Here is a 71764-nt window from a genome sequence, read left to right as displayed (position 1 = left end):
TCCTAAAGCCCGTTGGCTGCGAAGTGACGGGTTCCGAAAGGCACCACTGTGTTGATCTGGGCCACTTTCAGTAATGAAAGCTTTCCCTCATAGAGGAAAATTGTTCTGAATGAAGCAACTCAATAAGTCAATTTTGAAACTGTTTTCTAAAGTCCTATTGAAATGGAAGGGATTAGCACTGCACGATAAATCAGTTTATGAAAATACAATTTCCTGTCAGCTGTTCTAAATAAGGTTCTTTTCAGACCATTGTGCCGTCGGGAGGGGAAATGGTTCCCCCTTCCATCTGGAAGTGTGTGTTGTGTGTCGTCTGTGTGTCTGTGTATCTATCGATGGGTGTGTGTCTTGTGTGTGTGTGTGTGTGTGTGTGTTTTCCTGGTGATTTGAAATCTTGCAGGTGGATGTAGAGTAAGAAAATGAGATGTTTACAACATATTGAGAAACAGGTTTTTAACACTGTGAAACCTTTGCTATCACAAATCCAGGCGACCGAAGGAAGAGTTCATTAAACTCCAAATTTCACAGCACCTCATTCTTCTTCAGAACTGCTAAGGGTGCTCATTTTCGGAAAGGAAACCTTCTCACTCAGCTGCTGAGGAAGCTGCAGTGTCTTTCAGAGAATCCCTTCCCACAGAAAGAACTCCAGGCTTCCTCCGGCAGAGGCCTCGCCAGCAGACTCTACTCCAGAACCACATGAAAGGGAACTGAAATGCACTATTTTCTGGGGAAAATAAGCAGTGGAAACAGCTATCGTTTCCTTTTCTTTTGTTTTTAATTATGAAACAATTCAATCATACAGAAAAGTGTAGAAAAATAATATAATAGACTGTCCTTTACCAAGATGTCGTAATGGCTTCAGCTGGCTCGTCCTCCCTCCCTCTCTCTCTCTCTCTCTCTCTCTCTCTCTCTCTCTTTCTCTCTCTCTCTCTCTCTCTTTCTCTCTCAAATGATTTAAAATTAGTCAAAGCCACACAGTTCTTTATCCCCGCTCCCCAGAAGTAATCGCCTCCCTGAAATGGCATGAGTCATTCACACCCTGATTTTGGTCTGTTTACTATAAATGTATGAATCTATAAACCGTATAGACTATTATTTTATAGGTTTTTTAAAGTTCACTTAAATAGTAATCATTCTGTATGTATCCTCTTGAAACTCTCTCAAATATTTTGGATGAAGAGACATACCACATTCTGGACTAAAGAGACTCATTTCCATAACGATGTCCGTCATGCCTAAGTTAATTTACAGATTTAATGCACTTCCAAATTTAAAAATACCACGAGGTTGTTGTTTTTTTTTTTCAGAGCTAGGAAAGTTGATTTAAAAGTTTATACTTAAGAACAACAACAACAAGAAAAAAAACAAAGCTAGTCAGGAGAACCCAGAAGAGAAAAGGCCATATGGGGGTGAGGGTGCTCTCTGCCATTAACACGTATTGTAAAGCCTGTAATTAAGAGTCTGGTATTAGCACATGAATAACCAGATAGACCAACGGGACCCAAAGAAAATCCAGAAATAGATCCAACGCGTCTGGAAACTTATTATATGAGAAAGGCGACTTCACAGATTTGTGTGGAAAGACAGATTTTTTTTACATAAGTGGCGTTGAGATAATTGAATAGCCATATGGAAAAAGGCAAGCTCACTCACACCACACTGGGGTAAAATCCAAAATGGGTCAGATATTGAAATATAAAAACGGAAACACTATAGGTACTAGAGAAAAACATGGGTGACGGATATGGAAAAAACTTTCTTAACCAGAAGCAATAAGGGAAAAAGACTATCATGTTTGAGCACATTAAAATGAAACCCTTTTGCATGGCCAACACCATCAGCAATGTAAAAAGACAAAGAACACCAGATGGAGACTCCTGGCTCCTGTCTCGGGGTGAGCCTGGATCATCTCTGGCTCAGTGGGCAGCTGGACCCACTTTCTAGACTGGAGGCCACCGAAGGGGCATAGCTGAAGTCCAGTTACCTGTGTTGGAAGCTGGCTCCACCGCTCACTAGCTGTGTGACCTTGGCGAAATTGTTTGAATTCTCTGGACCTCAGTTTTCTTATCTATACTAAAGGGATAATCCCAGTACATAGTACTAGGATTGTGAGGAAGAGTGAGTATGTTCCTGTGTGTACATTGCTTAGTACAGTGCCTAGAACGTTCTACAACCTCAACTCACGTTCGCTCTCACTTCCCCAGGCCCAGAGCTTCTTACAAACGAAGGCCCAGGCAGCGAGGCAGCCGCCAGGCTCTTCTCCCAACCTCTGCTTACAAGCTGAGAAGCCCAGCACATTCCCCAGTTTTAAGCAGCGAGCCTGGTTTCTCTCTCCCATCTCACGAAGCTTTCTTATGCTCCTTGTTGACCCACAGGAAACAAACTCATGGCTGCCACTGCCATCCAAGCTGAACCTTCCTGACATCTTGACAAGAAATTCCTAATATCGCTTATTGACATTTTTCCCTTTTTTAATTACTCCATCTTGCTATACATTTCTCTATTTTGTTAGTACTTTACTTTTATTTTTTTAATGAATCAGCTTTGAGTTTTGTTGATCCTTTCGATTACTTCTTTATTTTCTATGTCATTCATTTCTGTCCATCATTTCATGCTTTTCTTCTACTTTCTTGGGGTTTCTCTGCTTTATTTCTCTTTTACTCTCTTAAGTTAGTCCTCTAGATCATTTATTTTCAGTCTCATTCCTTTGCTAATTTTTGCATTTAAGGTCATACATTCCTCTCAAACCACTGCTTGAGTTGACTCTCACGTGTTTTTCCACATTATAGCAGCCCTTGCTACAACTCGCCAGTAGCCGGTATCTTCCTACCCAGGGGAGGGTTGTATTTCTGGCCATGTAGAAACGGGAGTGTAAGTGATGAGTGTGACTCTTAGGTGGAAGCATTTCATTTCTGATTCAAGGCTCTCCACGAGGTCCCTCTCAGCACCACAGGGTTGGTGATGTTCCAGATGGTTGAGGCTCTGTCATCCCTCATCTCTAAGTGAAGAGGATGCGAAGAAGCTTGTCTTCCCAGCCAGTGACAGACATGTAACGGAAAGGAAGAACACGCTTTTGGTGAGCGAGTCACTAAGATTTGGGGGCTGTTTGCTGCTGCAGCATAGCCTAGCCTATCCTGGCTGATACATATAGTGTTTCCATCATCGTCAGTTTTAAGTATTTTATAAATTCCATTATAATTTCTTCTTTGATACATGAATTACCTACCCCTACTATTTTTCCCACGCATGTGGAAAGCTTCGATCTCTAATTTTATTACATATGGTTGGAGAACATAATTTATCTGTGATTTGATGATTTGGTATCTATTGAAATATATTCTATAGGATAATATGATCAGTTTTGGTAAATATTAATCACATGCTTAGAAAAATATCTGTTCTCTAATTGGTGGGCACTGGGGCTCTGTATTTGTTGTTAGATCATCTGGTTCGTTGTGTGGTTCGATTTTTCTACAACCTTGTTACTTTTTGTTTGCTTGATCTATCGGTTGCTGAAGGAAGTGTGTTAAAATCTGCTCTAATTGTGGGTTTGTCTATTCTTCTTTGTACTTCAGTCAAGCATGCTTACAATCTACTGTGTGCTCTGATCATGGAACTCTGTTCTCTGATCTCAGACCTCTGGGGCAGGGTAATACTGGGGATCACATAGGTCTTCCCCCAGCAGCTCAAGCCCACCAGGGGATGCCTCGTTGGGTCATGAACTTCTATGAGTACTTGTGAAAGCTTGGAGCCTTATCCTTAAATCTGTATTTGTATGTGATTTCAGGGGGTTCTCTTTCTATCCCAGAATGGAAGTTTGGTGACCATCACTTTTGAACTAAAAATGTGAATTTGTAGCCTGACAGATGATTTGAGAAAAAGAGAAGATGAAAGAAATGCTCTAAATCTGGACCGTGTGGTCATGGCATCGAGCTGGTGAGATAGGTCCACATACAGCGAGCTCCCCCTCTTTCCAGCCCAGACCCTGTCTCCAACCTCAGCTGTCTCTCTGGGACTTCCTGGGTCCAGAGGTGCTGCCATTGTGCTTTTGAGCGACCCCAGTCTTGAGAATGGGAAGAAGAACGTGGATCCCTGCTTAGGGACAGGGACAGACCAGAAATAGGGAACGTTTCCTGTGAACCTGATGGGTTGGGGATGCTCCCGGGGTCGTGAGGAGCTGCTGGCCTGCTGCCGTTGTCATGAGGAGGACAACGATGATGATAAGGAAAGAGTAAGAGGCAAAGGAGGAAGAGGAGGGCTCTGAGCAGGCAGTGGACGTGTGCAGAAGAGAGCATTCTGGAGCCGGATTATGTGGGGTTTTGGGGGGCAGCTTGAATGTCGCTCTGAGAAGGCCACATGTAATCCTAATGGAAATCGGGTGCCACTTCCATTTCCCTGGAAAATTTGGAAGAAGAGACTCAGACATAAAAGTAATAGAAAATTAATCTGGCAGCACCTATAGACTAAATGTGATATGAGCGCGAAATGGGGGTGGACACATGAGACAGACAGGAATGACCGGGCAGGACTCAGGGCCTCAATGGGTTTGAGAAGAGAGGGGTGGAGATGGGTGGCTTCAGTCCACACCAACAGCGCACAGGGGCCTGCTTTGTGACTGTCTTGTAATTACCAGGGCACCATGACCTTCAGGTTTTAGGCACCTTGTATAATGGCTTACCAAGCAATCTATTTCTGAAACTATATATGGAGCCCATGATTTTTCATATTTTATAGATGAGACAGCTGAGGTCATAAGAATTTAGCATCAACGTCGTATCTAGCAGCTCAAAATAACACGGTACTTAGGAAACCGGGGTCTGGGTGTGAGGATCGGCCCCGTCATGGCTCGCTATGTGACCTTGAGCAGCTAACTCAGCCTCTCAAAGCTTCCATCTATAAGGATCACATTGAAATAACGTGTAAAAACTCTCAGCAAGCACCAAGCACACAGTAAGCTCTCAAGAACTATTAGCTGTTGTTGCTACTAATATTGTTATTATCGATACGATTCACATTGCAAGGACACTACACAACCAAGTCAGGAATTTCACTCTGTCACGTGTTAACTGAGCATCCTTCAGAAGTACTTGGGATCTCCGGGCCAGTGGGGGAGGTGGGGTTAATCCCTCCCAACTCACAGTTACTGGTGATGTAATTTGGGGATCACTGAACAGTGGCATTTTCTAATCACCAGAGAAAAACTTGCAAAGCCAAATCTAGTCTAACATCTAAATCCTGGTCTCCCTGCAGCCAACGCATGCGACTCCTTCCACCCCAAGATGAACTCGGAAGCGGATCCTTCCGGCAACTTCCCTATTTGCTCTGCGCTGGGGAGAAAATGGATGCCTCTTAAACAGACAGAGACAGGACTTGGGATTCTGCTAGATGCCAACCTTCTCCCATCGGGGCTCACTTCTGTTTAAGCCAATGCAGATTCCAGAATTTAAATAGAAATGATAAATCATTGACCATCATGGTGATTGATTCTCGGACTGTCTGCTGACCACCAAATTGCTCCGATTGTCTCCTGAATGAAAATTCCATAAGTCATTAGTGAGCACAGCACCAACATCCGTCACGATAACGACATGGCTGCAATCACTCCTCGACACTAATTACCTTTTCCAACTAATTTTAAATGCGAAATTTTGCTAATGACTGAGACCCACGGTAAAAAGGCCCCATTTTCTCCAAGCGTGCCATAATCGATGGCACCTTCGTGCCCAGATGGCAATTATTAACATTCGATCCTGCCTCTTCGCCGTGTGTTGGCAGCCTTTAAATAGAGATCTCCTTATTACAGGCTCCTTGACATAAACATAATTGTATCTAGAGAGTTCACTGAACGTGAGTTTCCGGAGAGGTCTGCATGGATAGATTTCTAATTTGCAGAGACGACCGTGAAAAACGTGTAATTCACAGTCCTTCCCGACCAAGTCACTGGCCCTTCCTGGCCTCGGTTTATCAACTCACTAGGCTGGACAAGATGGCCTCCTAGTCTCCTTCTGCGTGAACTTATAAACAGGTTCCGGAAAGCCCAAGGAATCTACCTTCATTGTCACTGGCTGTGGGGTGGGTCTCTTATCCCCTCAGGCAGGGAGATAAAGTAAAAGCCCTCGGAGAGGTATACATTTAATGCACACATTTACTTGGCACCCAGTGGGCCAGGTACCAGAGTCACAGAGAGGCTCGGCGGCCAGGGACGGAGGCAGGATGCAGCCGTGGGAAGCTGGGAGCATGGCGGCGTTTCCCACCAAGGCACATGCAGAGGGCGAGCAGGTAGGTGCAAAGGCTCTGGGCGCTATACTGAACCCCTGGCCTAGGCCCACACCCAAACCCAAGGAAGTGTCATCAGTTCTCTGGCGCCTTCCATTTGAATGTGGCTTTGACACCGGGATTGCTTTGATGCTGATTCTAGAAGGCCCAGAGAGTCGGAAGACGGGAACATTGTTTAATCCACTCAAAATCTACAGCCCAACAGGGAATGGGGGGTCAAGGGCAGATACAGTCCCCTGGAAAAGGACTCAAATTGGTTTTCCGTTCAAGGCGAACGGGAGTTGCGGTATCTCCTAATGGAATTACAAATGCAAAAATCTCCACAGCAATAAAATCATAAGAACAGCATCCTACACAACAGAAAATACAGATTCGTGGTTGAGATTTGCTTTGGGTTTGCAGAAAATGACCTAAATCTGAAGCGTAGTAAAAACTCAACCAGTGAACTTGGTGGCTCTAGAGTCCTCCTCCTCAAGGCGTGGTCTACAATCCGGCAGCATCGACACCACCTGGGAGCCAGTTAGAAATACAGAATCTCAGGCCACACCCCAGGTCCACCAAGCCAGAATCTGAATTTTAACAAGATCTCCAGAAGATTTATATTACGATTTTAGCCATTGGGGTCCCAGTTGACTGAGGTAGGAACCTTTGCCTCAGTCAGGACTCCGAGAACCTTGGAGGACTAGTGATCTGTGACTCCCAGTTGATTACTCTTTGAAAGTTAGTGACAAGCTGTGGTCATAATTTTTAGACTCACCAACTAAGCCTCCTGGGCCCTCAGGCAAGGACTGGGCACTGGCTCAGCCACAAAGCTGGCCACGAAGAGACGTCTTCTGTGTACAATGGGGCGTGGCGAGCTCAGGCTCAGCCTAATGTTGATCGATTCCTTCCTTCACTTACTTTCTCACCTCTGCACGCGCCTTTCGTGTTTCCTGGATCACCTCCTGTCTAAACTACATGCTCAAATTTTTGTCTTAGGGTCTATTTCTGGGGAAACCTAAACCGGGGTATGCGAGCATGGGGAGAAGGCTGCTGGCCAGGTAGCTTCATCGGAAAGGCCAGCATATGACAGCAAATGGGAGCGATGGTCCCTCGGGTTTCTTTCCACCTTGAGAACCTGTGAACTTCTGTGCAAATGTGCACCTGAGAGAGATGGTCTCTGGGAAGACCACTTGCCATTCTGTGGCTCTTGGGACATTTGGAGACATTCCTAGCCTCCCAGTGTGTCTCAGAACTGTGTCACTAGCTTCTAACCTCGGCTTGAGGACCTGACAACCCAACAATGTCTTGGGGCAGTGAAGAAATATCTCCAGAAGGTAAGAGGACCAGCCGGGGCTTGGGAGAACATTCTGGAAGAATAGGGGTGGCTGAATTCTGACTGTAGAAAAGAGCTTCAGGAGGGGTGGCAAGAAGGCACATTCATACTTCCTCTCAGCCTGTGAGAGTTAGTGCCCCGTGGCCCACAGTGAGACTTCGTCATCAGAAACTTGGTCTTAAAGACAAAGAATATCTGACCTGAAAAAGTCTCAAAGACCAGGAAGACCAGCACTATGATGGTTAATTTTATGTGTCCACTTGACTGGGTTATAGGGATCCAGACATTTGGTCAAACATTATTCTGGGTGTGTCTATTAGGGTGTTTTTGGATAAGATTTACTTTCAATAAATAGACCGAGTAAAGCCAATTGCCCTCCCCAAGTCGGGTGGGCATCATCCAATCAGTTGAAAGCCTGAACGGAAGGAAAAGGCTGAGTAAGAGGATGCTTCTCGCACCTGACTGCCTTCAAGCTGAACCATTGTTGGGTCTTTCTTGCCTTTGGACCTGAAATGAAATATCAGCTCTTCGTGGGTCTTAAGCCTGCCAGCCTACAGACTGGAACTACACCATTGGTTCTCCTGGGTACCAGCTTGCCAACTGCAGGTGCTAGGACTTGCCAGCCTCCAAATCACATGAGCTAATTCCTTATAATAAATCTCTTCATATAGATATTATATACATATACATATACTACACAGAAACACACACACACACACACACACACATCCTATTGGTTCCGTTTCTCTGGAGAACCCTAATACAAGCTCTCATTTCACAGGAGAACTGACATCTGGAGAGAAAAACACCAGAACCCAGGTGTCCTGGCTTTCTGACCCACACTAATTGGTCCACCTGCCCAGCCATTTATTACAGAGTGAACTCAAAATGACAGGAGTTCAAGTCTCTGGTCCAACACGTCTCATGTGGTCCCAGGTGGGTGATTTAACTCCTTGGAGCCTGAATTTCCTCACCTTCAATGTGAGGATAAAAACTGTTCCTCCTGATAGAGTCGAAGCAAGGATCAACACATGAGACTCATCTACAAAAAAGACAGCAGAGAGCCCGATGCTGGGACACCGGCCCTGTTTTGGTCAATTTAATGTATGAACCTAAATAGGAAGTATTCAAATAATGTTAGGCATTATTTAAGGGTGGATATAAAATGCCACAGAGAACCTCAAAAATACTCTACCAGGAACCGTGCTTTTTATTTATATCATTTATAAGGCTTTCTAACCCATATATATAGCTAGTCTCCTCCCCCTACAAAACCCATACAATTTTTTGAAACTTTTCAGATTAATGAGTACTCTTGGTCAAAGCATCAACCAAGTCAGCCATCAAAACCCAGACATCCAATCTCTGTCACTTGTGTCGATGGCGTGGAGCCCACCGTGAGATTTCTTAGCAAGGCCTATAAAGTAAGAAAGACTGGGCAGAAAGGTCTGTTTAATTCCCATTTTCCAAGGGCTTGTTAGTTAACCTAATCCATTCAGTCCAAGAGTAAATCAAAAGCTGCCACAATCAGGAGACCCATAGACCGGTGGCTGCCACTTTCAGTACAGCCTCGGCATTGTCCCATAGTCATTTGCACCTGTGAATCAGCAGGTCAGTTTGATTAGCTCTCAAGTTGTTCCTAATAACGATCTATCACTGCCCCAGCCCCCGCTTCCAACTGCCTTGGGATCCGCCTCCATTACCGTCCCTGAGGAATGACCCCCAACTTGAGGTTCATTAGCTGCTAAGACTAGTTAGAGGCAAGCTGCTGGGTCTGCCAAGAGGCCTGTGGTTGGCTGAGAAATTAAAGAATTGCTTTCCTTAACCTCCTTCGCCTGCATAATCTATCGTGGTCGATGAAGCATCAGGAACCCGAAGGAGACGTTACTACAGTAAACACCACCGTGTTATGAATTCCACACTCTATCTGGATGAGCACATTAAAAAAAAAAATACACTTAAAACAAAACCGCACAGAACAGGACTGCATCTTTCCGGAGAAGTCAGGAGGCTGAGCCAAGCCTCTCAGGGCCTCGGCAATGAAATCACCGATTGAATGGGGGGAGGGGAGTGGCTAAAAGAGCAGGTGAACCAGAGTTCTGACTGATAGGGTGGAGGGCGAGACAGCCTTACTCAGGCTGAGCACACTCTCCAGTGGGTTTGTGGGCACAGCCGAGCTTCTCTAGGTGGCACGAAGCCCCCAGTCTGAAGAGAGGCCATGAAGGGGGGTTCAGACTGGCCCCCACACTGATGACTCCAGTGGGAGCTTTGTCTGAGATGAAGGACGCAGGACCACCCCAACCAGGCTAACGGAAGCCAAGAGAAAACCTGAAGGAAATGCGTTGATTAAGTACCAATTTGCGCCATAAGGCATTAATCAGTCCCTATTTTGAATTCATTCCTCACTGCACTTAGCTAATAAGAAGAAAGTGTTCCCTTCCTCAGTACTTGGTCTGTGTCGGGCCCTGGGGTGAGCATTTCACTTGCGTCCTTCCCAAGGCAGACCTCGTGGATTTGCTCCCTGAAAGTCATCCACAACTGCCTCGCCTTACCTTCCTCTGCTAACGACTCCAGGGAGCTAAAAGAATCCATTTCTCAGAGATGTCCATTTCTTAGAGGTGATCATTCACCATGATTACAGTCGATAAGACTGTAGGCCAAAGGCCATAGAGCAGGTCCCATTTCTAAATGCAGAATCTGCCACAAACCAGAGGCTGGAGGGGGAGCAGCCATTTTGAGGCCATGAGGCAGCAAGCGTGAGGTCAGAGCCAACATGCTAAGAACAGGAAAAGAAAGAAATAGAGAGTCTGGGCCCCTGTTGGGAGCTACTGCAATTACCCCGGACCCTTACTCTGGACTTCGGGTGAGGCGAGTTTAAAAAAAATTCCTCTTTGTCTATGACAGTGTTGGTTCAGCCTTCTCTTACCCCAGTGAAAAACATTCCTAACCAATAGATTCCCTTTCTACAGGTGTGGAAACTGAGGCTGAGAGAGATGAAATAACCCACCGAAGTCCCCATAAGAACGAGTAGTGGAGCTAGGGTTCACTATGACTCAATGCTTCCTGTCCCTTAGCCCACCTCGCCCTAGCAAGGAATTACACGCCTAAACTCCGCAAGCGTTTTTGACTGTCACATTTCTTGAATGTATTGCCCCCAGAAATGAGCCTCACACAATCCAGGTGTGTAAGGGACAGCTGTAATTAAGGCCAATGACAATATGAATCCCAATAGCGGCTAACATTTTTTTTGAGTGCCCACGAATTGTACCTGTCTAATCTCATTCAGCCCGACAACAGCCCTCTGAGGTGGCTACTATGGTAATCACTAATTTCATGTGAGGAACTGAGACGCTGGGTGGGTAAGTGACTTGCCCAAGACCTCACAGCCCTGAATGGCTGAGCCGGGTTTCCAAGCCTGGCCTGGACCCACGTATCAGGCATGGCCAGGAGCAGATCTCAGCAGCTCGAGGGGTGTGTGTGTCCCCATGCCTCGGGAACAAGGCTCCAGACAGAATCACTTCCCCCGTCACCCAGTCGGAAGGCAGGAGGGTGAGAGGCTTGATGAATCCCTGGTCCGTGGCTAAGCTCTTTTCCTGAGGCCCACAGACCGGCTTCTCCCCGTCTTTGCCCTTATTTAGGATTCATCGTAAGAGGCAGTCTGCCCAGCAGGCCCCTTTTCCAAACCTGGGAATCTCCGTCTGGGACAGAAAGACAAGAAGCCCTTCTCTCTCCCCTGTCTCCCTCCCTCTCTCCCCCATCCCATATTTTAACGACTATGGCTTACAAGTCACTCTCGCAGGACCATGAAGTCATGCTCCTTACAGCCGAGAGGGACACTGCCGCCATCCGGCTCAAACTCCTCTGGCCAGCAGTGTTGTGTGACCTTGGACAAGTCACCTCCCTGCACCTCGCTTCCTTCAGCCAGAAGCTTCTCTCCGTGGACCAGTATCAAATGGATCGAAAAGCCAACATGGAGGAGCTTGAGGAAAGCAGAAGAGGAAAAGCAGGCAGAGAAGGAGGCGCGGCCGGTCAGTTCTGGGGCACAGAGAGCCCCTGGGTGCCAGAGGGTCAGGCGAAGACCCCTTCCTTCCCCACACACCCCAGGCGGAGGCGGCCAGGGTCCAGCCGGTGTCGCCATCCACTCTCTCACTGATGGGTGGGGGACTTCTACTAAGGGTGGGGTAGTGTGGCTCCTACCAGCTCAGACTCGGGGCCAGGCCACCCACATTCAAATGCTGGCACTTCCTGTCGTGGCTCTCTAGCTCGGCATTAAAGGGTAAATCGGTGCCAGCTCCACAGGTTGTCGGGGGCGCTCAGCAGGTCCACGCAAATGCATCTGAAGGACGCCTGGCACCAGATGCTCTCCGCAGATGGTTGTTATTTGCACTGGTTTTAGTTGAGGATCTTTGAGATACAGACGCTGCTCACAGGGGAAAGAAACCAGGGACAATTTTTCATCTAGCACGAGGAAGGTGGGGGGGTGAGGCGGGGACATCGCCACCCTGGCTCATAAAGCTGGGAACCGAGGCTGAGCTGCCCAAGGTCGCACAGCCAATAAATAACACACCTCAGGCAGGTCACCCGAGCCGAGTCTTCTGTCTTTCTTTCATGGTCTCTGTGAACATAGTTGGGGACCAGAACCAGGGTTCCTGGCTCTCTGTGGGAAGGCCTCCCAGGTTCCAGAGGCTGAGCCCAGAACTCAAGGGAGGGGGATAGACCTTCCCAGGACCCCCACAGAGGACCCCTCTGCCCCCCACTGGCCCCTGCCCTACTCTGTGATATTGTTCAGTAACCTGAGAGAGATGTGTGGGTCACACGACCCTTACCGCCCCCACCACCCATTCTCTGTAATGTGACATATGCCCTTTGCGGTAAGGAGGGACACGTCTGACACAGCGTTCCGACTCTGCCGCCTGAGGATGCGGGACGGGACAGCCGAACCTGCGTCGGGTCGGGGCTGATCCAGGCAAGAAGGACAGGAGCGGTGCAGAGTGACAGCATTTTCAGTGACATGTCCCTGCTCCAGATGTGTACCTGCCACCCTCCCGACCCGTGAAGAAAGCCTGTCATCGCTGTCTCTCTGCAGCCAGGGCCATTTTTCAAGCTACATCTTCATTTAGTAAAACAACGGGAGTTTCTTTTTAGTTTTGCAAATATAAAATAATGTTTAAGTATTGAGTGTTTTGGTCCAGGAAACATCTGTTACAGCTTCCCCAGGCCCAGATTTCGACACGCACACAGAGGTTAACCCGCCACCAATAAGCAGATGCCACCGGAAGGCAGGTGGCACCCTGCGGACCATGTAAGGCCACGTGGACGGCAGGGTGCGGGGGGCCGAAGCGAGCTTGCCGAAAGCCCACCCTGATTTCAATAAATGTCTTGGCCAGAAGGAGGGCCCGGGGTGTCACGGGAAGCGCCATTCTAGACTCTAGTAAACCACAGAGACTGATGTATAGGTGGTTGGAGAAGCCAAGAGAAATGCAGGCGCCAGCTCATTCCTGAGGATTTAGATTCTACCACGCGTCCAGCAACGCAGACACAGCATGTGGCGACACGTCCGAGCACCAAACCAGGTCTCCGGGGAGCCGGGAGTGCCCGTCCCGCAAAGCTGCCCGCCCACTGCCCCGCTCATGGCCGCGGGCATGGGCTGGGCGCTCAGCCAGTCCCTCTCAGGACTCTGACCCGCTTGGCTTCTCCCTCATGCAGCCGGTCTCATGTCACAAACTCCTTGCCCTCCAAGAGTGACAAAACAGTCGAAGCCACCCTGAGGCTCCTTCCCAGGCCCGAGGCGTCCTTTCTGTCAAGGTTCGATTACAATAGGAAGCAGCAACCAGAGTCTGCTATGATCCAGACACTCGCAGAGTCTGGAAAGGGAGGGAAACTGAGGCTCGGTGAGATTGAATAAGAAGCTTGTCTCAAGTCCCCTGTCCCACTCAGCACACCGTCTGGAACATGCTGGGCGCTCAGTAGACACCTGAAGAAGGAAGAGTAAGTGGACTCCTGGTGTGGCAGCCCGGAGCAGAGGAGGCAGCGAGGAGAAGAGGAGGTTCCAGCGAGACATTCGAGGACATCAAAACAGCACGTTTGAGATGGGACAGACGCCGTAGCCTTGCAAGCGTAGAGCTGGAAGACATTTGGGGGAAGGTGTCTGGTTGCGAGTGACTCCCAATCAATTACCTTAAGCCAACACCTAAGGGAACTCGAATGGCTGATGGCAAGGGGCAGCTTGGGGACCTGGTCTCAGGCACAGGTCGTCCAGGGTCTGAAGCGATTGATGACCTTGGGCCTCCCGTCTGCCTCTTGGTGCATCATCTTTCTCTGCTCCTGGATCCTCCTAATTCGAAAGGCTCCACTCGTGCAGCTCCGTAGGTACTAGCTGGAATACTCCAGAAGCCTTTAGACTGGCATAGAGGGAGAAGGCAGCCTTTGACCGGGCCTGTGTCACATGCCGATCCTGTGGCCAAGCGGGTACTCTGACCTTTGCCCCCTCCCATTCCATCCCCCAGGCCAGCTGCAGCCCTGTTTCTACCCAGAGGCCCTCTGCCTCCCCCTCTGCATCTGCCTCCTGCCCCCTTTCCCTGCTCTCTCCCTGTCTCATAAAATCGCTCTTTCCTCATGGATTAGTTCAGAAACAACACAAACTATAACACGACCCAAGAAAGCCACCCTTGATGGAAACCCACGGCCACGTGTGATGGCGGAAGCTACAATTAATAAAGGTTGAGATGCAGAAAAACCTGATTTACGAAGCAAATCTCCACTGTGAAATTCTAAATGCGGAAGAACTGAACTCTATGAAAACAATTTCAGCAAAAGGGAAACGGAAACGCCAGAAATGGCTTTAACTCTGCTGTATGGAAAACTGATAGAGGAATTAAATCGGCTCAGTGGCGTTTCCCTGTGGAATTCGGGCCCTTTCTAGAGGAACACTCATCACTGCTGAGTAATTCTGATTCAAATGCTTGCATTCGAAATGCCTTTGGGGTCAAAAAGCCCCCAGAAGAGTTGGGTGGAAACGTCCCAGCCCCTGACCTAACCATGGGGTTTTATCATCAGCCCCAACAAAAGTAGGGAATTGGGAAAAGCGGTGCCCCAGGGGCATAGCGGCAGTGGTGGTAATAGTTCTAGAAAAACCGTGGGGAGAGGGAGTGGGAGGGGACAGGTCCCGGCCCCCCAAAGCCAGATCTTCCCAGTGGCCTTGCTGTAGCTGGAGTGCCTGCAGGTTCATGCAGGCCGCCCAGCCCAGGGCACAGGCCAGGCCCCTGGAGAGACTAGCAGGCTGGGGAGACCACCTTGTGCCCTCTGCCTGCCCTGCACCCAACCCCCGCCACGGCCCAGTGGCCCCCACCTACTGCTCAGTGACCTGAAGCCCCCACAGAAGTCCCGCCAGCCTCCTTCCCGGAACTCCGTGAGTCCCAAATGAGATTAGAGAGCAAAATTTCTCAGGAAAACCTAGTTTTTCATAAATGGCATTTACTGTTGTTGTCTTTCTGACCACAATGACAGTGCAGCACAAGACAGAAGTTTTGGAAAACACAGAAAAGCGAAAGGGGAAAACGTCAGCTCCGACTCCACAAGCAGGGACAGCCGTGGCTGACGGGGGTGGCATCGGTGGCGTCAGCCCGTGCTCTCGGAGGAGGAGGCCCAGGCCAGACAGCCAGCAGGTCCCAGCCAGCCTCCCAGCTAGAAGGCGACCCCTCCCCAGCCCTCTCATAAGCCGTGTGGCCCGTAGGACCACTAGGAACAGGGGCTTCAGAGGCAGAGGAGGCCGCCTCCTGGTCCTTCTCCATCACAGCCCTCTGACGAACCCCGCGGAGGTGCCGGGAGGGGACGTACGGGACTTTCAGGCCTGTGCTTCTGTCATCTCGACGACCACCCTAGCAGGTAAGATCCAATATTCCCATGTCCAGATGAAGGAAAGAAGGCCAGAGGTTAAGTTACTTGATCAAAATCTCATAGCGGGGCAATAATAGACCCAAGGCTCATATCTCCTAACCACATGGCTACACACTGAGAGAGGGGAGGGGACAGGCGAGGTCGAGATGGTGGAGAAAATAGGCCCCACATGTGACTACTGGTCAGCGCCCCCCCTCCTCCCCCCCACCCGCCAGCACTTCCCTCTCCCGGCACTGACGTTGACGTTCAAGGCTGGCACACTGGCCTCTCCGCTTTCAGTCTAGTTGAGGAGGGACACCCACTCCAGCCCCGGGCCCTCCAGGACTCCCATGAGGGTGCGGATGGGGACGCACGCCTGACCAGACCCACCCACGCCCCACTCCCTGGTCCTCCTAAATCAGGAAGCCACGTTCCACTGCCTGCAACAGAGGGAAGGAAGCCAAACAAAGAAGCTGCTATTTTTGACAGGATATTTTTATACAGCGATCTCTGGTTTCCTTCAAGAATTTCAGCCCCAAAGCCCCTTGGTGATGCAGTTTCTGGAGGAGTCAACACACACCCTACTGGGCAGCCCCGAAGAGGCTCTTCCTGCCCCTCCGTCATTTCTCGTACTGAGGAGGCACGCCTCTCATCCAGCAACTTCTCAAGTCCCCAGATCATCTACTTGGGCCTATTTTCACCACACGCCTTAGCCCCTGCTCCTGGACAAAGGTTTGGAGATTCAAAGGTGCAAAGAAGCCTGTGTCTGCCCTTCAGGAGCTCACGGGCCCGGGGGACATACAGGCTAACACCGTGATGCCCTAAGGCGCTGGCACACGTCATGCATCCTTTTGCCCACAGTGCTGGTGGCCTGTATGCTGGGTGCCACACTGAGGTTTGAAGTGGGGTCTGCCCAGCCCCAGCAGTCCTCAGCTACGGACAGTCCAGGTGGGGGCCCCAAGCACAGGGCCAGCGTCCTGTCATGCAAGGCCTAAGAGGAAAACCTGTAGGGTCATTCCCACAGAGCCTGAAGGGGTGAGGTTAAGTTCACCACGTGTGAATGGTCAATGCAAGGGCTACCGGGTATCAGTAAACCAGTAGGGGACAACAGAAACTCCCTTGTTGGGGGTTCAGCTTTACAAGGCACATGGGTACTTTATCTGAGGGGCTCCATTTACGTTGTAGACATCACACACAGTGCACAGGTGGGCTCAGTAAGGAATAGTGGCATACTCAACCCATGGGATCATGTGGCTGCGTCAAGATGGGTGGGGTGCACCTGTCCCTGCCACATGCCCCAGACTCTGGCACTGGCACCTGCTCCACAGAAGAGAGAATGTGAGCACAGACTGGGGACCAAAAGGTGTGTCCCCAGAGCAACTCCAGCCTGGGCAAGGAACCCTGTATATGCACCCCCTTCATTCCAAGGCCCCCGGACTTCAACCTCACGCACGTGGATGAGTATTCGGGAGAGCTACAGGACGAAATTTCTAGGCCAAGCCACCTTCCCAAGGTCACTCCCTGATTCAGATGCTGCTAGAAGCACAAGGTGTCCCAAAAGTTCACAGCCACCCCATATCCTTCCCTGGGGCACCGGCTCATCGCTGTGTGGGCTGAGGCCCTGCCGTTTGTTCTAACGCGCAGCACCAACAGCTTCATTTAGAGAGAGACGTGCAAACTTTGCAGACACAAACAGCCCCGAAAATAGGTCAAGCCCTGACTCGAGCATCCACAGCACTGTCTTCGCCAGCGGTTCCTTCTATAATCCAATTAGCAATGTATGCAAACTAGTTGCAAGAATTCATTACATTAATTTATCTCATTTTGGAGGCAAATCTGCAGCAAACAGAGCCTCGTTCCAGACACTTGGGGCCTCACTGAATATTGATTTCCGAGGTTTGTTAGCATTGCGAGAAAGCCCTTTTATAGCCCAAAGGCATGGGATCATCAATTTCCTCATGAATACAAATGTCCCTGTTCCCAGGCCCCGAGACATAGTTCTGCAAGGTCATTTTGAGAGGTGGCCTGCCTGGCAGACCACCCAAAGCTTGGGGATCCATGGAAGGTGCTGGCGGGAGCACAGAGCCATCTGTCCCAGCAAGATCAACGGCTGCAAGCCTCAAGCGCTCCTTGCGAAGGCATCCACAGCGACATGCTATGGGATTAGGCATTTGTCCCCTTACTGAACATGTCCACAGCCGCGGCAGCCAGTGCAGAGCTGTGCTCACAGCAGAGGAGAAGCCTGAAAACCAAGGATGGCTTCATCATCTCCTACTTATCAGTGGGCCAGTGTGATGTCTTCAGCACGACACACTTCGGCACTCAGAATCCCATTCAGCCCCATGCTACTCTGGAGCCAGCCATTTTTGCAAACTCTGTAAGGATGAGTTTCATCCAGCATCATGAAAGATGGCTGTCAGCACAGATCAGCACAGGACTCTGGTTTTTTTGTATGTGGGACCACAAGGAGCCCTCTCTGCCCCCAAATGCTTGTTTGCAGCCTTTGAAACTGGAATCTCCTACACCCAAGGTCATAAGATTTCACAGTCAGCACAGGGTAGAGCATGCAGACCTTCGGGCACCCAGATGTGCTTCGGAATCCTGGCTCTGCCTCGAAAAGCCTTATGGGCCAGGACAAGCCACCCAACCTAAGACTCAGTTTTTTCAACGGGAAAATGGAGCAGTGACACCACATAGCCAGGCTGATTGAGGGCTGGATATGGCCCACAGTAGAAACACAGTAGGAGTGGCTTTTTATTACTAGGAACTGTCAGACTACGGAGAACCTTACGAAGCTGTGGGGCACATGGGTACCCCGCCTTTACGGAGAAGCTCTCCGGCAGGCCTGGGCTCTCATCCAGTGCCTGCCGACTCTGTCCCAGGCTTGAATACGGTGCCAAAATGGGTTGTTGTTCAGTGACCACTCCCTCCCCTCCCCCATCTCCACAGGACATGTGCTCTTTCCCATCCCACGCATGTCTGGCTTGGCCACGTGGCTTGCTTTGGCCAATGGGCTTCGGTGGAAATGCTAGGGTTCTATTCCAGAGCCTAGGCCTGAAGGGACATGGCATGCTTCCTCTTGCTCCTTGAGGAAATTACCCTAGATGGCCACTGTCGCTCCATCTTGGACCCCAGAACAAATCCAACCCCCTGCCTGCAAGAGCGACCCAGCAAAGCCCAGCAGTTGGAGAACACAGACTTGCTGATGAAGGCCGCTGATTTGGGGAGAGAGTTGGTTTCGCAGCATTTTGTGTCAATAACTAGCTGAGCAGACACTTGAGTGCCCTGGGTTATGTCTTCAGCCCCAGGTGCTGCCTGCATTTTGCCTCCAACACTAGTCTCCTCGCGGCTACTCCCTAGCACCTCGCCATCTTTTGACTCTTCCCCACCCCAGCTCTCCCGCTGGATCCCAGGGGGATCCACTGCCACTTCCTGCTTCTTCAAGTCTGACCGTACACCTCCTGGCCTCATTTCTGCTCAGCCCTTCATAAAAGGTACAGCAGAGACAAGTCTGTAGAGCGAAGGCTCCTGGCAGAGAGGGGGCAGGAACCCTGCAGTGGACAGGTGCCATGCTGGGCACGCCACCTGTGCTTCTTCATGAATCTTAGGGGCGCTGGGGCCAGGATTTGAACCCAGTGCCGCCTGACCCCAAATCAGAGCTCTTTTTATTCTCACATTCAGTGTCTGGAATTCTGCTGGACGAGCAGATTTTCATAGCAATACATAGCCCTTGTGTTGGAAGAGAATTAGGCAGTTCCCTAGTCTAGTAAACAGTAGGCAAGCCATGTGAAAGACCACTTTTGTAGGTTAAACAGTCAAATCTTGGCAATTTCACAGGTTTATGAGATTTGCGGTTGATTGAACAACTCGACTCAATTCTACCTTAACTGGCCAGCATTCAGTTCCTATTTCTCTGTGGTTCACGAAGATTTCAGGAGGGTACCTCGAAGGCCCACCAAATCCTAAAATAGCCGACATGCAGGACATTGTCCCGAGACGCCCGCAGTACCCTCCTGACCAGAGGAATACGTCACACTCTGGGCTGCTGTCGGTTCACTTCCAAACGCATGGATTGAACACCAGCCCTCTGCTCAGCCCTGTAAATAAACTAACAGGTAAATAAACAAAGCAATCACCAACGAACCAGCTTTTCTGTGATCTGCACTTTCTTTTCTGCCTTTTAATGTGTCCTAGGATTCATTCCAGGGATGAACTCAATCAAAACTACAGCCAATCCTCCTGGACTGTGAACCCGATCCTTCTTTCTTATCAGGGGACTCATCAGCCATCGCTCCTGCTCTGCCCAGTTTTTAAAGACCATCCACTCACATTCTTTCCTGCTGGCCACCACCCTTGGGCTTTTGGATTTCTACACTGGCTGGGGTCCCCCAGAATGAACCCTCTAGTCCCACCCCAGCCTTTCTCACCCCTGAGAAGACTTTATTACAGAAGGAAGAAACAGAAGATGCAGACAGCCACTGACCGGTCACCTGTCTTGTGTCAGACACTGAGCTGGCCCTGGATGTGTTATTTCCATGAATCCACATGTCCTTGGGAGAGACATGGGGACATTGACCTGGGCCTGTCGGGCTCCAAGCCCATCCTCATCCTTACATGGAGGCCCGAGATGGTTGTTCTGTAAATGCGCTTTGATTCCTGCACTGGAAGAGGAAGCTTCCCTTCCTGGCTGCATCTGGCTTTTCTAAGCCAGGCCCCCCTTCCTCCTGGCCAGCCCACCTGGAAACAGGTGGAGGAGGCACGGGTTAGCGGCCAAGAGCAGCCTGTTCCCAACGAGGCCTGGTTTAAAAAGTCAGACAGCTCCTTAAGTGCCCTTCCTGCCTTCCTTCCCATGCTGGGAGCAGAGCATCCAAAATTAAACTGCCAGAAATGGATCCGTTTGGACCAGAGGTGGCGAGCAATGCTCCAGGCCTTCCGGAACCTCAGCTCAGCCCTGCTCACCCGGGGGGAACCAAAAATGGCTAATTATAGGCAGCTCAGACAAAGGGCAGAGGACGAGAAGAGGTGGCAGTCCAGAGGGAGTTCCTGTCCTCCACTTCCTGCCCCCTCCCGCTTTACCCCCCACACTTCCTGTTGTTCTGCGGCTCCTTTACCAGATCGCTTCAGCCTTGCCAGCTTCCAGTTGATTCAGCAGAACTGGAAGTCAGTGTCCAGTAGCCACGTACCTAGCAACTGCCTCCCCCACAGCCCCTTCCCACCTCCTCTTCCTGGGGCCCGCCCACCCCGGGCAGCCGGCATCCCAATGCTCCTCCTGCAGCAACCTGCCCCATTTTACAGACAGAAAGAGACCAGGCCGGGTGAAGATAAGGCTGGAAAGGTCTGTGGGGAACTGAGCACGGGGACACTGCACATAAGCCGGGGATGACGGGCCAAACCGACAGGTCAGGGTTTGGATACGCGCAAATGTGTGCTTTCAAAAGGCTGTTCCGGTTACCTGACGGAGGCAACATGGGGGGTGTGGAGAAGTAGAGGCCAGGGAAGGCTGAGTAGGGGCGTAACAGGGCCGTGCTGGCTCCCCCAATCCAGGCAGACTTGGCGTCAGTGAGAGGAGGAGACCCCACTGCCTGCGGGGCCTTCCCGAGTCCCTGGGCGGGTAGAGCTCCTAGCGCAGGCAGCTCTCAACCTGCGCACCTGGGACGGGCCACACCCAGGGCCAAGCGTTCGGCTCTGCGGGGTCCCGAGTTCTGGGAGAGCAATGATGTTGATGGAGAGTGTGCAGGGGAAGAGGACAGGAGTGGTTAGGAGTTGGAGTATAGGGGACCTCGTGCCCTATAAAACGCAGAAGGGGTATACAGAGCCTGGGCAGGCGTTGGGACCTTCACAGCCTCTTCCCTGAATCTGGAAGCTCTCTCCACTGCCCGGCCTCCCTTCGCCCGGCCACAGGGCTGGCCTCATGAACCTGTGACCCGAGCAGTCACATCATGCCCCACAGTGCTCGCGAGGCCCAAGCTCTTGATTCAATGCTCCCTGTTGCCATCTTGAAATTCTTAACAGTTTTGTCTTTGAGACACTGGAACAGGAGGTGCACGCAGTATGCATGTCTGCCACCATTGCATGCATCTCACGCTCATATAACGCTTTCCATGCTCATTGTACGGCTTCCAGAACACACTCACCTTGCAGTTGGGCCAGGCTCAGAAGGGTTCCACACTTGGTTTAATAATCTGCTGTCAACATCTTAAAATTCTTAATAATTGTATCTTTGAGCTTGTGATTTATAAACGAAGTCCAGTGGGACAATGAAACATGCACATGAGCAGAGGGGGGACATGAGAAGTGTCGCTCTGCCACTCCTGACGCTCTGTAAGCGTGGGATTCCGGCGAGCCCATGTGTGTGTGAGCTCGGTGAGACTCAAAGGAAGTACAAGGTGAGCACGTTACGCCTGCAAGTGAGCGAGCGAAGGTGCCGACAACTCCAAGAGGCTTCGCTTTCCTTTCAAACCAGAACGGGCTTCGAACACCCATACCACAAATGGCATTCTAAGAAGCAGGAAGGGCCAAGGAACCCTGTATTTCCTTCTTACTCACAGTACGTCCCGATATCAGCCAGCTATTTATGCTGAAAATGATGACATAGAAGAAAAGGGAAAGACAGGGCAACCCACGGTTCCTGTTCCCTTCGGTCCTTCCTTACTCAGCAGTAAGACAGAGGCAGAGAGTGTGGGTAGAAGGCGATTTTATCAAGAAGCAAAGTAAAAATAATTGAGCATTTCTACTTTTCCAGTAAGAATGAAATACATGTACATGCAAGAGCTAGGAAATTTTACTTATGTTATTTCAGTGATTCTGCATGAGTCAAATGCTCTTAATTTCCATTTAAAACTGGCATTACTCGATATAAAGATAAATGATAAAATGCATGCGAATAATTTAAACTTTTAGTTTTTCTTTAGTTAGAACATCACTAAATAACAAATAAAAGAACACCATGATAAGTCAAGAGAAAGACTGTGGAAGAAAGGAAAAGTTTCGGAATTTCCGGTCGAGATGGTGGAGTAGGTAAACACTGTGCTCAACTCCTCTCACGACCGCATCAAAATTACAACCAAGCTACAGCGCAAGCATCACTGAAAATCACCTGATGTCTAGTTGAACAGAAGTCTTACAACTAAGGACATACAGAAAAAGCCATTTTGAGACTGGTAGTCAGGGCAGAGACTCGAAACAAGCTGCTCCCACACCCACGTGTGGCAGTTAAAAATCAGGAGGGCTATCTTGGCTGCAGAGGTCCTCCCAGAGGAGTGAGGGGTCGCAGTACCAGGGAGAGAAGTCCTCACCACCTCTGGCTGTGAAAACCAGTGGAGATTGTGGCTGAGTGAGACAGAGGGAGGCTGGAGTCCCAGCGTTCCTCTTCAAGGGCAGCGCATGGACTTACCGCTGACGGACTCGCTTGCTCTGGACTCCGGTGCTGGGCCAGCAGCTCAGGAATGCCAGGAACATATGGAGAGAAATGGAATTGTCTGGCTTCAGGGCGAGGGCAGGAGGGGAAGCTTTCTCCCAGACAGGAGTGCTGCAGAGGCTGCTGTTCCTTTGTTAGGCCCTCCCACAACCAGTGCGCAGATGCAGGCGGCCGCCATACTGAGTCTCCATCAACCTGGCTGACTCCATTCGCCCTACCCAGGTGATTCCCCGAGACCCCACCCCCTTTCAAGATTGCCCAGCAAAGCTATCATTGAGAATCAAAGGATAGATAAAGACAAGAAAAAGCTAAAGGAGTTCATCGACGCCAAACCAGTATTAAAGAAATGTTAAAGGGACTTCTTTAAAAAGGAGAAAGAAAAAATATCAAAAATATAAATAATAAAATGGCAATAACTACATATCAACAGATACTTTAAATGTAAATAGACTAAATCCTCCAATCAAAAGACAATGTGGCTGAATGGATAAGAAAACAAGATCCTTACATAGGCTGCCTAGAAGAGACTCATTTCAGATCGAAAGACACACCCAGATGGAAAGCAAAGAGATAGAAGAAGATATTTTATAAAAATGGAAACAAACAAAAGAAAAAGCTGGGATAGCAATACTAACACCAGACAGAAGGACCTAGTAATCTCACTTCTGGGTATTTATCCAAAGAAACCCAAAACACTACTTCAAAGGGACATATGAATCTGCATGTACATTGTAGCATTATTTACAACAGCCAAGATATGGAGAGAACCTGGGTGTCCTTCTAAGGATGAATGGATTTGGGAGAGGTGGTACCTATATGCAATGAACTATTACCCAGCCAAAAAAAAAAAAAAAAAAAAAAAAAAAAAACCAGAAAAAATCTTACCATTTGCAACACCATGGATGGACCTAGAAGGTATTATGCTGAGTGGAGTCATCACTTGGAGGAGCACCGCCCATCTTGTATCACACTGTGACAAGACCGAGAAGTAAAACCTTACTGAGTTTAGCCACTGAGATTTGGGGTATGTTTGTTCTAGCAGCTAGCATTATTTATCCTGACTAATACAGAATGCTAGCATATCTTTTAGTGTGAATGCATTCAAATGCAAGTAATTGAAAAGCCAACCAAAATGGCCTAAACAAATCTAAGGTTGCTTTTCCTCATAACAAGAAGTCTTAGAATAGGCAATCCCAGAGTGGGTCAGCTGCTCAAGGTCACAGGTTCCATCTCTCTTTCCGCTCAGCCATCTTTGGTGTGCTGGCTTTGTCCTCACGCTTGTCAACTCAGAGTTACAAGATGGCTGCTATGCCAAGCAGGGAAAAGGTAGCAAAGGGCCAAAGAGCCATGACAGTCAACTCTGTCCCACCTACCAATTTCTGCTTAAATTTCGTTGACCTAAACTGCATCACATACACTCCCCAGACCAATGACGAGCCACAGGGAATGATACCATTATGCCTGTTTTAATCCAATCATAATTCATCTCCTGGGGCTGGAGTTGGGGCTCGCCCTCTTGAGATTAGTGAATCCACATGAGTGCCTGAATGAGCTGTGTCTCCGTTGGTGGGAAGGAGACAGAAATGAAATAGATGTTGAATGGTCAACAAGGGCCTTCTGCAGGGGCCGGCTCCTTCATATTCCTCCTTCCTCCTATCAAATCCTCTTCTCCAGAAAGGGTTGCAGTTATGAGAGACCTAAAAGATACCTGTCTGGACCCTCTGGCCTTTAAATCCCTGGGCCTGGGCCTCAGCTCAGCTAACTCTGGAACTGCAACTTCTCATTTTGCCCACAGGACTGGCTCACACAGAGTAAAGTGAAAAGAGGTGAGTAGTCAACCAGATAGCTGTCTAATAATCCACACCGAAGGATAGAGCTTTCCCAGGACTTGATGCTCTTGGGCGGCTCCTTTCTTTTCTACAGTACTTCTCATTACCACAAGCTGGTCATCAGAAATTAGCAGAGCTACTTAAAAATTAGACTGCTCAATGCTTGCGAAGATGCAGTGAAATGGCTTGATCATAGGCTGCCCGCGGGAGGGTGAATTGTGGTTGTACATCTGAAAGCAATCTGACAATAAGTATTATGAGCCTTAAATACATTCAAACCCTTTGATCTCATAATTCCACTTTGGGGAATCTCTCCTAAGGAAATAATTTGAAAAAGCTTTTTGCACCAAGATTACTTGCAGGATTGCTTATAATAGTAAAAACCTAGAAATAGCCAAAATAGCCAGCCATTGAAGAACAGCCATTGGAATATATATACTATACTCTATGAAGTGGAATAGATGGATAATGGATGGATGGATGATGGAGGGATGGATGGGTGATAGATGGATGGATGGGTGGGTAGGACAGATGAACTATAGATTTATATCAGATAGATATAGATGATAGATGATGATGATGAAGATGATGATGATGATGATGATGATGATAGATAGATAGATAGATAGATAATAGACAGACAGATTTCATTCAATGAACCATATATATTCATTAAAAATGATGACCGCAAAGGGTTTATAATGGGAAAATGCCTTTGGATAAAAGACATGAGTTAAAATAATGCATACAGGATGATTATTAGTATATGAAAAAGGCTGAAATGAAATACTCCAAAATGTAATCATCAATGGTGAAAGTATGGATGATTTTTTATCCTTCTTTCTACTTCATGCATTTTTTTTTATTTTTTTGTTTTATAAGCATGCACTGTTTTATAATAAAAAAAAATTTTAAGAAAAATACGAGGGTTGCTAGGTGAGCGTGGAAATTGGATGGGGTTAAGGGACAGTTTGTTCAGCTGGGGCCACATTTGGAGAAGTTCCCCTGCCCCGCTCTGGGCGTGCCTCTGATGACCTCGATACTTGTGTGGCCAACCTCAGGTCCCTCTCTCCCTGGCCTCTCTATTGAGAGCCAGCTTCTCTCTCTCTAGCCCTGGCAGAGGCTACCACACTAGCTCTCCAGGCTTCAAGTGGGACCAATTATGACTCTCTACAGGTACCTTCGGTTCAGATCACCTTGACGCAGTTGGCCATGCATCAGGCTCCAAACAATCTCCCTGGGTGGTCCTTCTACAGACAGAGCGTCACTCTTCTCTGTTGACTTCTGCTCACTGTTTGCAAGGTGGTGGCCTTTGGCCAAGCTTGTTCCCAAATGCTGGGACAATTTTTTGAAGCCCCCTATATAACAAGTAGGAAAAAAAAAATCTCAGACTTCTTTTATTTTTGTTTAAGTTAGATTGCTAAGATTCATTCATATTTTCGTTGCCTGCTGTTATTCAGTTTTTCTGCTCTGTAATATCCCAATGCATAAATATACCACAATTTATTTATCTATTTCCCTATTTCCGTTGACAGATTTTGGGCTGTTTCAACGTTTTATTAGCAAGAATGGTGCTGTTTTGAATGTTCTCATACGGATGGAGGAGAGGAATCGCCGGTTTGTAAGGTTTGGAAAGGAGCAACTTTACGAGACAATACCAAACTTCCGAAATAACGATATCATTTTGAGAAAAAAGGTTCCAACGCGATTATACAAACTCTCTGTACTATCTTCTCAATTTTCCTGTAAGTCTGAAACTTCTAAAAATTAAAGTCTTTTTGAAAATTATACAGCATCATACGCTTTTTAAAGTTAAAAATGACTAAAATTTAAAATATTTTGCAGGCTACATTTAGATGTGATAAAATGAAAAGCGAGGGAAAGATAAACACAAGATTTATGGACGTCTGTTCCTTTGGGCAGGGGAGGCGGGTCCTGGATGGAAGAAAACAGCGTGGCACATTGTTGTCAGTGATCCAGCTTTCTTGTTGGATGATGATTAACTGGTGTTTATTAAATTCGAACAAAGGAAGGGAGAGAGGGAGGAAGGAAGAGAGCGGGGGAGGCGAGAGGAAGAGGGTGATGCGTGGAGAAAGCTGAGAGCGTGATAAACAAGGCCTGAGCGGAGCCCCGTTCTGCACGCCAGGGCCGCTTTATGCAAAGGGGAGAAGGGGTCCGAAGGGCATCCGCGCTGGCTGAAGAGAAGCGAGGAACAGCTTTGTCACAAGGGCAGCTTGGCGTGTGCTGGAAAGCCAGAGACCCAGATGCCAGCCCCGCGACACAGGCGCACGGCGTCCCGCAGGGGGAGCGTCTGCTCTCTGCGCCTCAGGCAGTGACACAGTCGCGCCCTCGCACTGCCTGAGGACCCAGCTCCGCCTGTGGTGACCCGTATGCTCTCCCAGTGTCCTCATCTGTACAATGGGAAGAAAGAAATAAGATAGTGTGTGTAAACACACAGATACTCACACAGAGTAAGCACTCAGTAAATGTCTATTTGTACCTCCCCCACTCTGCCGTGTGTGTGTGTGTGTGTCCATGTGTTGGCATCTGCGCAGGACACCCCATCCTCCAGGATAAGATGCAGCCTGCCCCGCCTAGCTGACTTGAGCCTGGAGCCCTGGCCCTGAGCCCCTGTGGGGTCTGAGGCCCCAACACCCTCCCCATCCCACATCTCCACCCACTGCCTCCCTGGAATGTACCCACACCTGCCCCATTCTTCTCAACAGCAAGGCTCCTTAGGATACGACGCTCTGATGTCATCACCATTTCTCAAACCCTGTCCCCTCTCTGGCCTGGACTTCATGAAATACATCATCTCTCACCTGGACTGGCACTGGCCTGTCAGCCCCCACCCCCACCCACACTCGGTCCCCAGCCTCCAGCCTGTCTCTTTCTGAGTCAGGAGTCTGACCCCATCATGCCTGCTCAAATCTTTCAGGGGCTCCCGTTGTCCCTCCACAAGGCTGCCCTAGTGCTTAGCTGGCATCCAGGCCTTCACCACCTCCTCCCGCCACATGCACCCAAAGTCCAGCCCCACCCTCTCCCAGCTCACCCAGCTTCCTTAGGCCACTGAAGAAACATGCTTCTCCCCTAGAACTCTTGGGTTCCCCTCAAACCCCACCCCAGCCTCCCCCTCAGTCCCTGGTCCCTTCATTTCAGTGACCTCACCCCCACCTCCATGCCCAGGAGGCCTCTCTCTCCATTGTCCCCTCCCACCTGACTGCAAGCGCCCAGGCAGGGCCCACCAGACCCCGTCACACCCCCATGCCACACTCAGAAACCATCCATTGAATAAATGTATAACTTCCTCCCTTTAAAGGGAAAATAAGTCTGACTTCCCATGGCAATTATATTTTCCCCGTCCTGATTCACGACCTTGCCTTGCCGGGGTGGCAGAAGCACAAGTGGAAAACAGCTGTCTGGTAGGTTGACACGGGCGGGGATGGAGGACGGAAAGGAATCTGGTGTCTCCTGTTTACCATGGACACTGAGCTTGGAAAGAAAAGGCGCAGCCACAGCAGGACAGACGAGCAGGAGCCAGCTGCCAGCTGGGGCTGTCCCAGGGCTGACCCAGCAGATGGGGCCTTGAGTTGGGGGTGGGGGGAAGGGACCGAGCATCTGCAGGCCCCCCGACCTTCTCCGGTCACAATGGGGAAGAGCTGATCCAGGCCAGCTGTTTACCAGACACTCTTTCTCCAAAGGACGATCGTTACTTTTCCATCTTTCTAAGAGAAGACAGAGACAGGGTCTCTGTGAGGCCCGCTGCCTTCCTCAGTGAGGGAAGCCGGGGCGCTCTTCCTGTTGGTAGATGGTCATTTCACGAGCGGGAACACAGAGGGGGAAGGGACTTTCCCAAGGCCGCACAGCAAGTCGGCACCACTGATGGCTTCCTCGGCCACCAAGACCAGAGGGGCTCCTTTCACAGCCGAGCCAGAACCCGGGACCTTCTTCCTCACTCAGGTCGGCGGTGGCCTCGCCGCACGCGTGGCTGACAAGCTCCCATGACCACAGTGAGAGGGCCCTAGGAGGAGTGACCATGTCATTGACACTGACCCTTACTGCCGCCCGAGCCCTGTTCCAAAGCACTGCACCTGTGCCCCTGCACCAAAACCTCCCAGCGACACCGACAAACAGCTATTCCCAACTCGCGGATGAGAAAAGCGAGGCTCGTGAGGCTAAATAACTTGCCCAAAGGCGCAGAGCCACGGGTGACAGGGCCGGACCCCCGCCTCTCCCAAGTCCCCACCCTCGGTGGCCTCCTGCCAAAGCTAAGCCACATACGGGGGCGGGAAGAGGGGCTGAGAAAGTAAGAACTCAGCCCCCTTTCTGAGACCTGACCTGTGAGCCTTAGGGGCCCCCCTCTCCCACTTCCCCCAAATTCATATCAATCTGGTAGGATGGGTCGTGGGAACGTGCCAGATGGAGCCCTGTGGGAAATGACCCAGGGGGTCCAAAGCCCTCACGCGTCCTCAGGCCAGCGCGGGCGGCGGGGGAGGGCAGGCCCGGCGCCCGCGTGCAGAGCGTTTTCGGACACACCGTGCCGTGTAATTCTCCGTGGTGGGGGGCGCCCAGCCCCGGTTAGAGATGTAGAAACCGAGGTCCACAGTCGTTAGGCCGAGGTGAGAGTCAGAGCCAAGGCTGAGGTCAGTGCTCGAAAACCCTACAGAAGCGTTTTCCACTTTGCCACTGTGCCATCCGCTGCGCGCAACGCGGGCTGGCTCTCCCAGAGACCCCTTTCTCCAGCAGAGGGTCTCCTCTAATTTAATAGTTCAGTGCGAAAGCACACAGGAGCTCGCACGGCCCAGCTGGAGAGAAAGTTGGTATTCTGAGACGCTTCCCTCAGAATCCACAGGCAGAGCAGACACCGGCCTCGCTTCGTTCAGATCTGACTAAGTATCTCTTCCAGCTACCACCATAGAGGGCTCCGGGCAGCCTGCGGGCCCCGTCCCCACCACCAGCAGCTCTAACATCCCCTGGCCCAGCGTGTACCGTCTGTGGGTGAACCAAAGGCAAGTCTTGCCCCTTTGTTTGGTGACTATATGGAAAGACGAGGCGGTGAGCGATACAGGAGGTGCCAGCTTGAGGAACTGGGCACTCTCGGAAGATTCGAATCCAGACCTAGAGAGGAAGGGACAGTTGCTGGCACATGGTAGCCAAAAAAAGTGTTATTGATGATAAAAATGCCAGACAGTGGGGAAAAAGGCACTCTTAGTCTCCACGTGAGCTGGGTGCCAAGAATTTCAAAGGAGTGATTCTGAGCACAGCAAACAACGAAGATGAATTTTAAGTTAATTCTTAAAATAGCACTTGAGCGCCCCAGGGAACAAGGAGTTCTTGGTAAACTCAGAGATTGTGGAAACTTGAAGAAACCTGAACGATCATTTATCCCCAACCCTGATATTTGAATTGTCCCTGTGTCACCCTCAACAAGGCGCCACCTGCAGAACAGAGCATGCCCTGCCTCCCACGATGACCGGTTCCACCAATCCTTAATGCCCATGGCCCACAGAACAGGCAGGCATCGCGTCCGCTGGCCCTGCCTCTGTGCACGCAGCTCCCTCTCCTTCCTCCGTGTGAGCAGTGTCCTCAGGGAACCCTTACCTGATCCTCCTGACAAAGTCCAGCCTTCTCTTTGATGCTCTCACAGACATGTCCTTTACATTTATCGTTGGATGGCGTCACCCCCACTAGTTGGTGGGCTCCATAGGGGCAGGCTTCGGTGGGATCTGCCACCCCACATCTGAGAGCCACGCCCTAGAATTGTCCTCCCTAAACAGATTTTAGCCTGTCCAGACATCTCACAGTGACGTACCCACAATCCCATACAGTCTGCCCAGACTCTCACCTCCTAGATTCTAGACATCATGTATCTGTTAATCCAGCCTGTGCTCATATGGAGGCAACTCTACACTGCTGCCTCAATCCTGTGTTCCCATCCATGAGCCCAACTGTCCACACATGGAGCTACCGAGTCCCTTGCAGACAGCTGAGCAGAGCACGGTACTTGCAGGAAGACAGGAGACACAGAAGGTGGCAAGTATCGGTACAGGGCAAGGGGCTGAAGCACAAGCTTTGGAGCTGGATTCAAATCTACTTGGGGGGTCAAGAGGCAAATTACTTCCCCTCTCTTTCTGTTGAGAAGAGAATCGTATACAAAGTAGCCAGCCCCCAAATTCCTAACCCATAGAAACTGAGTTAGTCAATGTGTATTGTTGTTTTAAACCATGAAATTTTTGGATAATTTCTTACACAGTAACAGGTAACCAATGCGACCCTACACAGCAACTATTATTTGAGGCCTTCCCGTTTGTTTGTTTTTTTGTTTTTTGGTTTTTTTGGTTTTTTTTGTTTTTTTGTTTTTTTTTGAGAAGCAGGAGCCTCTGATCACTCCATAGCCAATTCAGATGGGTTGGAAACTCCCAGCTGGCTAACAACAACACGGGGTCGGGTGCGGGGGTTATGGAGGAAGAGGTAAAGCCGAGTTGTGGCTTTTTAAATACTCTTGCACAGGAAGGAAAGCAAAGGCATTGAATGAACTAAGGTTGTTCCAGAAGATAAGCGGAGAAATGCTTTGAGCGCACACCATCAATTATAACCCACTGACAGCAGGTGCAGAGAGTAGGGTGGTATTTAAAAAACAATAATTTCCTAGAATTATCATTGTGTTAACAAAACCCAGCTGACTGTCCAGGGCACAGTTCCAACGGAGGAAGGAAACATCCTGTAGGATGTTACAATTTTACCCCCAAAAAACGACTTAGGAAAAGAAAATGTCCTAACGTGAGTTCTGGGTCCAGCAAATGAGTGTGTGGCCTTGGGAGGCAGAAACCTCAGCACTGACGTGGACACTTGTCTCTAAGCCTTGATTTCTTCACCCGCAGGAGAGGAGAGTGGGTATCAGTGCTGCCTAAACATCACTTGACTGTGAAGTTTAAATCAGATGAGGCGTATAAAAGAGTGCTTTGCAAACTGTAAAGTGCTTTGCAAATTGTAAAGTATCTACAAATAAATAAGGCCTTTTTTTTTCCATAAGACATGTATCTCTACCCGTTCTTAAGACACCAACCGACTCAGAGACAACAATGAAGATGGAAACAAAATACAACACACCAGTAACAGGGCAAAAACAGCGACTTCATGCCCTTACCAGAATCCAAGGACTCAAATTCAGTTCCCAGGCTCAGCATGTACCAGCTGTATAATCTTAGATAAGTCATTTTCTTCACTCTTAAAACAAGGAAGTGGAACTGGACAATCTCCAAGGTCCCCTCTAAGCCAAAAGTTCTACGAACCTGTGCTCTGTGCTTTCTGGGTAAGCTTCTGGGGGAAAATGCATCGAGGAGTATGATGATGGTGTGAAGTCACCATCCACGAGCTACGACTTACAGATGCGCTTTGCTTATGTTCTTTGCTCCTTCTACCCCATCTCTATGTTTGGAATATTGTCCATCACAGATCTGGAGCATCAGAACAATATAATTACTCGAGTTAATAGACAGATGCTGAATGTCGTGCCTCACAAGCAGAGAATATACCTTTTCCCCCAGTGAGCGATGGAGCACTTGCAGAAACGTATTACATACTTGCTTGTCCAAAAGAGATAACTTCTCTAAATTACAAAAAGCAGAAATTTCGTACAAACCATCTTCCAAGCCACAGAATCCAACAAAGGGTAGACTAGAATGCCAAAAGTCTGAAAACCAAAAATAGATGACAGATGATAGATAGATAGATAGATAGATAGATAGATAATATGACAGCACATTTGAAAACTAAAATAGTCTTCTTGTTGAGTTCAGAAAATAAACAAAACAGAAAATTAGACTATAACTTGTAAAATATCACACACCATCGAAGCTGTTTTTAAAGGTAAATTTATAATATAAAGACGCCTTTATTATTAAAATAAAACAACACAGTGTCCACTTCTGGGATGATAGCACAAGTAAGTCCACGGACCACTCTCCAGTGAAACAAGGGAAGCTGGCAAAAACTATTTTTTAAAAACAAAAACCATTTAAGTTCTCTGAGAACAGTCCTAAAAGCATATGACAAATAAAGAAACATTTGTCTAATAAAACCTACCAAAACTCAGTAAGGAAAGCAAGAGTCTGTGGCGTTTCAGCCACGATCTACTGTCTCTGCCCAACCCCAGCTCAGCTTGACAGAAGCTTCACTCCATGGTGCGTGTGGCTAGGAAATCAGGGCTGCCTCTCACCTTATTTCCCGGTCAAGTCTTACCCCATCTCACCAAGAGGGACAGGCCACAACGTTTCTCATCCCCTCCAACTCCCAGCTGATGAGTGTGGCCAAGATGTCAGGGACCCTCCCTCCCAGCCTCTACCCCATAAGACGGAGGCTCTACCCCAGGCCAGGCAGGCCAAAAAGACTGGGCCCCCCACCACTCTCACCCTGGGTTGCTCACAGGGCAGGCTGAGAAGTCCAGAGGTACCCAGAGTTACAGCTCGGAGAGCTGGCCCAGGGGAGAGGCAGTCAAGGGAAAAGACCTCTGAAGCTCTCCCTAAAGGAACCGACTCCATTTAAAACAGAACGTGAGGACGGTCAAACCTAAGGTCACCCTGACGACGAAGCTCCTTCTAATTAAGAGCAGCCAGCTAGCTCAGGGGAGAGCACCAGGTGGGGAGACAGCCAAGGAGAGCCTGCCAGGTCAGAAGGAACATCAAAGGCTGGCCTCAAAGTCTACTCCTGCCTGAATTCAATTGGATCCGACCACAGAGCGATTCACACCCCAGGGCATTTTTTAAAATAGAGCATCAGCAGGTCATTAGTAGAGGCCAGTGGGCTGGTGAGTCACCAAAGGAAGCAGACAGCTTAACAGAGAGATCACGAAAAGACGGAGGCAGAGCCTTGCTGAGACCACTGCCCTCCCGGGGTGACTGGGCTTCCTGCCTGAGACTGTGTCCTCTGAGGGTCGCGAGTGTTCCGGAACCTAAAAGGTTGGAAACGCAACTCAGTGAATATACTGAAAACTGGTGAATTGCACACTCTCAATGAATGAGTTGTATGCTACGAAATCTTAATAAAATTGTCAGTAAAAAAAAAAAAAGAACATGACAATAAACGACCTACATATTCATGTGGATGTTATTTCAAAGAATCCAGCCTTAAGAAAGGAAATAATAACAACAAAAACAACACTAAGTGACTCGGATAATAGGAAAGACAACAGAATTTATCAATCGACGTTTGGACATCTTGCTACTTCTGTTTCTCTTTAGAACAGTCCGGATTTCTACAAAATGCTTCCGAGTGCTCCCTGGAAAACTCTCATTTCAAAAGGCCTTCTCTTATTTCAGAGGTAAGAAGCTCAAAGGCTCGGCCTTCGAATGGAAAAGTTTCCACCAGGTGCCCCCAGGAGGTCGCTGCCCCCCGATCCCCACCACATCGGCTCAGCGACTCCCTGTCAAGTGCCCCGAGGCCAGGGCTGCCACCTCCTGGGTTTCGCAGTTCCACCCAGGTGTGGGACCCGTGCAGCATCCCGGACAGCCACGGAGAAAGCAGCACTCAGCTCCAAACGTTGCTACACAGACCCCCAGTCGTGAGCAAGAACCTCAGTTTCCCAAAGGTCATTTGACTAGGCCACCGCCCACCACTGTGTGGTCAGAGAAACACAGAGGCTGCCTCGAAGCGATCCTCTCACGGAGAAACCTTGGGTCTGTTAGGCTCTGCCACTTACTAGCCAGGCGACCTAAGCAGGTCACTTGGTCTCTTTGAGCCTCAGTCTCTTCATCTGTGCAATGGACGGACATACTTGTGTAAGGAATAAGTAAAATATTGTGTGTGGGAATGCTTGGCTCTCCATTCCTTTCTTCATCGGCTGTCGTGGGCCAGCGGCTCACACCGATCACCTGTCCATACCTTCAGCCACCTTTGCTCCAAACTGATCCACTCCCACACTTTAGAGGCAGCCTGGGCTCAGGGGAACCCCAGGGTCTCCAATTAAAGATGCTTTGTCTGACTTAAACTTAAATGGAACCAAAGGTGAACAACGAAAGTAACAGCCACATCCAGTGTGAGGGACAGGGACCATCGGGACCCTGCCTCTCTGCATAATGGAGCCCCACACTCTGCAGCCACAGCTGGGCCTGGCACTGCCACAGTCAGGGTCAGAGAGGGGACGTGAGGCCTCAGCAGGATGCCAGCTCTCCGGCTTCCTGACGCTTTTGAGGCTGTGCGCTGGGGCCTAATCGCTGGGGGCCCCTCCCTCCTCTGACCCTGCCACAGGTAGAAGGCCCGGACTTTCGTAGCTGTGAATGCGACCTTCCTTGGGAATAAGGCCATCACGGATATAGCCAATGATGCTAAGCTGACGAGAACGTGGGCCTTGAGCCAACGTGATGGGTGTTCTTATAAGAAGAGGAGATGGGATACCAAGACACACTGAAAGACTGCCATGTGACAGTGGAGATAGAAGTCACCTACTTCCTTGCCACCACCAAGAGAGGCAAGGAAGCATTCTACCCAGAGTCTCAAGGGAGCAGGGCCCTGATGACACCTTGATTTTAGACTCCTAGTCCCCAGGACTGTGAAAGAATGGCTTTCTGCTGTTTTGAGCCACCCAGTTTGTGAGGCTTTGTTGTGGCGGACACAAGCCCTAAGCTCTGAGGCCGAATCCCACCAACACCTCTATCTCAGTCCCATAGGGACTTCAGAGATGGCAGCCACAGAGATGGCAGGCCCCACAATCCATGTTGGAGGAGGAGCCCGCTGTGGCGGGGCGGGGCATGCAGGACAAGAGATGGTGGGCCCGAGGGAGACAAGGGGGTGCTATCTCCTGACAGAGCCCCACGGGGGAGGGGCCCAGGGAGAGTGGGACCAGGCGAGCAGAGAAAGTCACAGATCCTGTCCCACTGTGGACTCCGAAATAGCTGAGACCAGAATAGAATCAAGTCTCCTCTCTGCTTTTATGAAAGCCTGGGAGTTCCTGCCAACAGAGAAAAAAAAAAAAAAAAAGGAGCAGAAAGCCTTAAACACATCTATTTCCTACCTCAACGTATATTTGATAACCTCGGTGCCCTGCCGTACCCAAAACTGGAAATGGCACTCCATCAGGACCCCTCGCCCCGCACCAGCCAAGCTCCCACCGGGGCTCAGCAGGACTTTCCCATTAGGCTCCAGCCATGAAGCTCTGAGTCAGGCGACCTGCAGCTATTTCTACTTTTCCAGGAGCGGGGAAGAAAAAACAACTTGGAGGTGAAAAGCAGAGGGAGAATCGAAAGTGTCTCAGCCTCAGGCATCTTTATTTTTTTTTAACCACTAACTGGGCAATGAATAATTTATAGCCAGGAATGTTTGTGGGACGGATAAAACTGTTGACAAGTCAAGAAAAACCTCTTAGCATCCTAACGGAGCCATCCATCTTTAAGAAACAGGTTTCGGATGCATCGCTGGTGAAGATGCTGGGAGAGGTGGTTTTCTTTCTTTTTTTCCCCCGTTTTAGATCTCTATGGAAATTGGTGGGTGCTGAAATATGTTTCGCTTCAGCACAACTCGGGCTAAATGATATCCCAGGCAAGAATTAAATCGTTTCCTACGCAAGAAGTACACAGCCTCGCAAGGCAGACCCTCGGCATAAGCGGGAGAGCAGAGACGTCTGGGGAGGGGGGCGGAGGCACCATATTCCAGGCCGGACGTCCTGCAAAGCTCCTTCCAATAGTCCTCAGGATGGCGCTGTCAGGACTTCGTGACAACAGCGGCTGGGATGAAGGAGATGACATTGCGAATCCCAAGAGCTACAGAGTCTAGTTTGTACTGAACACCTGCTGTGTTCCAGCTCCGCGTTCCTTCCCAAGGCTCTCTCCCTTAGTCCTCACGTCGCCTCTCTGGGTGGACTGACTAGGCAGTTTGGTCACTCTGTGGCTTCTCTCTCTGCTCTATGAGGGCTGCTTGGGGACTGGAACTCGGGGAGGTCTTATAACTTCGTTAAAGGTCACACAAATACAAGGCGACACAGAACCTGGCCCTGTACGTGTGTCTCATGCACATGCTTATTCACCTCCTACGGTCCTATGGAGGCTGGCGTGGTTTTCCAGAAGGCAGCAGGTAATAGGATGTGTCTTCGGATTCTCACCCCCTCAACGGCCCCCGCCCATCCCAGACCCCTGGCTGACGAAGGTCAGAGTGTTGGACTGAGAGCCAAGTTAGACCTCAGCCAAGCAGCTGCCCCGGGGCCGGGCCGGGCCAGGCCACGCGCCACAACTGCGTTAGTTCCCTGGGGCTGCATAACAAGGGACCCCCATATCAGCAGGTCTCAAACAATGAACACTGACCTCACAGCGTCCCAGGCCGGGAGTCTGGGGACAGCTTATCCAAGTCCTCTGACTCAGGGCCTCTCACAGGCTGGAAGGGAGGTGCCTGCTGGGGCTGCGCTCATTCCGAGCTTCGACCCTCAGCTCACCCACACGGCTGCTGGCGAGATTCAGTTCCTCACAAACTGTTGGACTCATGGCCTTGGCTCCTCACTGGCTGTTGGCTGGAGATGTCCCTCAGTTCTTGGCTACGTGGGCCCCTCCATATGGCAGCTCGCAACATGGCAGCTGGCTTTCCTCAGAGCCAGCGAGAGAGTAAGAAAGGCAAGCATAAGAGAAGCCAGAGTCTTTGTAATGTAATCTCAAAGTGACACCCAGCAGGTGGACCTTATTCTTGATTTAGAAGCGAGTCCCTGCATCCACTCCACACTGCAGGGAGGGCTCTGCAGGACCAGGGGGCTGGGGTCGTTGACAGCCGTCTTTGGAGCTGTCATCTAGCTTTGTGTAACAAATCAGCCTGAAGCTCAGTGGCTTAAAACAGCAATAATCACTTATTACCTCGCATGGTTTCTGCGGTCAAGAATTCAAGAGCAGCTTGGCTGGGCAGTTCGATCTTGATCTTGGGGTCTCCCCCGGAATCCCGGTCAGATGTCGGCTCGGGCTACAGTGCCCTGAAGTCTTAGCTGGGCCTGGAGGGTTCACTTCCAAGGGCCCCAGTCGCACGGCTGGCAAGTTTTTCTGGCTGCTGGTGAGGGGCCGCAGTCCCTCACGCTCCCGGAGCGTCGTCACCGGATGGCCGCAGGCCTGCCCAGGGTGTGCACGCCGAGACGGCAGAGCAGCCACTGCAGGGCATTCCTGGCCCTGTCTCAGAAGTCACACACCCGCACTCCAGCGGCATCCCACTGGTCACCCAGCTCAGCCCTTTCCAATGTAATAGGGGACTCCCCAAGGTCACGAGTACCTGTAGGCTGTTCGGGAGCTCAGTTACCATGTCACCGAAGCAAGGCGACCGCAGGACACATCACAGTGCCGGAGCCAAAGGGAGAGCTGAACCCAAAGCCTAGGCACATGGCGCTCTCCGCAGGTCCCCTGAATGTGGCAGGCCCTCTGGGGCCCCGTCTTTGCGATCCGCCCTCCCTCCGTCATGCTTTCCTCCCCCAGCAAACTCCTACTCAACCGCTAAAGCCCGACTCAGGTGTGACCTCCTCCACACGGCCTTCTCTATTTCTCACCCCGCCCCCGACACGGCAGTCTGCCTCTGGGGAACCCCGTGCAGCACTTGATGTGCCTTTATTGTCAACCTCATTTCAGCATCCGTCTGAAATATTTTCAGGTGGTAATGATGTAAAGCATAAATAAGTTTTATTTCTTCCACCAGATTAATGCCAGAGAGAGCCCTTCATGCCAGACAGCGTCAAGGGAACCAAACGTTTCCAAAGTCAAATACCGAGTCCCCAGTTCTACACCCTGTTTTATGAGTACCACGAACTTCATCTGACCACCGGTCCAGCATGCAGCAGCCCAATCCGCATTGTCATAGCGATCCCCCGGGTCCCCTTATCTTGCCACCTTGATGTCTTATTCTTACTGACCCTCCGGCTGCCTCTCCGTCCCTCCTGACAGTCACTGCTCTGGTGGTCCACGCCTCACCCAGCCAGTTCCCCCTCGAGATTGCCCAGCCCAGCCAGCCCACACCCCCAACCCCCGTTCACGGAGCAGCACTGGCAGCTTTGGCGTTCCACATCTGGCCCTGTCAGAAGGGAGCAGGGAGAGGGCTTGTGGGTCAGTGTTTTTAAAGCCCGCAGTCGCTTACAGTCGCGTCCTTGGCCTTCACGCTCACTCACCACTGTCCGACTTCCAGTCCAGCGGGCTCCACTGACGGTGAGCGCCCTGTGCGGGTGTATCATTTTGTATCATCTCTACCATATTTTCACTGTACCTTTTCTCTTTAGATATGTTTAGTTATACAGATACCACTGTGTTCTAGTTGCTTTACAATATGCAGTACAGTAACTGAATATTGCTGTACAGGCTTGTTGCCTGGGAGCACCAGGCTATACCATGTAGCCTAGGTGTGCAGTAGGCTAGACCACCTAGGTGTGTGTGAGTGCACTCTGTGCTGTCCCCACAATGACAAAATCACCTAAAGACGCAGTTCCCAGAACACACGTATCCCTATCATTAAACGACTCGTGGCTATAATTTATAATAAAATAGGAATCATTCCATTTTTCTACCTGTTAAGTCCTTGATGTAAAATAATTTATGTATTACAAAATCTGTTGAGCAATCCTGTGATCCATTTGGGGGTTTTGCAATGTTCCATCACTGCACACCAAGGGCTTCTTGATTATTGAAAGGAAGATGGGAAGATCAGCTTCAAAAGGATTTCTAAAATGAACCTTTATAATGGCCTCTTCCAAAATGGATTTACATCGATCCTGCTCGTTCATTTCCTCTAATTTTGCCTCATGTATAATGGCTTCGGAGTCTAAGGAACGAGCTAGAGAATGAGGCCTGAATATCTGATCTCCCGTCAGACCCAGGGGCCGCGTCTGGCACCCTCGCAGGTCCTGGTCATATTCTGAGACCTGTTACAGACCTCTCATCTGCATAAAGCAAGGGCCGTGTCTGGGTTTTCTTACCATTATGGCATCTCCTGCCTGGCACGCAGGAGGTACTCGGGAATAAGTCCCCTTGTAATCCCTGCCCAGGTCCCCCTGGGTGCCCACTGCCCCCCTACGGTGTGACAAGGCGATGCCTTCATGGTTACGGCTTGGGGCTGTCCATAAAATCTCCAGAAAGAAAAAAAAACAGGCGACCGAGGCCCAAAGGGAAGGTCAGGGCCATGCCTCCCTGAACCCATGTTCTCGATCTTCGTGTGACCTTCATCCAAGCAGCCGAGCTCGCTGCACACGCCACGAGAGACAAAGACCCCAACTGATCCTCCTGGCCAGACCCTGGACTATCCCGGCCCCGCCCATCCGTCCCCTCCCTAGAGGGACCCAGCCTGCCCACCTGCCTGCGTCTCTCCCCAGAACACTCCGGGATCTTCCAAGGGGAACTCTTTGCTTCTTAAGGTACATTCCCTATGAGAAGCTTCTACTTCCCTGAAAAGCATGTGCCATTGTCAGGGATGCCAGTCACAGGCGGTCACCTGACACTGACCCGATGACGGAGTGCTGCAATCAACAAGATTTACCTCCAGCAGCCCTGGCTGATGAGCTTCCTGCACCCCCGGGCCTCCCGACTTTGATGTCCTCCCACGAGTTCATCAAATGCAAACCCTGGTTCTGAGCTGGAAAAACCTCTTAGGAGGTTAATAGCGAGTGGATAGAGCAATAAATGTAATGATTTAATTCTTCGAGGATGGCTAACCAGGCTGCTGTTTACCAAAGGCTCCGCAGATAATTACTAAGAGCTGATTCCGAAAGGCCGCCAGATTGCAGCTGCCCCAGAAACGGCCACCGTCCCGAAGCGCTTCGCCATGCTAAGGAAATGGGTTCATTCCACAGAGAAATCCCACAGTCGCTTTCTGGGAGGGACATCACGCCACACTTTCCACTGTTCTCTCTTCCTTCTCCTTTCCGTGGTCTGTTTTCTGCCATCACTGGAGCGCTCCCCCAGATCATAACCGGTCTCCCCAGAAATATGCCACCATGATTTTCACCCAGTTTCTCAAATGGCCTATTTCCTTTCTTAATCTCCAGTTAGCAGACAGGGGGCAATGGGACATTCACTGTAGAGGCACAGTTCTGGGACAAGCGTCGATGAAGGGGCTCAGAGGTACGCCTGTGGCTTGAGTCCTCCCTGGTTGTCTGGGAAGGGCAGGACCTCCTGAGGCTGGTAGGCTGGTAGGGAGACACCCCTTAGGACACAATGGCCAACAGACCAAGAAATCGGTCCCAGAGCCTGAGAAAAAGAGCCAGGTGTGTGGCCCACAGGGTAGGTGGGCCTCTCTGGGCCTCTCCTGCTCTCACCCCGAGATGTCACAGCCTCTCCCACCCTGCGCCTCCCCGAAACCACTCCACCCCTAGGGAGAAGACAACACCCTGAAGTATTGTCAAATCCTGAAGATTATGCTGAAATGTTCGTGGAGAGGGAAAGATTACTCTGCACATCTCAGTGCAAAATTCTTTAAAATCCTGTGTAAATATCTCTGTTTATCCCCCAAGTTTCTCTCCTGCTGCAGCCGCCTCATCCCTGAGATATTTTTTTCTCTTCCTTGGCTTCTGGAACCTCCCTGGCTCTGCAGCCACAGAACACCCCCCACCACCATTCCTCCAAGTCCCCTCAGCTGCAGATGTGCCCCCAGCAGGACGACAGCCAACAAGTATAGGCAGCCAAAGACGTCATGACCAGGTGTGGTTTCTCAAGCCCACCCCTGGGAGAAACTCTCCATCCCTGCCAAGGGTCCCTGGACCAGAGGCCTCACCTGCCTGTCCCATGGGTCACAGGGCTCATCGGATTCTGCAATCCACTCAGGTTCACAGGCTTGGGCTGTCCTTGCCTTGGCATTGAGTATTGCCCTCCAGGTAAAGAATATATTCTCTGTGGTCATGGTCATTGGTCATAGTCATGTTCAAGGTTATGGCCCGGGGCTATTCCTATCTGCAGGTGAAGATGTTCTCTTTGGTCATGGCCATTGGTCATGATCATCCTCAGATCATGGCTTGGGGCCATCGCTGCCTTGGAACTAGGTCCTACCTGTAGGTGATGTTCTTTATGTGGTCATGGTCGTCTTCACGGTTATGGCTGGAAGCTGTTCTTGTCCTAGGACTGGGTCCTACAAGCAGGGGAAGGTGCTCTTTACGGTTGTCCAGTCCAGGCCGTCAATGCCATTCTTGCATGCCTTGGTGGTCCTTCGGCTGTAGGAACAGGGAGCTTACTGTGCCCAAGGCCGCCCATCCTCTGACAAGCAGCTCCGGGAGAAGGCTTCCCCCACACCTTTGACCTTTGACCTTTGGAACTAATCCAACACCCTCAGAGAGCACAGAAACCAGTCTCCACTTTTTCTGTAACGAGTCTTCGAACATCAAAAATGCTTCTTATGTCCCTCACAGGGTCTGCTCTCCAGACGAAACGGGTAACCCTTTGGCCATTCCTCACGTGCCATGATCACATGATCCACTCCGAGGTCGCCCTCCGTGAGCAGACTCCAGCTGGGTCTGCCTTTCTCCCGGGGCGGTACCCGGGATGAGTTGCTGGGATCCAACATGGCCCAGCCCTGCAGGGAGGCCCACGCTGGCCCTTGCCTCTGGGCCCACAGAGCTGCCGTTGCCGGGTCGCCACCCAGGCAGAAACGCTTCCGCTTCGCCAGCCTGCAAACGGCTCCGCTGGGGAATGATTGCTTTCTGCTTAGAGTCCGACTCAGTGCCCGGACGCGGCTCCCTCTGAGGCCGGGGCGAGAAAGGGCACGTTCACGTAGGTCTACATCAGAGGCCTGGACACAGATGGGGGCAAAACCCAGCCTTGGTCACCTTCCCAAACCCCTTCTAGAAGATTCCGTTAGAAAGAAAATGACCAGGGAACCTGGAGCACATGTGTTGCTGGGCAGGAAGCAGGAAGCCCAAGAAGAAGGGATCCCGGCCAGGTGTCCTGAGCCCAGAACGGCTCTGCTGGGCAATGCTCTCTTCTCTCCAGGCCTGTTTGTCCAATGAAGAAATGACGGGCTTGGAGTAGACCTCCAGAGGCCAGCCCAGCTCTGACCACTGTTCCCTGAACCTTGACCCCAGAGTACCAGGTCTGGGAGATGGAGATGGATCCTTCCTGGAAAAGGAATTCATTAGCCCGGTCCCCTTGGGAAGCCCTGCGCACAAGAGCCCCCTCTTGGAGGCCGACTTGGCAAATAAAGGTCCTGAGAAGTCATGTAGTCCGAGCTCCGTTTAACATGTGCAGCCCAGAGTTTTTCTAACTTACATGACCACAAAAACCCTTTATTCCAAGGACACCTATTGCTTCTAAAACACATATTGAGAGCTGATGATCCAGGCATTTGCTTGGCCTTTATCAAGTTTCCTCTGAGGATTCTGTCTCCTTAGGATTTGGGGTCAGAAGAATCTGCTCTGATAACAAAGGCGCCAGATAGAAAGACAGGTGTCAACAATGCTGTGTCCCGGAACAATACTCTAGGAAATAAAGAAAGGAAACACCTGAAGCCTTGAAGGGCTGCTTATCCGTGTTTGTGATTTATCTAAGGGGGCCCGAGGCGGAGGTAACAGGTGTCCTCATATCAGCAAAGACCCGCATCATCTCCCCGGTTGCCCCAGGTGGAAATAAAGACTCCATCCTCTTCCGCCCCCCACTATCACCCGCTGCATTGCCACAGCCAGTCTCCAAAGCCTATTGATTCCATGTGCTAAGGAGACTCAAATCCTTGCCCTCTCTCCAGCCCATCTGTCATTTGACGGCAGATATGTATGGAGCACCTACTATGTGCAGGCCCACTGCCTTACTTCCAGCTGGTCATCTCCTGCACGGAGCATGACAAAAGGCTCTGCGGGGCTCCGCCTGCAGCCTATCTCAAGTGCAGATCTCTGTGGCCTCACTGCCCTCAGGGTCATGTCTGGCTCAAAACTTGGCAAAAGAAAGATAATCTCTCTGGCACATAGTAGGTGCTCAATACACGTTGGTTAAATAAATTAGAGAATAGATAAATTAGTAAATGAATAGAAAGATCACCTTAAAGATGGCCCCTTTGGGGGGTGGGGGTGTCAGTCCATGAACTTTCTGGGGGAGCCATGAGTAGACTCAGAGAATCTGCAACACCCACGCTCTGCCTCCCCATAAAAAACACTGTGGGGGGTGGGGGGTGCTATGCGGATAAGAGGAGTTTTGAAATTCTCAGTGGGGTCCATGACCCAGATGATTAAGAACCATTTCCTTAGGACCTTTGAACACACTGATGAATGAAGAACATAAACAATATTAATTTGCTTCCCGTGGCGAAATTTCTGGCTTGGGAGGATGCGTCAGGCTGTCAGGACAGCCCGATGTCCGCACAGGAAACCTCCGGGTCTCTGAAGCCCACAGCAGAGCCTCGTTTATCACTTCTCCAAGGGCACGATTATCTTCCCCGGGCCGGGCCGCAGACTCGAGTGAAGTGAATGGATCATGGGTCCACTGGAGCCTTGCTGAGTGCCATTTACCCTCCTACAAGCCGGCTGGTGGGAGGACGCAGGGTTCCCAGAGGAGGAAGGAAGGGACTCCGCCTGCAGACAGTCTGGTCCCTGCAGAGCACTCGGGGTCCAGGGGTCTCACCTTCCTGGAGGCGAGCGGTGGGCGCCGGGGAGGCTGCCCGTGTCCCTGCGGGATGTCACAGCAGAGGAAGAGGAGGGAGAAGGGGAAAAGCCACCAGCCAGGCCTCCCGTCAGCTCCGTGCGTCACCGAAGGGGACAGTTTGTTTCTGGAAGGCCGTGGAATTTCCTTAGTTTCCAAAGACGAACACTGTTGTCTCCTGCCGCAAAGCTCTCTCCATTCTGTACTGAGCTCATGTTCTGGAACAGCCGTCCCCAACCTGTGTGGCACCAGGGACCGGTGCTCCTGTGAGAATCTAATGCCTGATGATCTGAGGCGGAGCTGAGGCGGTGATGCTGGCCCTGGGGAGCGGCTGCGGATACACATGAAGCTTCACTCGCTCGCCCGCCGCTCACCTCCTGCTGTGCAGCCTGGTTCCTAACAGGCCAGGGACTGGTACCAGTCCGTGACTCAGGGGTTGGGGACCCTTGTTCTAGACTGTTCTGCTGCCCACAGTCTGCTCCTCCTGCCCTGAGTGCCTGTCTCGGGCCTTGGGTGCTCGGCCGCGGCTCTGTCTGCGGAACCTCGGCAACCACCCTGCTCCCAGCGCCCTGCCCCCGGCACCCTGCCCTGCGTCCACCTCCCCCCACACGCCCCCAGAGGACACACTGCAGCGGGGCAGGTCTGTCACCATTCAGAGTGGAGGCCTCGTGTTTCCTGAGTACTTACTCCATGCCAGCTGCAGCATCAAGCTTGCTATCCAGTTTCACCTTCGGCAGGCGTCATTGTCTCTGACTTGCCGATGTGAATCCTGGGGCTGGGGAAAGGCAATGAATTGTCACAAGCAACACAGCCCTTAAGGGAGAGACAGGACTTGGACTTGAATCTCATCCGTATTAGTCCACGATGCCTTTTCACACTTGTTTCACAGGGGAAAAGAAGAAAAGAGACACAGCTGTGTGTTAGAAACCCACACATTTTATTTGTTAATGACACGTAATCATTCCAAAGCAAGCCTGCAGGATGGAAGATGTGCGCTGGCTGTGTGCCCAGGGATGGGCAGAACGGAGAGACGAACCTGACCTACAGGGCACGGGGACCCGAGGCTGATCCTGCCACAGCCGGCAAGGAACTGCCACCCAGATGTCCCCAGGGCTGCAGACCATTGACCTGGCTTCTCAGGGAAAGGAGACAAGAGGTCACCTCCGCAGAGACTGTGGCTCTCGGGAGGGAGAGAAGCCTGGGTCTGACTGGGCCACTCACCTGGCTGCCTTGGCCTTGCCCTGGTCACAGGAAGAGGGGCCAAGTAACTTGCTCAAAGAACTAGCTAGTCCACACTGGGCCCCTGACAGTCAGAGCCTATGAACTTAACCCCTGCACTGGGGGGCCTCCTATGACCTTGGAGCTGCGAAAATGGAGGCTCGGAGAGCCACTGGCTTGCCCGACATCCCATGGCCAGCTGGACCCAGGACCTGTGTTCGCCCTGGATGGAGATCTGGGGGGATAACAGGGAAAGCGGGGAAGAGGGCCGCAAGGGCACCCACAGCACAGACCTGACGAAGAACACGATGCCCCTTTTGTGGACACTCGTTACATCCCCGTCAGAGGACACTGAAGCTGCCACCAAAGGCCCCAGGTGAGCTCTGAGCGGGCACACTGTGGCTCAGTGCACCAGGTGACGATTTGCCGAGGGAAGGTGCTATAGGCAACTGGCTTCGCCACAGGGACGCAGAGGGTGTTCGAAGCTGCCCGGATCCCTCCTTGTCCCATCTCTCCATTTTCACCGATGGGGGAGCTGAGTCCCAGAGTGTCCAACGTCACAGAGCTAGTTAGGACATGGCCCGATCCCGTCCTCTAATGTAGATGGCCGAGGCAGGATGTGGGATCGTCTGACTCCCTGGGGCTCCGGCCCCTGCTCGACCAGTCAGTGGCTACAGGACCTCGTCACAGCCTCTCTCTCCGCCTCCATTTCCCCTCTGTAAAACCGTGGAGGTGAAACTAGACAGCGCTGCAGCCTATAGCCTCTGCGCGTCACGATTCCTTTTCGATCTAAAAGGTTGTTGACTAGGAACCCAATTAGGGTAAATCGATTGCAGACAATACTCACCCCCTCAAGCTCCATCCTCCTCTGTCCCCTCCCATTTGCCCGTCACCCTCTGGAGTCACTACTTATTCAAAGACCAAAGAGAAGACATCAGATCTGGAGAGGGGAAATGACAAAAAACGATCTTAATATGTATTTTCGCTCCAAATAAAATTTCATTCCCTTCCCACTGACAGAGTTTATCATATTTTATTGAAGCTCGGCGCATCTGGGCATATAGACAAGAGTTCACTCCTGCCCAAGATAGAGAGTCAAGGAGGTCCTGATCCAGGGTGAGGGCCCCCAGGATGATGGAGCACCCTCTCCGTGCTGGGACTGAGGGCACAGAGCCCGTGCTCTGCTTCCTGCCAGTCCTCCACGATGCCAGAACGCTCTCCATCAGGGCAGGACTCTTGTGGAAATCACATTTAATAACAGTAAATGTGGCAGTGCTATTGTTAGTCATAATCTCTCGTTTGCACAGCATCACCCTGTGCCAGATGCAGGGCTCAGCGCTTCACACACACTATCTCACTGAATAGTCTGCAGGGTGGACACTCTGGCGGTGCCCATTGCACAGACGAGCAAATCAAGGCCCGGCGAGGATGAATAACTAACTTGCTAAGACCACAGAGCCAGTCGAGAGCAGACCAAGTTCTGCATTCCCCAGCCTGGGGTGCTCAGGAGACCTTTAAGTGTTTCATTTATAAAATTTAAGTGTTCATATCTGCTCTGGGGACACCAGGACAATTTTTTAAAAGGTGATGGATAATAACAGCTAACATTTATTGTGCTGACGCTATGTGCCAAGCACTTAACCTTCACCACAGCCCTGTAAGGAGCGGGCACCGTCACAATCCATCATACAGATGAAGAAACCGAGGCACAGAGAGATTGAATGAATCACTTGCCCAAAGTCACACAGCTTGTCGATAGCAGAGTTGACTGTGGTGCCATAATGTGCCCTAACCGCCAGGCTACAATGGCGCCCGTCAGTGGAGATCATACAACTCAGGACTCCACTGCACAGAAAGGACAAAAACTCAAACGAGCAAGCTCAAGCAGAAGAGAAAAGACGCTGACTCCTAAAACGCAAAGGCTCACGGCACTGCTTCAGGCACAGCTGGATCCAGGTACTCAAGCAATGCGTACCTGGCAGGCTCTCTCCAACAGGTGGCAACGACAGTCCCAGAACTTTAGGCTTAGGTTCTGCCAGTCTAGCAACATCCCCCACCCCCACCAAAAAAGCAAGTGACTCCTTTCAGTAAAACTTCTAAGACTGGGTCTCCCTGGATGAGCTTGGACAACACCCCTGTTCCCAAACCAGTTCCTATGATGTGAGGGAGAGTGAGGGGTTCCCCAAAGGAAAATTAAGGGGCCATCCGCAACGAATGGGTCCTAGCTGCTGGGCAGGCAGAAACGTCAGCGGTCCCCTCCGATGCGGAAGTGCTTACGATTCTGCCAGGCAGGGTTAGACGGGGGCATTATTATTACTGCAGGAAATTATTATTACTGTGTGGCGTTTGCCACAATCCCAGGCTGAGACCCGGGTCCACAGAGGGCCTGGCAGGACATCACTGCGTGGTCCAACAGCAGCAAACACATTCACCGGTGCCCGAAGGAGCACAAAGGAGTACGGGTCTGCGGCCCTGGGGTCTGCAGCCCCCTCCCTGGCTCTGGAGCTCTCTAGCCATGCGGACTGGGGAAAGCCACCTAGCTGTGCTCAGCCTTGACTTCCTCATCCGGAAAATGGGGACAACGAAATCTCATTTGTCGGATTACAGAGTAAGGATTGAAAGAGAAGAGGCTCTGGGTGCCTGGCAGCACCCTCGCACACATCAGAGGCTCAGCCGATGATGTCTAAGAGCTCACCTGCCAGCCGGCGCCCACGCCCCCGGAAAGCCCTCTGCACACCTGAACCGAGGCCCAGAGGACCTTCAGGAAAGCCATCCCTCTTTGCTTTAGCCATAGGCAGACTGTAATGAAAAGAAATGAGATAAAAGTCAATACTGGAACTTTCTTAGATCTTTTCTAAGGCACTCGACTCAGCAGTGGTGAAGAGGCAGGGAGCACCTATCTCAGCAAGCCAGTCCACGGCAAAGATAAGCTCGAGGGCCCTAGGGGCCTAGGACGCAGCCCTGCTCTGGGGTCCTCCGAGGCTGTTCCGAGATGTCGGGCTACACTCGAGAGAAGAGCAGGAAAGAGAAAGCGACAGCCACCGGCGTGAGGGCTCGTCCAAGTCTGGACGCAGCGCTAGACTCTCCGGGCTGGGAGGTCACGGGAGCAAGGGTCCCATGCAGAAGCCACTGCGGAGGCCTTGCTCCCTGTGAAAAGCCACATTCTTGGTCCCCAAAAAGGGTGCCATGGGACCCACGGCCTTTGGGGAGCCAACGGGCATATTTCGGGTGATTTAAATTCGGGAGAAAATGTGGCATCAAAATGTTAAGAGAGCCTCCCTTTGTGCGAAATTGAAAATAACGCAAATCTCTCCTTTCAGATGTTCAAAATGAATCAAGAATTGCGTAACCGCAATCCTGCGGGTGGAACGGGTCACAAACTGGGCTTTCTGTGCTGCTGGTGGCGGCGCCCCCCCCACTCCCCCCACCCCCCCAGCTAGTGAATAATCATGCCCTGCCCTTCGTCCGGGCTGCGGGAAGGAGGTCTTGAATTATTCATGTTGTGGATGACACAGTAGCTTAAAAAACAGATCCCATGCATGAGACATAACTACCCTGACTCGAAAATAAGTGGCTGTGCTCAAACAGCCTCTCAGCACATAACTGGCGCTTCATAAAACATCGTGGGGAGAGGGATGGAGGGGAGCGGAGAAGAGGGAAGGGAGAAGGGAGATGATGATTTAAAATCAGAGGTCAGTCAACTGCAGCTTACAGGCCAAATCCAACCCACCTTCTGTCTGCAAATAAAGTTTATCGGAACGCTGATTTAGGCATCAGCCATGCTGCTTTGAGAAGAAGACAGCCAAACTGAGTAGTTGTGACAGAGAGCATATGGCTGGCAAAGCCTTATGTGTTTACTGTCTGGTCCTTTAGAGAAAAATTTGCCCACCCCCGGTTAAACAAAGTCGGATAAGTCTCTTTACTGCAGGACTTCTCAGGGGCCTTTAAAGGGTGTTACTGGACAATGTGGCTCTTCACACAGGGGCTTCCCAAACTCGACCAGTGGTGAACCTCCCTTTCCCTGGGGCGCCTCACAGGCCTGGCACCCATGGAGCAGCACTGGCCCCCGTGGTCTGTGCAGGGCATCCTGGGACTGAAGGTAGGAGAAGGGGGATGCCATGATGAGTCCCCCAGTTCTGGTGATGAAAAGGAACTTCCCGAGCTGCACATCCCTCCATCCCGCTTCCCCCAACCGTGAGCTCAAGGACGCCTAGATCTATGTCCCCCAAATTTCAGCCTCACCCACTGTAACCAGCAGGAAAATGGAGCCCGAGTCAGGACCAGCTTGAAAATGCCCACGAGCAGCATCCTGTTGGATGAAGCTGAGTGCTCGGTCTTCCTTCCTGTCCTTCCTGCCCTGAGGACATTCGCAAAACTAGAACTGTTTACCAGAGTGCCTGCACACGTCATACGAGGCAGCAACTGAAACGCCATGAAACGCCAGCTCTGTCCCCCCAGCGGTCTCCCCCCAGCATCCCCCAGGGCCTCGACTCTGCCTCTCCCAGCCCAGGGCACTGAGCTGGCCAAGCAGCTGCTCCTTCCTCCGGCCTCAGACCTCAGGCACGTCCGGCCCTTCACTGCCACACACGCCACACCCTGCTGAACCACTGCCAGTGTCCCGCTGTCCCTGGCCCAGCTCTGGGGCCAGGACGGCGTTGCAGGAATGCCCACTTATTGGGCACTGGATCAGGAAAAGCCAGTCTCTGCCTGGAGGGCTCATCAGCCGAGCTGAGAGAAATCGTGAAGGGCCAGGCAAAGAGCTGTGAAAGAGAGTAAATCCAGGAAGGCTTCCTGGAGAGTGTGGCTCCTGAGATGAGCTGCATTGAGGGTATGACCAGGGAGACGGCAGGGGAAAAAGCATTTCAGAGAGCAGGAATAGCCTGCCCAGGGCAGCGAGCGGGCAGAACCAGAGAGCATTCAGGGAACGTTTGATTCCACGTCTGCTCGAGGGCAGCCCGTGCATGCTGAGCCTCTGAGGGGCAGGGCGGGGCGGGGTGGCAGCAAAGGGCCCTCGGGGCAGGAGGAGACCATGGGTAGCAAAGGCTGGTGGAACCTCTGCGATGGGCAGCAGCAGCACGATGAGAACTGGGCGCTCGTGCGAAACAGGTGCAGAGCGTGTAAATAAGCAACGCGGTAACGGTGTCCCCGCTGTTTGCGCGCAGTGTGCCTGCCGTGTGCGAAACCGTGCCGTTCCATTTCTTCCTCACGACACCCCGACGAGGTGGCCGTGACCGTCATCCCTGCGTTCCGAAGAAGCCAAGGTGCAGAGAGGTGACGTCAGCTGCCAAAGGCCATCCAGCCAGGGAGTGGCTGGGACTGGGGTTGAAATCCAGACTTTCGACCACAATTTATTAACCTCTTCCTGGGTGGGGAAAGAAGAGACACACTGGAGCTGAGCTCTAAGTCTGAATCATTTCCTGCTAATGTCTGCGTAAGAGAATCAGGAAGCGCCCAGCTGGCCCTGGCCGTGACACTCCTCGGCCGGACCGGGGGCCTCCGGGGAGGCACCAGCATCAGCCCGTCTCGGTCCTCACGGCCTGGCACAGATAACTGCGCGCGAACAAATGGTTGAACAGCTGTTTGTAAGTGACTGAAATCTCCTCCATGGCAACCAGCTTTCCTCTTTAATCCATGTTAGAAGACAAAATAAAGCTCTCCAATTATTTGCATGATTGTAATTCATTTTGAAGTTGAAATATGTTCCCCCAAATTACCCGCCGTGTCTGATTTCAAAGAATTTATATTCTTGTAGATTTCAGCTTCGAGATGGAACCTGTCAAATTCTGACAGTCGGACGAGAGGAGCTCCCAAGATATTCAAAGAACTGACAGCCGACCCCTGACAGCGCTCCCCAGCCCAGGGAGCGGGGGGCCCGGGCACTGAGCCTTTCATCTCGGCTGGTGGAGCTGGCAGGTGGCACCAGTGGCTTGGGCCTCCCTATGAGCTCAGCGTTCTGTCCACTAACCCTGGAACTGATGCGATAAATCTCATGACTACTGATGGTTCCGCTACTCCAGGTGTGGGCTAATTGGCCAGGGAGTAAACAGCTCACGCAAGATGATTGAAATGACATTTGTTGAGAGACAGACAGACAGAAACAGAGAAAGAAGACTGGAGGGCGCTACCGTCAACCTAAGGTCATCGTCCCTGGAGGATGGGCTCAGGGGTGGTTTTGGTTTCAGAAATCCAAAGGTCATGTGTAGCCAGGGACCTTCCCGGCTAGATGGGGCCATTCGGTCCAGCCGTGATGACATGGGCAGGGACAGAAAGGTAGTTAAGAAACAGGATGAACAGGTCTGCCGAGGCCCGGCCTTCAGGGAGTGGGCGAGGCCTGGGGCTGGAGGGGACTGATAGGCCAGGAGCAGGAGGCAGTGGGAAGTGTCCCCATGCTCATCTAGCTGGGGGCGGGGAGCACCTGTGACCTGGCTGCCCCTCCGCTTGCTGCCCACCTGTGCCCACCACCGACCGCTCTGGTTGCACCTGTCTGTCTCCCTCCTCGCCCTCAGGTGCCTCCAGAGCAGCAGCTGCGTCTGAATTCTCTGGCTCTCTCTCTCTTCCTCTTTCTCCTATGCTCGGTCCAGAACCTGGACCGAGGAGGTGCTCCGAGAAGGCTGTTCAGTGGAATAGTCACTGGTCTGCGACTGGAAGGACCAGGCTTCAGGAGGCCCCTCAGCGAGGTGAGGGCAGGCTCCACCACAAAGTGACTAAGAGCACGCGCTCCCGATCGGGACATCCTGGCTCAGGTTCTAGTTCCACCTCTTGGCTGTGTGACGTCGAGGAAGTCACTTCGCCTCTTCTGAGCTCCAGCTTCCTCCCGTGTTACACGTGAACAATCGGTCCCACCCCTTCGCCTACGAGGATTATGTGAGCGAATGTACATAAAATGGTCAGAAAGCACCATTTTTTGTGCCTAGTTTGTTATCATAAAGGCCACTGCCCCATCTCACCTTCCATCAATCCTGACGGGGAAAAAAAAAAGGTACATATGGCTGAAGGTCCCTGGGTGAGGGGATGTCCAGCTGTGGGGGAAAATTACGTGGAACCGCGGGAACGAAGGATCATGCCACGGAGGGGGTGGCTTCATCGGACCGGAGGACGAGGCCTGGACCGGGAGCCGACTGACCTGGGTAGACAGAGGTTCCCAGCCTGGCTGTGGGACCTGGACAAGTTCCTTAACATCTGAGCCTCAGTTTCCTTCCCTGCAACTTGGAACTAATAACAAACCTGCCCTACCTTCCCCCAGGACCGCGGGGAGGATGGGCCCCGACGTTACACGCAGAAGTGGTGTCACCGAGTCCCACTGTAGTATAATTCGCTCGTGGAATGTTAACGATAAATGAACAAGCTTATTCACTGCATGACTCCAAGGCTCTTCCGGGCCCAGCCCTCGCCACAAGCCTAGTTTTCTTCGTGTGCACAGAGCTAATAATGCAAACCGTATGTTCAGAGGATTGGTTAAAAATGAAGAGAAGCCATAGCGAATTGATTTAGATGCCTAATTCCATTTGAAATGACTTTGGCAATAAATAAACCGACCCCTTCGATTCTTTTAAATCAGCATATTTCAGCAACAAAGTGACATCTTGGAATCGGTGGCCCTCTCCATCTCGCTCTGTTGGCTCAGGTGGGTCCACAGTTAAAGACACCGAGGCCTGGCCTGGCACCAGGCCACCGGCCTCTGCAAGCACAAAGTCTGTCTGTTGCCAACTGCACACATCTCTGGCTCAGTGGGAACGTGAATCTCGCCTGCTCGAAGCCAGCTGATAGACTTTGCCCTGCTCGGTCCCTCTGTGGTCACCCGGCACCCAGGGGCCTTTCACGGGATTGAGTTTGTGAAGCTACATGAAGGGTCCTGTAGGGTGTTTGTGAGGGACAGGGAGGCTTTGAGTCAAGACGATGACCCAGACAAGGTTCCAGAACTGGAATGTGGACAAAGGGTCCCGTCCTTTGGCCTGGAGCAGTTGCCCAGGACTGCTTCCTGGGTGAGGGGTGCCACTGGCTTCATGCACGTGGTGAGCCAGCTGGGTCTGGAGACCAGATCAGTGAGTTACTGAGCCCCCTGGACCTCCATGTGCTCACCTGGGTAGCACAGGCAGTAGAGGCATGCACCCCTAAGCTGTCATGAGGGTGCTCTCACAGCGCCTGCTGCCCATTGTCATGTAAAGCACAGGGCTGACAACTGTCAGCTGAACACGACAGAGAGAAAGTGCTTCCTGTCGGTGGCCAGGACACGCCGAGGAGCTCAGAGAAGCTACACATGTGTGCGCATGCGCACACACATGCACACACGCACACACACGCACACGCACACACACCTTGACACTCATAGGCCCACAAACGCACACATAGACACACTGACACTCAGAGTCAGACATACATGCTCACACCCCCACACAGTTACACTGACACCCATAGATGCAGGCACGTGCACGCACAGACATACTAACACACACATAAACGTAATATGCACACTGACACACGTGCGCACACACACACACACACACCCGACAGGCAAATCGGGGTTTGGACACAGCTGGCTGAGTGTGGCCGGTGAGCCGCCGCATCCGGCTTTGTGGTCACCAGCTCACGTGGACACCCGCCCCTCCCTGACCCTCACTCCGAGCGGAGCCCAGAAAGGCAAGGCCTTTCACAGCACTTGACAACAACGAGAAAACTGAGCCACTTAATGGCTCGGTTCTGAGGCCTCTGGGTCAAACGTGCCCCTGGGTCAAACGTGCCCCTGGGTCAAACAGCTGCTGCCACTGCCCGGCACCTCAGCCCTACTTGCCCCTCGCTGTCTTCCCGCCTGAAAGGGCTCCCCAAACTCTGTGGCTGGCCCTAAACACGAGCAGTGACCAGAGGCCTCTCCAACCTTGGAGCTGGTTAGGCCTCAACCACAGGCCCCACAGGGACCCGGAGACCACGGAGACCACAAGGACCACAGGGACATGGGGACCACGGGGACCAGAACAGGACAGCATGGGGACATGGGAACGGGGACATGGGGACAGAGGAGCATGGGGACATGAGGGGACATGGGGATCGCGGGACCATGGGAACTGACCACAGAAGCAGCTACTGCCTCCCGAGCCCCCAGCCCCTGCCGCCCTTCAACCTCTTGGAGGTGACAACCACAAGCCCTGTCCTGGGCTCCACCCCAAAGCTGCCCCGGGCCCAGAGCAGTCAGGGAGACAGCACCAAGCTGGCTACTGCAGTGGCCAGTTGTCCTCATTTCCAAATCTTCAGGCGAAGAATCACCAGTAAGTCGGGCCGGGGCTGCCAAGGCCCTCCCTGGCATCTGACCCTGACAGGCTGGGGGCCCTGGCCCGTGGAGCTCAACACGCACTCAGGCGGTTCTGGTCACGGGGGGCTGAAGCAGGCAACTGAGAGCACCAGGCCTCCCCGGCCCTCAGCAGCACCAGAAGCACCTGGACGGCTCACTGCCCCATGGCTGGGCCCCAGCGTTTCTGACACGGCCCAGACGACACCGAGGCTGCTGGGCGGGGACCAGACCTCGATGGGGAATTCCTGCGAAGTGTCAGGGGACAGCAGAGCTCTTAGAGGAGGGGCCAGGGTGCACCCATTTGACTTGGTAGCTGAGGAGGGACACGGATGTCGGCCACCACACAGCTCCTCCAGCCAGCGTCCCACGGGTCCGTCCAATCCAGCAGATCCGAAGCGAGCCAGAAGCACGGGCTCAGCTCTCACCCTGCCTTCCTCTGCATCCCGGCATCTGACAAGTCGTCACGTCCCAGATGATTCTGACATGTAGCCAGGGCGAAGAAACCCCAGGGTAGGTGCCAGCACTCACTCGAAAACACGACATTATGCGACACATTCAAAACCTCAGTCTAAGTTTTGGTTTGTAGAAGATGATCTTTATCCTAGACGTGAACAAGGTCACGGGCTTGTCAGGTTTTATAGAACACGTCACAAGGCGCTTTCCAATTCTAAAACCAATAAATGAATGCAAAATGTAAATAATTGAAATATCAATCTCGCACATGTAATAGATGCTCAATGAATATTCATAGAATGAATTAATCAATCTTAGTTTGAATACAGTCTTAGTTTTAGAGCTGCCCAAAATACTCATACATCTCCCCTGTAGACTGTGAGTTCCCTGAGGACGGGCCTGAGGACACGGCCCCCAAGCAGGGACGTTTGATGAATAAACCAATGACCTGAGGCACATGGCAGAGGGGCCCAGAACACTCATGGCTGCCTCCGGCTACCTCTAATGTGCAACGATCTTCTGGGTGAACAGGGAAATGCTCATATGTCATTTTGCTGAAAGGATGACAATGTTACAATTTAATTATGGAAAAACCAGCTTGCTTAAGTTATTGTGCTTTTCTGAAGGCCTGAGGAGAAGCCCATACATGCTTTTCAACTCAAGATGAAGCCAAAGGCTCACAGCAGCCCCCAGCCCTCACATAGGTGGCTGGACCGGTGCTCCACACTGCACCCAGCAATGCAGTGCCTCAGCCTTTCCTAAGGAGCCCTCACTGGGCACGTGGCCACTACTCTGTGACCAGTGGAGGGTAAATGGTGGAACCATGGCCTGTGCGTCACCCCTGTCTGGTGATCTCCACTGATCTGACCCTGCGATGGCCATAATATTCCTTCCCCAGCTCCCCAGCAGCCGTGGAGCTGCAGCACGGTGGTAAAGAGCAGAGACTCTGAGGTCACACAGACCAGGGGTCTAATGCCTTTGCCACCACTTACTAGCTGTGTACCTAGGGCAAATCACTGAGCCTCTCTGAGCCGCAGTGTCCCTGCCTATCAGAAAACATCAACGCAGTACCTGTCCTGAAGGTCATCACGAGATAAGAATGAAATGATGCTGCAGAGCCTGAACACCCGGACTGGTGTGGAAAAGGGACTTGGGTTTCAGCAGGTGACAACGGAGGTCAAGCCCTCAAACCCCAGGGCTGCCACTTAGTCGCTGTGTCACGTGGAGCAAGCCTTTTTCCCTTGGTAAGCCTCGGTTTTCACATCTGTAATATGAGACGGATGACAGACCCCATCGCAGGACCCCTGCGACAACCAGAACTCCGCGGTGACTGTTTCGATCAGTGGGAGAGCTCGTGGTTCAAGGAGGCGGGGCGGAGAGGGAAGTCTCAGGCCACAGGCCTGCATCTGCCCTCATGTGATCTGCTGTCACCAGGGCTGGGGGGAAGAACAAATTCAGGGCCCCGTGGAGGTGACAGGCCCTTTGCCCACTTATAATCTGAACCAACTCAGCCACTGACACCTCATTGCCTCAATCCCCAAGGAGGAGCTAGAATCCACGAGCGGCCTTCTCTTCCCACACCCCTGAAACAATCTGGGGGTCAGGTGGGAACAGGTCCCTGGGACAAGATGCCAAGTCGGGGGACACAGGCTGGGTACTAGACTCCTTCCCAAATGCCCAGGAGTCCTGGCACAGGCAGGAGAAAGGACAACAGAACATGCCTTTGGCAAAGAGAAGCACAGTGGCATCCTGCACCCACCCATGTGTACTCAGGTGGTGATGTCCTTAAACCACAGTCAGAGGGCCACCTTCTCCCAGTCTGCTCTACGGACAGGGTCAGCCTTCATCTGAGTCAGGGCCGTGGGGCAGCAGAGCTGTCTAGCGAATCGCGACTTGCCTAAGGCAGCCGAGGCCGAGCTCCCCGGGCGCCCAGGTAGCCACGTGGCATCTCGGATCCCACGGCCCAGAAAGGAGCCCGCGGAGAGCATGGGCGGTCACGTGTGTATGAAGACATGGGTCCCATCTGGGCTGAGCTGCGGTGGCTTAACCACTCTGTGCCTGCGAAATGTGGATAAAGGTCATTAGTGCTGGGTATTTCGAGGTCAGGGAGAATAAAACGGGCCCGTGCTCCGTAAACACGGAAGTGCTGGGCAGGAGTTAGTGCTTTCCAGTCACTCACGTGAATTTTACCGTTCATCGTAAAATCGTGCCACGCCGCCTCCAAACGAAAACACGGGAGCACTGAATTCCTTCCACGAAATCGCGGAAATCCACCCTTCGCGTTTCGTGAGTTGTGCATGCGGGTATATTTTTGTCCTTAACGGGAACAGTGGAAACGCTGCACGCACCTCGACGGTCTTCACGTCACCCCCTGACCCTCTGCACCTTTGCCTCGCTTCTGAATAAGGAAGGACTGAGAGAAAAGGGAACAGCCGGCAGCCAATGCTCCCCCTGCCCTGGCTCGTCGTTCTCAGCGAAAGCGACTGGCTGACACGCAGCAGGAACATGAGCACGAAAAGGGAAGAGAGGGCCCTTTGGTCGCATGATTCTTAGAGCATCGCTGTCTCCATTCTGCATTTAAAGCAAGTGCTGGTCTCTCGAGGCTGTGGGCACTGACCCAGTCCTCGATGAGATGTGTGTGCCTTGTCCTCTGAGCATGGGGGTCCCTGGAGTTCCGTGCTCACAGGCTTCTAGAACACTGCAGGCCAGTAGGGCAGCAGGAACAACCGACATGTGCTGCTCAGATCTCTGCTCGCGTGCGTGCTCCCAATCCCACCGATTTCACTTACAAAACACAAGTTCAAAGATAAAGTTATTAACATGTCAGTCTAGCAGCAGAAGGGTGGTAAACCAAGCTTGGGCCCCTCCGAGCCCTTGCCCCTGATGTAAACGGGGCAGGACGTGCTCGGCCTGCCTACCTCAGGGGCTGGGAGGACCACGTGCACGTGAGGTGGTGGAAATGCTTTGCAAACTGTGACTCTGGGCCCGCGTGGCCATGGTCCCTAAAGAACGCGGCAGCACCCCGAACAGAGCGAGCATCCTGATGGATGGAGCTGCAGAAGCCGCCGTCCCCAGCAGGGAGCAGGACAGCAGGGAGCTGATCTTAATTCCGGATGAGCTTGAATGACACAAAATCCATTTCCTCTCAGAGGCGGAAGGTGTTTAATAACCCAGCACGCTCGGCACATCTCTCTGAACTGCGCTGGGCTGTAAAATGGTTGTCACTGTCTGTAGTCCAGCTCTGTGACGCTCAGGGGTCAGAGCCAGCTTGCTGCTCAGAGCTCCTTGGACAGACGGAGGGTTATGCCATGAATGCTGGGACCACTGGCTGTCCCTGTCTGCAGGGTTATGCCATGAATGCTGGGAATCGCAGTGGACATCGGTGATGGCTCTTCTGCCCTGCTGTTCCTTCCCTGGTCACCCGTTTCCCTCCTGTCCCTGAAGGTGTTGGGGATTGTCACAAATTCCCACCAAAGACAACTTCACACTCTCCTCTCTCTTTGCCAGGAAGCAGACGAGCCCTGTGGACACAGGAGTGGGACTCAGGGCACACAGCACGGGGAGCCTGGGCTGTTCTGTGGCTTCGTCCAGCTCAACAGGAGAGACAGAAGGGGCACCAGGCCAAGATCCAGAGGACTCAGTCTCCACCCAGCGTGGAGCCTGCATCCATCCAAATATTCTTTCAAAAAATATTCTCTCAGAATATTCTCCAGCAAAATGAGAAAAGAATCTAAGCAAGAAAAAAGATATGGGCATTCGCAAAAAGTATAGACTTATCCCAGGAGTTCAAGGAAAGAATTTCAGGGTTACGGAAACAATCTGTCCAAATAATAACTGGAAATCAGAAAACTCTAAGAAAAAAATCTTCAGAAAGAAAATATTTTCTTTAACAAAGAGTATGGTCCAGTGACTGGATAGCCTTAAAGATACAAGAGATGTATATGGTTCTTTTGCTTAAGTGAACAAAGCAGGAAAATGAGAAACTCCAGGAAGAAAAAAAAGCTACATAAGGATAAGTCATGGTCTAATTATAAACAAACTAAAATGTAGCAAATTTTGAGCAATTAGTGCCATAGAACAAAAGAAAATCCTTTTAACTCAGACTCTTAAAATATTCTCCTACTAGCAGGAAAATTTGCTAGTATAGAACTGTATTTCCTATGTTGTCTACTCATCCTGTTTGGCTTTGTAATTATATATGATGATGATATTTAAATGCTACTTATTCTATCTTTTAATACCTCATCTATAAATAAAGCACCACTCAACTATAGTTAAGAATGGAATGTACATGTTATAAACATTCACAATGTGGAAATTATGGTCTGGCAACATTGAACTTGAACAGAATGTAAAGAAACTATCAGAACATTTAATTCTATCCCTTGCATGAGCGATGGTTGAGACTATGTAAACACGACGAAATGAAAAACAGAGGTGTAAGGATAATATTTAAGTTAGAGCAGTAACCAGTAGAACTGAAGTATTGATGTAACAAACAGATTTTTGGGGTGATGGGTGAAAAGCGGTGGGATAGCAGAAGTGAGTTAAACCTGTTTTCATATTAGATATTCACTCAATAGTGTTGGGGGGTCGCCTGACCAAGAGAGACTAGTGAAAGCAAAATATAGGAAGACATGGATGTGAGCCCTTAAATACTAACTGCGAGATTTATTCCTACAAAGTAACACCTAGGAGGTTGCTAGGAGAGGTCTAAGAGAGTGGTTTCCTATACGCATACACATTTCTTTCATAGTAAAAATTAAATATTACTCCTCTGAGCATGCCGTTCCCTATAGACCAGCTCAAATGCCTCCTCTTCCACGGAGCTTCCCCTTACCCTGAGAAAATAGAGGTGGATCAGACACGGTCCCTCACGACAAAGAGTTTAGAAAAGCCAGGAGTTTCTCTCACTCCTCTGGACGCATAGCACTCATTCTCCCTGTCTTCATCTGACACATACCCAAGAAGGTCTCAAGTCACATTTATATTTCTGTCCTCTCAGTATCTGTCTGAAATAGCTATAGAGCTTGAACAGTGTGCTAAAGGGTGTGTGAATGCAAGATGAACCAAGGACTCACCCTGCCCTGAGGTAGCCCCCAATCTATTAAGACACTAGCCCCATACAGAAATATCCAGAAGACAAGGTGGAATGGTGGTCAGTATTATAGACGGTATAGAGAAAGCTAGAAAGATGAGAAGTTACTCAAATGCAGGGTATTATGGGCTGAACTGTGTCTCCTCAAAAGTTATATGATGAAGTCCTAACCCTTAGTGCCTCAGAACGTGACTATATTTGAAGAGAGGGCCTTTAAAGAAGTAATTAAGTTAAAAAGAGATCATTCGAGTGGGATGTGATACTTTGTGATGAAAGCCCTAGCGGACTATTACACCAGGGGAGTCAGAAAGACTCCCTGGAGGCCACAGGTCAATGTCCATCAAGAGGTGACCATATGTCCCAGTAACTAACTTCCCTTTCAACCATAACTATCTAGGGCCCTCTCTGACAAAACGAAGTCCACAGGAAAATGAGCAGCTAAGATAGCCTTTCTCTCTCCAATGGTGGTAGGAGTCTCTAAGTCTGCTGTCCTTGCTGGCTACTTAGTGTACCAGCCAGGTGTGCCGTGACACGTGCAGCAGCCCGTGAGAGGCACAAAGCTGCCAGCCAGGCCATCGGTCAGTGAGGTCAGTGGGTTATGTGAGAGACAATAGGTAAAGTAAATATTAAATATGTGCGCCAAATAACATCACTTCTACGAATCTGGTCTCTTTTTTCCTTTTTTCTCTCTGCGCTTCGGTTAGTATAGTTTTTGATGACTGTCCTTGAGTTTACTAATCCTTTATCCTGCTGTGTCTCATGTATTAAGCCAAATCGATTTTTATTTCATACTTTATACTTTTTTCAGTTCTAAAATTTCCACTTTGTTTCATTTTAGAGTTTCCACTTCCCTAATAAAATTCTCCATGTATTCAACCGCATTGCCCATTTTTCTCCTCTAATTTTAAAACATATTTATAACAGGTATTTTAAAGTTCCTGTCTATTAATTCCAAAATCTAGATCATTTGTGGGTCTGCTTCTATTTATTGTTTTTTCTCTTGATTATGAGCCTCGCTTTCCTGCTTCTTTGCATGTCCTATTTTTTTTAATTGAATTCTGAACACCGCACATTAAAGATAAGAACAGTTAACTCACGCCCTTTTCTCTGTCGAGCGACTAAATTAGAGTTGATTACTTTGACCCAATTAGGAATTAAGCTTGGTTAGAGCTTTGCTGCGAGTTTAATTAGTTTCAGTTTACCTCTGGTTTCAAAATATTTGAGATTGAAAGCAGGCCTCCTCCTCCAGCATGGCTTTGGGATCAGGCATCATGAGACAATGAGCGCTCTCTGCTTTCCAGCTACATCTTCAGCCATAGCTTACTCAGCGTATTAGCAGGCAAAGAAGATCAGTCTTGCATATGGAGCTCTTCAAAACTGCAATCCCTCATGCCAGCCCACTCAATAATTAAAAGCGTGGCTATTTTAACTTACCAGGGGATCAACATATAAGTTACATAAATGTCTAACCTCTATACTATATACCTAAAACTAATATAATACTGAATGTCAACTGCAATTGAAAAAAAGTTTTGTTTTACTTTTTTTAAAGTTTGGCTCTTTTACTCCAGCAAAGTTTTTATCTATGGCAAGCCCACTCCTCTGCCCACCCATATGCTACCCGGGTAACATCTCCCAGGTATAAAATCAACCACTGATCTTTGCTCAACTAGAAAGGATTGGTCTCTCTCCCTGGAATAGAGACTTTTTTGCATCCACAGCTCTCCAATGGCTTTTAAAAAATACTTATAAATATTATATTAAAAATCATTTTTACCCAGTGTCGTCTTAGTATTTCCTCAGGAAAGATGTCTTTCACCACTTCTTATACACTAATCAAAAGTGAAATTTGAATGTCATTAATTTTCAATTCTAAACTATCATGGTCATGTACCAAAACTGAAGCTATTACTGTTTACATGTTGCCTCCATTAGAAAAACTATACAAATAACAAAATGATACATTTTATTTCAGTGTCCTCAGATTCTTCAAATAGAAGATGGATTAATTCCAAATGTTTTCATGACTTTAATCCAAGTCATTGACTCAGATTAAAGCTTTTGGAAGTATTCTTTATTAATTGTGCATCATCCGAGACTTATGAATACCATTATGAAGTTGACGCTGAAGCTAAAGAGTACTTGTTTTTGCGATGATGATACAATAATAGTTTTTGGTGGAGCACAGTGTCGTGGTAAAAACACCCTTATTAAATTAAGAAATCTATGAAACATGTATTCACTTGGATCGGGGATAGTAAACATATAATTCATAATCAGATCCAAACAGGCTGTGATAGCCAACCAATTTAAGTGAAAGCTGTAGTTGCCAACATTTTGTGACAGAGCTGATCAAAAATGGGGGGAAAAAAATCTGCTTTAGCTTTCCTCTTTGCTACCTGCCATCCGTCAGATTTTAGAAAAGATTGAGATTTTGAAGTCAATCTAGGTGTCCTATGATGATATTGAACTTTTTCGTAAATAGGTCCTCTAAATTTTGGTTGCCTGTTGTTCAAAAAGTTGTAGAACCTCGATCAAATTATTCAACACATGGCCTTCAGTGTTTGAAGGTTTGAAAGAATTGCATTAATTGAAAACAAAGCTTGCAAATGAAAAGCCATTGGAATTTATCCCTAAAAACTAAGGAGAAACAGAACACATTATATAATAGGAGCTCAATATTGAAATTATATAAGGGTGCTTCAGAATATCTTAACGTGTAAGAAGAATCTTTTGACGGATCGCTTCTTTTTAATTAGAAAAAAATTATATTCTGTCCCGGAAAGGCACGAAACTAAAAAAGCCTACAATTTTGCAGCATTTAAATTTAATGAGGCATTCGAAAGAATCATAACAACAATTAATTTGGTGAATTTTGTCTTGTAAAATTTGTTGAAGAAAGGCACTCTGAAAAGAGACAGAAAGGACCTGCTAAAATATTTAAGCTGAAAGATTTTCACATTTTAATGCCAAAAAAATGAGCTTTGAAAATATCCTTCATGTGTCGGTACCTCGATACCTATAAATATTTTTCCAATTAAAAAGATACGGCTTACGCTGAAGAGTAGATCGAGGGTGCTGGTAATAACCACAAAATGTTTCTCTGAAGAAGACTACAGGAAATTTTGTGGAAAAAAAATAATAAAAATAATGAGGCCACGTTGAGAAAAAAATACCATTGACGTCATATCAGAGACAGCCATGGCTTAAGAAAGCAGGACAGCATTCTGCTTTCATTTTTCTTCCATGCAATCAATATAAAGAAGTGGTTTTTTTTTAATTTTACCGTATTGTACATGAACATGTTAATTTTTTGTTTTGGAAAGAATTTTATTATTGAAAACAGGTTTTAATAGGACTATTTATAGCACCAATAACACCGATCTGTCAATCAAGAAATAAATATTTTCAAAATAGACACAATTTTAATTCTTGTAAAATCTTTCACCTTCAAAAGCGTCTTGTTGTGGTCAATAAAATATATGGTCACCCTAGCCAAAGAGGACAATGAGACATATAAGTTCTCTATTGTTATATAACAAATTACCCCCAAACTTAACAGCTTAAAACAACTCACCGTTAATGCCTCACGATATAGAGGCTCAAGAATCCGGATGTGGATCCTGAGCCTCCAGCTCAGAGTCTCCCGTGAGGCAGCAGTAGGGCCGTCGGCCAAGGCTGCAGTTAAGTCTCAAGACTCAATGGAGGCTGAAAGACCCGCTCGCAAACCCAGCCGTGTGGCTTCAGAAGATGAGCCTCCAGCCCACGTGGTGACAGGCCTGTCTTAGTCAGCTCGGGCTTCTGTAACAGCTGCCATAATGACAGACGTTTATTTCCTCACAGTTCCGGAGGCCGGAAGTCTGAGATCAAGGTGTCAGCAGGGCTGTTTCTCCTCAGGCCTCTCTCCTTGGCGTGTAGGTGGCCGCTTCTCCCTGTGTCCTCACGTGGTCCTCCCTCTGTGTGTCTGTCACATTGGATTGGGGGCTCCTCTTCTTACCAGGACACCAGTCATATTGGATTGCGATCCACCCTAATGGACTCATTTCACCTTAATCACCTCTTTAAAGACTATCTCCAAATCTCCTGAGGTCCTTGGGCTTAGGACTTCCACACGTAAATTTGCGGGGGACACGATTCATCCCATGACGGTGTCCTCGCAACATGGCGGCTTGTGATTCAAGACTGGGGAGAAAGAGCGAGCGAGCCAAGACACCGAAACAGCAGCTCATCCTTGTGTAACTTAATCTCTGAAGTCGCATTCCATCTTCTCTGCACTATTCCATGGTTAAAAGAGCATCGGGAGGTCCAGAGGAGGAGGGGCTCACACCAGAGCACAGACAGCAGGCGGCGGCCTGCCAGGGCCCCTTCCACTCTCTGTAGCCTGGTTGCCCCGCGTCCACCGGAGTGACCCAGAACGGGAGTGTTGATACCGGCTTTGGAAAGGCAGTTCGTCTTCCCACACCTCTGAGGAGACAGTAATAAGATCGGAAAACACATCAGCCTTGTTGGCTGCCCAGCGTGACCGAGGACCAAGCGCCCCGCAAACAACGGGCAGGTCCACGCAGCTCTCCGGGCTCCGGGGCAGATAAGCAGATGGCTGGGCGCCTCACCACCAAATTCCAAGTTCGGCTGGTTCATCTCAACGCGGGGAGCTCGAGGCTATTCTTCCTTAATCGCACGTAGTCTCAGGTGTGAAGCCATAACCAGGAGCCTAACCGGCTGTGCAAAGCGCCCCCCAAGTGCGGGGTCCCACCTCTCCGTGGGGTGCCCCCACGCACCTACGCTGGAGCCCGACGCAGCCGATTGTTTCCATTTGTTCTCTAGCTTAGTTTTCCCTTCACCACCTCGGTCTCTGATTTACGCCTAACGATTTTAGGACACACGCTTCTCATTACTTCAGACACTGACAGACGACCTGCCTCTCCTTCACGATGTTCACACCACATGCCACATGCCCAGCAACCCGGCTGCCTCCCAGCTGGAATCATTTTTAAATCACTGTGAAGCGACAAGTAGAAAACACAGGGCCTGCGACGATTTCAGGGTGTGCACCCACACTCACACGCCCTCACGGACAGGCAGGCTGAGATGGGGGGACCGGAAGAGAAGGGGTTCTGGGCCCGGGGCCCACAAAGCAGAGACATCTTGGATGGGCAGTTGGGAACCCCATGAGGAACTCTGAGCCATTCAGGGTGGCAGGAGTTTAGAGTCGTAGAGGAGGGAGATCGAGGAGGACTTTGGACTGCAGAGGAGGAGGGGGCTGTGCGCAGGTCTTGTATTCTCCCCCTGGCAAGGCCTCGACTCCTGGGGACAGATCACAGCATCCTATTCACCTCTGCATCCCCTTCTCTCTCACCACTGCCCCCAAAACACACCAGACAGACACATGCACGAAACACGCACAACACACACACCCCACACACACAGATACACACACGCCACAGACAGACACATACACACACATACACATGTCCACAGTCACACAGACACAACCCATACTCACTCACACATGCATGTGTGTTCACGCACGTGTGAGCACATACAAGTCACACCTGCACACATGCACGTATTCGCACATATACACCATCATCCACACGCATGCATATACAATATACGAGTCACACGCACTTGCACCACACAGTCATATGCACGCATCCACAGCACACACTCACACGTGCATTCACACGTGCATTCACACGTGCTCGCACACCATGCAGCCCCCTTTGCACGCTCCCAGGGCCAGGCACGTGGCCGGTGTTCTGTCAGGGCTGACGGGGGCGATGAAACGCTGCGTCTGGAGACTCTGTGCTCGCAGATGCTTCTTTTCAATTAACTTTCCGGTCATTTGCCATCGACTCCCAGGCGTTCACTGTGTGTGTGTGTGCAGCGCCCTAAACTCGTGTGCCTCAGAATTAGAGAACTATCCCTCTGTTTCTCACGACTGCATCTGAACAGACCATGCTTTGGGGGATTTTTAATAAAATATGACTTTTTAAATCAAGCAGTGACTAAGTCTCATACTTTAGTCAAGCACTTGGGTGAGGGGGACACATCAAAGATTCTCTCCGAGCAAACCTCCTCCCCACATTTCAAAAGTTCTTTTAAAGAAAAGAGAAACTTCGGGAAAATAGTCCATGGCCTAATATCCACCATCTATGGGGCTGAAGCTCCCAAGCCCCCAAGCAGAGCCCCGGGAACATATGGCCCAGGGGGAACCATACTTTCTAGACAACATCCAATCCACATGCATTATTTCATTAGAAGTTAAAGATTATTTTTTAAAGGAGAAAAAGAACAATCCAAATTGACACAATGAATGTAAAGAATTTAGCACAGTGCCTGGCAAGAGAAAAGGGCTCCAAAAATGTTATTTGGGGGTTGAGTTGTAAAAAAAAATAATAATAATAATAATAATAATAATAAACCACCAGGAAGGAACCAGCTTTCGGAGAAATTTGCATCCTTGACAATCTGATGGCCCCTCCCACAGCCGCTCTAAACCCTGCTTCTGAGACCAGCTTTGTAGATGGAAGCTCCACTCTCAAGACAGGGCCATGATCCCACTGAAGAAGGAGGCTTTCCACGTAATCCATTTTTAAATCTCAGATGCAGGACCCAAGAAGTCCCAGTGAAAATGCAGCCCCATGGGAAACTCTCGGTCCTGACCTTCGCCCCCACCTCCCGGCAACCCCCCAGTGCGTTCCCCTTTAAGACAGGGTCCCCTCGAAACTGCTATTTCCTATCAGAGTGTTATTCTTTATAGGATTTCAAAACTATTCTTCATGCGTCGCCTTTTTCCTTGAGCCATTTTCTTCCTCCACTGAAACCTTGCACCCAAAGCAGCTCTCAGAACAAAATTAATTATAAAAGCATATTAATGTCATCTGTATAGCAATGGAATTAATTTATTCGATACATCCAAGAGGAAGTCATCAATTATGACCGGCAACTGTAGTATTTTGTGTTATAGCATTTGTAATTCTTACCCATTTTAATATCTCCTGCAGCAAGAATTACCATACACATCATCTGCCTGCAGCCTTGATTTATGAATTAAGTGCACCTTTTAGAGGCCACTAGCGTTCAAGTACTAAACGTTTCGTTCTCATCGAGTGTGTGTGTTCTGGGGGATTTATCTCGCTATGACAGATAAGGCTCTCTATTCTCTTAGAGAAGACCTCTACCCTCAAGGTGTAGAAATATGTGAGTGTCTGTGCTGGAACATATAGAAATTTCTTGAAACTGCTTCCAACCTTCCCAGGTTAAATTTCCCAAGACATATTATAAACTGAATGCAATGGAACTCTCACAGCGCCCTCCTGTCAAGATCTGGATATAGCTAACGGGCCCAAGTGGCCCAATCTCAGATCGAGTAAGGCATTCAGAGAAACACAGTCTGGTCTCAACCTGTGCCTCTCAAAGGCCATTTGAGGAGACCCAACTCACTATCTATAACAATTCTTATTAAACTCCTCTTTCCACCCAATTCTAAGTCAACTGTGCAAGACACACAGATAGCCAGAAATCTTTTCTCAACTGTTCCCCAAAACTCCCCAAAAGAAGATAGTTGCCATATAAGAAGTATGAGAAATGCCTACAGAGCAATAATGAAAAGGAAGACACCCCAACGAAACAGAGGGCAGCGTGCTGGAACAGGGAACTCACAGAGGAGGAGGCCCCAACGGCCGCTGAGCGGGCAAGAAGGTGCCCAGTTTCAGGAGACCTCTGGGATATGCAAATCAAAACCACAATGAGATTAAAACAGAACACACCCACTGAATGACTACAGCGAAAAGGGCAGGAAAGTCCAAGCATTGGTGAGCTAGCAGAGCGACCGGGATCGTCACGTGCTGCTGCTGGTCGGAGTATAAATGGCATCATTTGGAAAGCCTTTTGGCAGTCTTTATTAAGCCGAACATATGCACTTCCTATGACCCAGGAATTCCACTCCTAGGTAAATATCCAAAAGAAATGAGTCCATATGTTCACCAAAAGACTCGCACTAGAATATTCATAGCAGCTTTATTCATAACCTCAGACGGAAAACTACAAAATGTCCATTAACAGGAAAATGTGATAGGGTTGTCAGATAAAATACAGGACACCCAGTGGGATTTTAATTTCAAAACCAGCAAATAATTTTTTTAGTATAAGTATGTCTTATAGAATAATATTACCCGGAATGAACTACTGCTAAACACAACAACATGGATGGATCGTGCGGATGAATAAACAAAAGAAGGCAGACACGAGAGAACACAAGTTCGGTGGTTCCACCTAATTTGTATGATCTTCAAAAAGGCAAAACTCATCCATGCTATTAAAAGTCAAGACACTGGAGGGAGGGGTAGTTCCTGGATGGGGACAGAAGGGACATCTGGGGAGCCTGGAATGCTCTATTTCTTGATCTGGGTGCTGGTTACGCAGATATGTTTACTCTGTGAAAATTCATCACGTTCTACAGTTAGGATATGTGCCTTTGCATAAGCATGAGACGTGCTTATGGCAAAAAGCATTTGTGTTTGTTGGAGGGTCGAAGGTAAAGGGGTATCCTGTATATTATCTGACGACACTGTTCCACCCTCCTGCTATTGGCCCTCTTGTCTGTCCATCAACGCATATCATAAGGGCATTTTACATGGCGATCGACGTCATAAAAAGTCTCACAGAACACTGCCATCAATACGCGTCCTCCCATTTTTTTCCTAAAAGGGGAGGTGGGGAATGTCGATAGGCAAAGTTGGAATTTTTAGTGGGCTCTGGGGGGCGGGGCGGTAAGGGTGGGGTCAGAGTAGGAAACAAGGCTGCAAACACTCACGTGGTAGTAATTTTTGTAACACGAAAGGTAAATTTTACAGAGACCAGAGCTGTGACCCCTAAGGTGTAAGTTCAAGTTGCCTACTAGGAACCTTCCGACTTTATCTGTGTTTGCAGAAGGGGGGAAGGGTGGTGATCACTCGGGCTTGTTATTTGAGTCCCTCTCGCTCTTCCCCACAATCACAGACCCCTGGCCTCCGAATGGGGGTTAGGAAACCGCGGGGACCCCCAAGAAGGTCAAGAGAGACACCGAGAAGTGCGTTGCTTATCAGATGGTGCCCCGTCAAAGTAGAAACAAGACCTAAAGCTGAAAGAGAGGAGTGAAAAGTCTACCGAGACGCTGGATCCGGCCGCGAAGGCAGCCTGGGAAAGACAGGCGAGGGCGACGGTTGGACTTGGCTCTGAAACTCACTAACTGTGTGCCCTTGAGCACATCACCAGCCATCTGCACCTCGGTTTTCTCATCTGAGAAGTGGGGATAACAGCCGCACCTACCTCACTGGGTTGCCGTACGAAGTGGGTGAGATGATGGGTGGCAGCTTATTTCCTCCGAAAGTGACCACGATGTATTTCCTCCGCTTCCTCGTTAAGGTGGAGTCTAATTCCCTTCCCTTGAGACTGGAGGAAGCTGAGAGCTTGTGACTGGCCTGTGATAGGTAGAAAGCAGCAGGAGTGATGCCATGTGACTTCTGAGTCAAGGTCATAAAAGGCAGTTACTGTCCCCCTTGGTCACTGGCATTCTCGCCTTTGGAGTCCTGAGCCTCCATGAGAGTCTAGCTACCCGGAAGCCACCATGCTGTGGGGAAGCTCAGGCCACATGGAGAGGCCAGATGTGGCCGCTATGACGAACGGCCCCGGCTGAGATGCCGGATAAGACAGTGTTGCCTACCAGAACTGAGCAAAGACTCTGCCAGATTCCAGCCCCCAGCCATCAATACCCCAGGTCATCAGCGCTTGAATCTTCGCAGCGGAGTTGCCAGGCATCAGGAGGCAGGGACCTGCCATGCCCACCATGGCCTGTCCAAATCCCTAACTCACATCCAGGAGCGTGATGAAATGGTTGTTTTAAGCAATTAAGTTCTGGGGTGGTTTGTTAATAGCAGTGGTAACTGAAATGCAATACTTTGTATCAGTTAGCTTCAGCTGCATAACAAACCACCCCACAAGGCAGCAGCTTAAAACAACATGCATTTGTTTAGCTCACAATTCTGTGGGTCAACTGGGCAGTTCTTGGGCTTTAGGCTGATTCGGCTGCTCTCTCCTAGGCTCTCTCGCGTGTCTGCCGTCAGCTGAAGGGTTGGCTGGTGGCTGGATGGCTTAGAAGGTCTCACTCGCATCTCTGGCAGTAGGCGGGCTATCTATCAGTGAGGCAACAGACACAACTGGGCCATGGGTCTCTCATCATCCAGGAGGCTGGCCCAGGCTTCTTCACAGGGAACAGCAAGAGAGGACCACTGTGCAAGCTTCTCAAGCCTCTACTTACAGCACATTTGCTAAGATTTCATTAGCTGAACCAGGTCACACAGCCAAGTTCAGAAGAATGAGAGGACTTCCAAAGTACCATGGCAAGGAGGCATGAACCTGGGGAGAGGAGGGATCCATGGCCATTTTTGTAGTCTACCATATTCTGGCACAGAGTGAGCCTCCAGCCCGTGTTGGCTGCCTCTGTGATGTAGGGGACACAGAGCATGTATTGCTCTGAGCTCCCTGGATATACGATCCATGTACCTAGAGCATAGGGTGTCTGGGGCGGGGGCTGAGTATGAAAGGCATTCAACCCTGGCTCCTTGGGGACAGAGAGTATACTAGAAGGGGACAGAGTTTGAGAGTCAGACGCCCAGGTTTAATTCCAGCTCTGTCCTGTAAAGCCCCTTGCTAATCTTTAATGTCCTCATCTGCCATAAGGGATAAGGACATCTACCTCTTAGGGCTGCGCTGAGAATGTGATGAGGCCAGGTGCCTGGCATGCAGCAGCCCTGCCGGGAGAGCTGCAGGTTACCTGTCAGCAAGCCCGCGGAGCCTGGCTGAGGTGCTTCTTCTGTGCCTGCTGAGTGACAGAGGCTGGCAAAGACAGAGCCAGCTAAAAAGCTCCCCAGCCAAAGACCTCACAGATACTTGACCCCCAAACTCCGTTATTATGCTACAAAAGGCCAGAGCAGCTGCTGACCGAGCAGCGCTCAGTGCCGTGCTTGTCTGAGGGTCGACCTGTGCAAACTGCAATCGCTCAGCTTCCCGCACCTGGCCAGCCCAGCAGGTCTTGTGAACGCGTTTCTCAAAGGCTCATGCTGGGTGGTGCTGGCTCGCAAGACTAGGTGTCCTCGGGTGGGGCAGAGCCAGGGTTCAGGCCCAGCTTGCAGAGTTAGATGCGCTGCACTTTGCAGGGGCCGCATCGTGGAGCCGGCTCAGGACGAAGGTTTTCCTGCTGCAGGCTGCTCCCAGGATCCGGGCTGTGCGTGTAAAGGTGCACACATCACACACACTCACGTGTGTGCACCTACCGACCCCCTTACCAAACAGCATGCCGTCGTGTCACTCACATGCAAAGACACATTGCCATCCCAGTTGGCACCAGGCCTGTTGATTCAGCATCTCAGACAAGGAGAACGGGAGAGGTGACGGCGTTCCTCTCAGAGAGAGCA

At 50.4% G+C, this 71764-nt stretch overlaps 2 long non-coding RNA genes across 2 annotated transcripts; one reads left to right on the top strand and one right to left on the bottom strand.

The window, feature by feature from the left end:
- Nucleotides 1-38631: 38631 nt before the first annotated feature.
- LOC120608832 (uncharacterized) lies at nt 38632-49868 on the bottom strand. The gene is made up of 5 exons (XR_005654527.1): nt 49717-49868; nt 48170-48273; nt 46322-46414; nt 44944-45133; nt 38632-44494 (listed from the first exon to the last, which is right to left on the bottom strand). It is a non-coding gene; the product is annotated as an uncharacterized LOC120608832 (long non-coding RNA).
- Nucleotides 49869-49964: 96 nt separating this feature from the next.
- LOC120608833 (uncharacterized) lies at nt 49965-53028 on the top strand. The gene is made up of 4 exons (XR_005654528.1): nt 49965-50302; nt 50637-51056; nt 51227-51611; nt 52056-53028. It is a non-coding gene; the product is annotated as an uncharacterized LOC120608833 (long non-coding RNA).
- Nucleotides 53029-71764: the final 18736 nt, after the last annotated feature.

The sequence above is a fragment of the Pteropus medius genome, unplaced genomic scaffold (assembly GCF_902729225.1).
Source record: "Pteropus medius unplaced genomic scaffold, Ma_sr-lr_union100, whole genome shotgun sequence".
Lineage (NCBI taxonomy): Eukaryota > Metazoa > Chordata > Mammalia > Chiroptera > Pteropodidae > Pteropus > Pteropus medius.
The sequence above is the reverse complement of the archived record's forward strand: the minus strand, read 5'-3'. Positions and strand labels throughout refer to the sequence as shown.